At 31.8% G+C, this 70859-nt stretch overlaps 8 protein-coding genes and 1 long non-coding RNA gene across 13 annotated transcripts; 6 read left to right on the forward strand and 3 right to left on the reverse strand.

Annotated features, from left to right (window-relative positions):
- Positions 1-329: 329 nt before the first annotated feature.
- On the reverse strand, positions 330-5746 carry LOC123198379 (EEF1A lysine methyltransferase 2-like). Its single transcript, XM_044613079.1, has 7 exons — positions 5416-5746; positions 4948-5073; positions 4396-4596; positions 1973-2069; positions 1141-1244; positions 939-990; positions 330-848 (listed from the first exon to the last, which is right to left on the reverse strand). Exons 1-7 carry the CDS (start codon positions 5634-5636, stop codon positions 624-626), a joined length of 1026 nt encoding a protein of 341 aa, XP_044469014.1. The 5' UTR covers positions 5637-5746; the 3' UTR covers positions 330-623.
- A 4413-nt stretch (positions 5747-10159) lies between these two features.
- LOC123197485 (loganic acid O-methyltransferase-like) lies at positions 10160-11712 on the reverse strand. The gene is made up of 4 exons (XM_044611807.1): positions 11620-11712; positions 10899-11549; positions 10709-10713; positions 10160-10217 (listed from the first exon to the last, which is right to left on the reverse strand). The coding sequence occupies exons 1-4, from the start codon at positions 11710-11712 to the stop codon at positions 10160-10162; spliced, it is 807 nt and encodes a 268-aa protein (XP_044467742.1).
- A 4195-nt stretch (positions 11713-15907) lies between these two features.
- LOC123198268 (loganic acid O-methyltransferase-like) lies at positions 15908-17633 on the reverse strand. Its single transcript, XM_044612943.1, has 2 exons — positions 16652-17633; positions 15908-16560 (listed from the first exon to the last, which is right to left on the reverse strand). Exons 1-2 carry the CDS (start codon positions 17123-17125, stop codon positions 16465-16467), a joined length of 570 nt encoding a protein of 189 aa, XP_044468878.1. The 5' UTR covers positions 17126-17633; the 3' UTR covers positions 15908-16464.
- Positions 17634-18402: 769 nt separating this feature from the next.
- On the forward strand, positions 18403-25599 carry LOC123197141 (integrin-linked protein kinase 1-like). Of its 2 annotated transcripts, XM_044611297.1 has the most exons (11): positions 18403-18807; positions 19766-19858; positions 20775-20858; positions 21547-21641; positions 21751-21871; positions 22776-22855; positions 22985-23047; positions 24018-24109; positions 24173-24261; positions 24849-24946; positions 25341-25599. In XM_044611297.1, the coding sequence occupies exons 1-11, from the start codon at positions 18541-18543 to the stop codon at positions 25471-25473; spliced, it is 1215 nt and encodes a 404-aa protein (XP_044467232.1). In that variant the 5' UTR covers positions 18403-18540; the 3' UTR covers positions 25474-25599. The 2 variants fall into 2 exon arrangements, with proteins under 2 accessions (XP_044467232.1, XP_044467233.1); XM_044611298.1 differs by lacking the exon at positions 24849-24946.
- Positions 25600-28071: 2472 nt separating this feature from the next.
- On the forward strand, positions 28072-28906 carry LOC123198178. Its single transcript, XM_044612826.1, has one exon. It carries the CDS (start codon positions 28275-28277, stop codon positions 28779-28781), a length of 507 nt encoding a protein of 168 aa, XP_044468761.1. The 5' UTR covers positions 28072-28274; the 3' UTR covers positions 28782-28906.
- A 5350-nt stretch (positions 28907-34256) lies between these two features.
- On the forward strand, positions 34257-46049 carry LOC123197822 (DNA ligase 6). 3 transcript variants are annotated; one of them, XM_044612239.1, is made up of 19 exons: positions 34266-36726; positions 36828-36945; positions 37089-37170; positions 38119-38221; positions 38321-38417; positions 39211-39313; positions 39964-40089; positions 40365-40412; positions 41564-41661; positions 41763-41828; positions 43054-43213; positions 43307-43414; positions 43568-43617; positions 44280-44314; positions 44460-44521; positions 44599-44760; positions 44856-44944; positions 45396-45495; positions 45574-46049. In XM_044612239.1, the coding sequence occupies exons 1-19, from the start codon at positions 34440-34442 to the stop codon at positions 45880-45882; spliced, it is 4203 nt and encodes a 1400-aa protein (XP_044468174.1). In that variant the 5' UTR covers positions 34266-34439; the 3' UTR covers positions 45883-46049. The 3 variants fall into 3 exon arrangements, 2 of the variants coding, with proteins under 2 accessions (XP_044468176.1, XP_044468174.1); XR_006497928.1 differs by lacking the exon at positions 45574-46049 and having other exon boundaries at positions 34259-36726; positions 44856-45038; XM_044612241.1 differs by lacking the exons at positions 43568-43617; positions 44856-44944; positions 45396-45495; positions 45574-46049 and having other exon boundaries at positions 34257-36726; positions 44599-44740.
- Positions 46050-47060: 1011 nt separating this feature from the next.
- LOC123197572 lies at positions 47061-49747 on the forward strand. The gene is made up of 2 exons (XR_006497885.1): positions 47061-48254; positions 48981-49747. It is a non-coding gene; the product is annotated as an uncharacterized LOC123197572 (long non-coding RNA).
- Positions 49748-54261: 4514 nt separating this feature from the next.
- On the forward strand, positions 54262-57618 carry LOC123197953 (2-hydroxyacyl-CoA lyase-like). Of its 2 annotated transcripts, none has more exons than XM_044612489.1 (2): positions 54262-55804; positions 56927-57089. In XM_044612489.1, exons 1-2 carry the CDS (start codon positions 54372-54374, stop codon positions 56952-56954), a joined length of 1461 nt encoding a protein of 486 aa, XP_044468424.1. In that variant the 5' UTR covers positions 54262-54371; the 3' UTR covers positions 56955-57089. The 2 variants fall into 2 exon arrangements, with proteins under 2 accessions (XP_044468424.1, XP_044468423.1); XM_044612488.1 differs by having other exon boundaries at positions 54263-55769; positions 56927-57618.
- Positions 57619-60740: 3122 nt separating this feature from the next.
- Positions 60741-63538, forward strand: LOC123198251 (protein DETOXIFICATION 12-like). Its single transcript, XM_044612925.1, has 7 exons — positions 60741-61272; positions 61339-61883; positions 61958-62044; positions 62141-62197; positions 62288-62526; positions 62615-62820; positions 63329-63538. The coding sequence occupies exons 1-7, from the start codon at positions 60850-60852 to the stop codon at positions 63407-63409; spliced, it is 1638 nt and encodes a 545-aa protein (XP_044468860.1). The 5' UTR covers positions 60741-60849; the 3' UTR covers positions 63410-63538.
- The last annotated feature ends 7321 nt before the right edge of the window (positions 63539-70859 follow it).

Here is a 70859-nt window from a genome sequence, read left to right on the forward strand (position 1 = left end):
ACTTCTTTCACCGAGCAAGTAATATATCAATAACTTAATATACCAGTAAACTTATACTAATCTATTTGAGTATACAAATAAATAAATATTTAATATATATTACCATATGATTAGATGATTTTAAATTAAAAATAAAATAATATCTAATCATGTTATGACACAATTAAATATATATCCATTTATATATTCAAAATAAATACGTAAAATATTACGTATACACATATAATGTGTCATTATATAATTGAATATTACTTTATCATTAATTCAAACTCACTCAATCATTTAATGACATATATCAAATGTGTATTTATTTATATACATAAAATAGATACACATAATTTTATTAATATATTAATGATGAATAATTAAGTAATTTATTTTTCTATCTTCTTGTTCAGACTTGAGTCGACTTAAATTATACAGCATGAGAGGTGGGATAAAACCATCATGTTACAGAATAAAGGAAAAAAAATGGGATGTTCATAATAGCAAAGGATTCAATCAATTTCATCAATTCAAACACCTCACCTGTATTCCACTCTTTCTGCACAATCTTCTACCGCACTCCATAACAAAACAAAACTCAGAACTACAACCCACCATTACACAAACTTGACTGAGTTTCAGTTCCGAAGAAATGCCACGGTGGCGACACGCGAACCCTCTACTCCACCAAACATGAATGTGGGGTATGTGCGAACTCGATTCAGATATTGAAACGGAGGCTCTGTACTTGGTTCTTGTTCTTTTGAGTTATTGGGTTCCTGGGATACATTGATCTTTCTTCGGTTCAGATTTTGCACTTCTTGTACCAACTCATCTTTTGTACTGTTACATGATGTGATTATCTACCACCACCACCATAACCAGAGCAGGTGAAGAAATGTAGTAGACAATACCTAGACAAATAGAATTCAGAAATTGGTACAGGTACTTACCAATATTCCACCAGGAGCCACCAATTTAGAAACTGAATCCCAATACATGATCCTGAAAGAAGAAATTATTATTATAATTTTCACTTTTCACTGAATTATAGTTGTAAGGGCAAGATTAGATTGAAAGTTTTGGGGCAATAGAGAGGGTAATTAGCAATCAGTTATTTGACCGTCCCCAAGTGGAAGATGATGATATTGTTACCTTTTGAGAGGGCCATCAGGATGTAATCCAATGGCATCTAAAGTACCTTTATCCATCACAAGCCGAAATTGCCTCTCAAGCTTTGTTTCGAGAACATCATCAACCTGAAAACAAAAGTAACAAGAGTTGAAAATTATTAAAAGGAGTAATGCACATATGATTATTATATTATGGTAAAAAAAAACCAATGTCCTTATAGTTTCTGAAAATGTATTGTCTTTGAGCCTATTCACACAGTTCGTGAAGACCACCCATCAAGTTTAAGATCACTGGGACTCATGAAAAACACCAGAATATAAGTTTGTTCTATACAACCCACACAGTCAGCATACTAACACTCCACTACACTAATGCAGATCTCCTCAGAATTTATCTTTTAGTCAATGATGCTATGCAAGCATTATGACATCCACCGAGAATGGCCAATATTTACTTGGAAATACAAATATATTAATGGTCATCTCAAGCAACTTTTTTCACCAACAAGATGCACTGTTCTTTTTTTTTTTCTTCTTCTTTTAAAATTATAGATACAATGAGAAAGAAGATATTACCTTCACTGGAAAAAATAAGAAACAAAGAATCAGAATTTTACAAGAAACTTAAGTTTTCACAGAAAAAATGCTTGTAAATGAGAGCATGTGCATCTTAAAATATTAGTACAGGTCTGTAAAGCAAGACCTACAAAACTGGCAATCATTCATTTTAGAGGGCAGGCAACTGCTTCTAGATAAATCATCAAGAAATATATCAAATGTACAACGACTTCATGCAGAATTAGAGATGAAATAGGCCATAACAAAATCCAAATTTATTCTCAAATTCATCATACCAAGAAATTTATATAAGAAAATCCATCACGGTTAGCAATGCTTTGAGCAAGGTTGATTGCATCTTCACTATAATCAATTCCAGTTAAATCAGTGAACCTGAATAAACGAACACAAGATGTGTTAAAAAAGGACAATATCATTTCCACCAAATAAAATATACGACTGAATTTAGTTTTTTTAATTAACATTTTTTTATGAGATTAGGGTTAGATTCAAGCTAAGTTGGCTCAAGCTTGATCGCCAACTCGGCTCAATCAAACCCAAAATGAGCAACCATGATTTTAAGAATTTATCAAGCTCAAGCTTGAGCCATAAAACTTGAACTCGAGCTCGGCTTAAGCTCAACAAAATAAAATGCTTTTAAATTTTAAAAAAATTATTTTTAAAATTTATATTATCTAATAAAAGAAAACATAGAAGGAATTTGTAAAAGCCTCACATTGGAAAGATACACTTCAACAACCGAATCCACTCACAATAAATAAACCCTCAACCTAATTCAAAAGTACCACATCTAGTAAGAAGAATTTCAACAACTCACCTCACCCATTATTAATAACCTTATTATTTTCTTTCTTCATCACAATTCAACTTTCTTCTATGTTTTCTTTTATAAGGAAACATAAATTAAAAAAATATTAATAAGTTTATGATTAATAAATAAATTTAATATTGCTATATACCGAGTAGAACTCAAGCTCAGCTCGAGCTTGACTATTCATATCAAGGTTGGCTCAATCAAAAATCATTGAGTCTAAGGCTAGGCTTGAGTTTGACTCTTTTGAGTTGAGTCAAGAGTCAAACTCGAGCAAGCTTAAACTTGAGCTCGACTCGAATCCCCCTACATAGGATACTCTCTCCAACCATGCTACTTATAATCTATATTGCAGCCCATTTTGACAAAAAATGACCAAAACACCGATAAGACTAATAGTTGACAATAAATTAAGGTAGGAAAATTTTGCTACTAAACTATTTGGTTTTAAAAAATCCTACTTTTACAAAGGGAAACATGGACTGTAGGGCTGGATTTGAAGTTTCTATGGTAGCCATCTATATCATCTTAAAAAATCACAATTCAAGAAACTTTTAAAACATCCATGAGCTCAACCATCCCTTTATCCATCTTCATACATATCATACATTTGATCATTAAACCAACCACAATGTTATTTTATTTTATTCGTACACTAGAACTCTTCCAACCTTTTGTTATGAATACGAGTTCTAAGCTAAGGACTATGTTCCATCCTACACTCATGGTAGTAAAAATGTCTCCCAATATGTGGTCCCAAAGGGAGATGAACCAAGGGATAACTGCTAATATAATGGTATATCTTTGCCCTAAATATGCAGGAAAGACTTACTAAATGTACTTTAAATTCCCAACTCCTACAACAACAAGTTTTACATGAAAACTGGGGATTCAAGAATCTATATATGTGGTAATAAGCTGCTTGGTTGTTTCATGGTTTCCTAAATGAATGGAGAAAAAAGAAACCACTGAACAAACACAAATGACATACGAAGAAAGCGAAAATAATATTATTTGGTTTGGTGTCTTTAGTATGAAGTTTAAACAAGAGTTTAGTTCTAAAGTTTAAGATTCTGTAGTTTTACATCATTATACCATCAAGAAAAATAGTTGGCTTTCTATGTCACAATCTATACGTTACTGGAAAAAACATGTGTAAATAATGATGTGAAATTATTGACAATAGAGAACTCTAGTGTAATAAGTCAACCTTAACTCTAATAATCCTTCAAAGACACCAACCAGCCTCTTGCAACCTTTTTCCAAGAAAGCTTTATCAAAGCCCCTCTTCACTTTCCCCAACCATTATCAACTTCAGTTTCAGTACTCTTAAATATAGGAGCATCATTCGAATTAATGGTACAGCAATTTTCTACATTCTAGCCACACAATGTGGAAAAGATTCTGCCTTTTTAATCTCTGACTCACTATTAATGTGTTATTTTAAATTAAATAATCTTCAAAAGGTAATAGATGCTTATTAAATCCCCTGGGCCTTACATAAGGAAATTGCCAGGATGATATTTACCCAGATCTGCAAACATAGACAGAACATCAAATAAAAGATAGAGTATGTGAACTTACAGAATGCCTCATTTCAAGCCTTTACACATTCATTTACTCCTGTTTTCTTCATTAGTGCAATGCATAAGATGATATGCATCCATGTAGAAACCAAATCTAGACGATAACTCATTATCTCATATCTTAAAATTCCAATCATGATTCTTCTGGACCATACAACATATGTGTATTATGTCCCCATATAAAGAAAGAATGAACATGATGTAGATGAAGAGATATTTGCAAGCACTAAATTAAATTCTAAACTAGCTCGTTTAATATAGCACATGATACCAGAACTATAGGCAAAATCTCAGAGTGTACCCCAGCTTAGCAAGTTCTTGAAGGAGCAGACCATTGCCAGTGCCAACATCAAGTATACTCCAACCAGACAAATATTTATCACTCTCTTCAGCAGGTTCAGACTTGAAATCATCACCAGGATTCAGCATCTGACCTTGAGATATCTCAATGCACAAACTTTTTGTCCAAGAAGCAACGACATCCATGACATCAGCTCCAAACCTAATGAAACAGGAGAAAAAAATCACATAAATAAAGTTACAAAAAACATAGTACAGATGAATACTGAGAAATAACTCTCAGACCTCAAACTTCTATTCTTTTTTACCAGGGTTTATAAAATATCCATTGAATCCCAGAAACAAGATTATATCATTCCATAACAACTTCCAATGACACACAACCATAATTATCACAATCAAGGTAGTATTATTTTGGACAAGTTCTTACTTGTAGCAACTTATGTCTTCAAAGCAGGTTCTAAAAATTGAGTAAATGTAGCAAAAGAACCATTACAGCATACTTATATAACTTCAGAAAAGTTCTACACTACATAATTAAATCACCACCTACCAAACTTCACCAGAATGGCCATGTTCACGAAAATTCGCCAACTCATCAGCATATGCAGCATTCCAGTAACTCTGAAGACCTAGCATTGAAGTAATTCCATCTGAATCTGGCTCCTCCTTATCGGAACTGAATAACACATAACACATAGCAATGAAAATTTAGTAACGAAATCAAAGATTTCTATAGAAACTTTTTAGAGTTGTTTAGAATTTAAACAACTTGGCGCCTCGAAAAAATTCAGAAGACTCAAGCATTCATCTTAAAAACAATTGTTTACCATTAAGTTTATCTACGCAAATAACATAAGTTATAAAAAGAAAAATTTTCCTTTTAAATTCACGCAAGGTTATTTCACAATCAAGAAAGAAAAAGAAAACATAAAAACCAAAAACCCTAATTCATTTCCCTGTAGTCTTGTAAATCGTTCAATTCGGTAACCAAAAATAAAATAAGAAAGAAATGCATTACTTGTAATCAGAGGAAGCACGGAAGTTTCCGGATGAGAGTGCCTCGGCGGCGTCTACGTGGCGCTGATCGTCGTCAAGAGTGCTACCGTATTCACTCTTTATAGACCAGGAGTCCGCCGCAACTGAACGCTCATCATCAGAGACCAGATCGGGGGTGGGTCGGGCCTGCTGTTGAGGCTGAAAGAGCTCAGATTCTTCCGGGGTTAATCGGATTCCAGCCATTTGGACAAAAAAATATGAGAGATTCTACAGAAGGGCCGTACAAGAAAAATGGTGCTTGGGAATACGATGGAGTTTGCCCATGGACAGAAACCAAAGGCCAGAAGACACCAGGGTACTTATCAAAAATTCAAATATTTATTTAACGCGAATTTTTATTAAAAACTTTAATTAATATTAGAAGTAAAATTATTATTTAATAAAATATTAAATTTTTATCACATTTTTTTAAATTTAAAAATCTCATAATATTTTCCTTTCAAATTTTTTTTTAAAATTTGAAAAATGATAATTTTCTCCTTTAGATTTTTTCTTCTTCTTTTTTATGATGATATATCATCTTCGATCATCAATTGTCCTCTTTCCCTCCCAGTCTCTCTCTCTCTTTTCTCTCCAACTATGGATCGATGAAAGTTATTTGGACAACAATGTTTGGAAGTATCAAGACAAAAATCGTATGAATTTTTAGATGATTTTTGTCGATCTGTGGGTAAAGAGGAAAATGAGAGAGACTAGGAGAGAGAGATAAGACGGGAGAAAGGACAATCTAAGGTCAAAGACAATGGATTGTCACCAGAAAAAAAAAAAAACTCTAAGGGAAAATTATTATTTTTCAAACTTTGGGCTGAAAAAATTGTGAGATTTTTAACCCTAGAGGAAGAAATGTGATAAAACTTTAATTTTTTTAATTTTTTATTAAATATCAGTTTTACTTCTAACTCTAATTGAGATTTTCAATAAAAATTATCTCATAAATGGATATTTGATTTTTCAAAGTTAGAGAGTAATACTTTAAAATTTTACTATACTTTAAGTGTGAACAAATCTTTTGACCAAAACAAAAATACCTAAATTTAGGATTATGTTGTCATTAAATGTTATTTAATAAACAAATAAATAAGGGTTGTTATATACTTTTAAATGGGCCACAAGACTATTTTCCACCTAAGTTTTACTTTAATCTTAAAAGCACACTTACGATAAATGAAAAATCAAAACACTCACCTATTGGCTAAATTCTATTAAAATTTTCAATTATAAGTAACGGTAGAATCATTAATTTAATAATAATATTTAAAATATATATAATTTATTTATTTTTCCGTTTAAGTTTTAAAAACTAATAACTTTACCCTTGCTTAAAGTTTTCAAACTTTGAAAAGTAACATTTTTCACTCAAACCTAGGGTTTCCATCTTTTTTCAACTTTAGCCACCCCCCAGAACTTTTAAAAACAATAGTTTTACCCACCTCTTGAACTTTAGTTTTTAGCATCCTCTTCGGCCATCTCTGGCTTGAATCGATGGAAAAAGGTGGTGTAATAAAAAGATGGAGATCTTTTCGTCACACCATTGTTTCCCGTTGGCTCAGGCAAGAGAGGAGACTAGAGAGAACACAGAAAAGGACACTAAAAATTAAAGTTCAAAAGAGGGGGTGAAACTACTGTTTTTAAAAGTTCTAGGGGCGGTTGAAGTTGGAAAAAGATGGAAACCCTAGGTTTGGGGGAAAAATATGATTTTTTAAAATTTGAAAACTTTAAGCAGAGGTAAAGTTGTTAGTTTTTAAAACTTAAGGGGAAAAATAAATAAATTAAATATATTTTTGATATTATTATAAAAATAACGATTTTACACTTACCTATAACTGAAAATTTTAACAAAAGTTAACCAATGAGTGGGTGTTTGAGTTTTTCATTTGTCGTGGGTGTGCTTTGCGATTAGACTAAATTTTGGGTGGGAAATAGTTCTTTGGCCTTTTAAATTTTGATGCAACTCCATAACATGTAACCATACGCCCTATTGTGTGGGGTATGGGTTGGATTCGAATTATAATGGCTCATACTTAGCTTAATAGGTTTGAAATGAGTAGCTTGACCCAAACCCATGATTTTAAGAAGAGCAAATGACTTATTCCCACCCAAGGTTTAGTCAATTCCCAACTCCCACCCATTAAGTTTTAAAAACCTAAATATCTCCCTATGGACTGATAAAGTTAATAAAATCTATTAGTTCTAGAGGTAAAATTACTATTTAACCAGTGATATTATAAAAAATAAAACTTTACCTTATTTTCTCCTTAAATCCTAAAAACTAATAATTTCTCCTCAAGATTAAACTTTGAAAAGTTAGATTTTCTCCCTAGTGTTTTTATTTTTCAATGATAATTTTTTGGCAAATGGCCACCTTCTCTAGTGATCTCTAGGCGATGTCTCTCTCTCTCTAACATGTCTCTGTTTCCCAACCATCTGCCCCCAGAGCTATCGACAATGAAGACTTCATCTTCGTCTGTAGATGAAAATGACATATTTATCTCTGACTAGAGAAATGGAATTTCATCAAAGGGGGAGTTCGGTTTCCAGAGGGAGAAAGCATTGGAGGAAATAGCTCATTGTGTTAATATTCCTCAAACCTAGCAAAGGTGAAAATGTAACTTTTCTAAGTTTTTATCTTGAGGGAAATTGTTAGTTTTTAGGGTTTAAGAGGGAAAATGAGATAAAATTTTACTCTTTTAATATCAATAATTAAATGACAATTTTACTTCTTTGTTAACTTTAACCGCTCATAGGTGAATATTGGATTTTTAAAACTTAACAAATGAGAGTTTAAAAATTAACAAAACTTTGGGTGGGAATAAGCCCTTTGGCCTTTTAAGAAATTATTGACATCAAGCAAGCCATGGTTTTAAACATTATTGAGGAGCTCGGGAAATAAGAGTTAAGTTTTAGTTCAATTCGATTTTAATTAGAATGACATTTTTAACTTTAAAAAATTTGTTTTTAGAAATTTTTTATTTTATTTTATGTATTTTAACAAAAAAAATATTAAAATAAATTAAATTGTATTGAGAAATAAAATGAATACATTTAGTTATGATGAGGAGGTCAGTTAAGTTGCTAAAGCTTATCTCCCCTAAATGTAAGATTTTCATAATTGGTTTGAATTTATTTATAATAGGTGAGGTGAGCCATTAAAATGTCTCTTTGCAATGTGAGATTTTCATATATTATAGTAACTCACTATAAATAGAGTAATACTACATGTATACATTTTGAGTATATAAAATGGATACATAATATCTATTTTTGTGTATTCAAAATACATATACATAATTTTATTATTATATATATACACATACACACACTCCCCTCCCCCCGCCCCACCTCCCCACAACATCATGGATCGTTTCAATCAGATAGAAAATAAAGTATGGATTAATGATGAATTAAAATATGATTGATATAATTTTGAAAACCATTGATGCAATGTATTAAACATGCAATTGAAATATATTGAACTATTGAAAATAATATTGAAATTCAAACACTTATGATTTGCTAATCTAAAATCTTCATAGAAATCTGGAATAAAACAATTTTTTGGAGAATTTCATTGATATTCCAAAAGGATAGCTTGTTTTTCAATCGAAAACTTACAATCTATTTATAGGACAAATTTTGAACTATTACAACCATTGAAATTTAACATAATTGTTGCAATTTTAATCTTTGCAAGAAATAATGCAAAACTTTGATAGGGAATCTTTGAATATTGACACCTCTTTGTAGCCTTTTTCTTTTTGCAAGAAACTTTTTTTTTTTCTAACATCGTTATTGCTTACAGGGAATCTTATAGGTAATATTATCTTTGGTTGGGGAATCTTTGTGTCCTTTAACCATATTCTGATTTTATCGCTCATGTTTTTGCTTGTAAGACAGTTAGATAGATGTCACTTTCTTAGATTAATTTTGAAATTGATCTTGGCCCAATATGTAACATTTGAATGAGTTCAAATGAAGGGGAGTCAAATATTTATTAAATGTTTTGGCATCCATCAAAATTCTAAATTTAATATCTTGTTTGAGAAATTCTTTGTACCATCTTCTTGAGCCATTGCCCTTTTAAGTTATTTGTTTTGATTGAATCATTTTGAAGAGATTGGAGAATCCTAAAGTTGTCATCATCATTGCTTTGGGCAAAACTGATTGTGAGCTTGATCCTTCATTGGTTGATTCTTTGTCATCTTGTAATTGGGATAACAAAATTTTCAATTGAAGTTTTACTTCTTTTGATTAGGCTCCAACAAGGGAAGATGAAACCATTTGTTGACGACATCGAGAGGGAGAGAAATTAGCCGTTATTCACCTGAAATTCGCTAGTGAAATTTGAAACTTTGGATAGGGGAAAATGTCATTTTTCAAAACTTAATTTTGAGAGAAAATTGTTAGCTTAAGTTTTTTAAAATTAAAGGATAAAAGTTTTGGATTTCACTATACATTGGGTGGGAATAAGTCTTTTGGCCAAAAATTAATTGTAAAAAAACAAACATAAAACTGCTAATAGATTGAAATTAATTTAAACTGAACTGAACTCAAATTTAAACCATTTAATTTACAACATATATAGCTGATCAAATGAGTTGATAATGGATGCATTTGAGTGAGACGAATAGGTTAAATCTTGTTATGGTTTTCAAGATCATCAAAGGTCAAGAAATTCCCAGCGGGGAGCTTTGTAGTGAAATGGTTGATTACTGGTCAACAGCCTTACTGCCGAAATGTTCCTTGATAAGCCCCTCAAAAACAGCTCTAATTTTTTAGGTTGAATCTTCCGCACAGAATGTCTTCTCCATCGCAGCATATGCTAATATGTTTGTGCTCTCTATGCTGAATAATCCATTTCTCTCGAACTCCTTTGGGGTTGGATAGTACAGAGGGAAGTTGAACAACTGCAGTTTTTCTTGGCTTATTAGTCCCCGCATTAATAAATAATGCTTCAGTACTGTTTCCAGGAAAATATGAGTGATTTTACTCAATAAAATACTGGAATGAATGTAGTAATCGTGAGATTTGTTTAATAAAATAGGATAATTGAATAGCATAGTCACCATTTATAGACGAATTTAAATAATTAATAAAAATAAACTCAATAAATTCATCATCTAAGTAAACAATATTAATATAGGTCCTAAGGTTTTATAGACTTTTTATAAAATCTAACAGTCTATTATATATTAGATAGATCTCTACTCTAAAACTAATATAATATAATTTTACTGATTAAAAATTGTCATTCAAACAGGTTCTAAGAGCAAAAGACCAGTTATAGGTATTTTTAAGAGCTTAAATCTACAGTTTCAATTTATATATTATTTCAGGTATTCTTATAATCTTAAATATGTTTAATTTAATATTTTATAATCTATTCGTAGATGCTATAGAATTAGGAATGCATGCGTAAATCTTGCATTTCCTTAATGAAATTCTTACCGTCTTGGCCATGTCAATGAGGCAAGATCCCGATAAACCATAAGTTTTACCCTTAGTAGTCCTGGACATGGGGATCCCATCTGGTAAAGCAGATAATATGATCACCATTAATCCTCCCTCCACAAGCTCTTCAGCTCTAGCATTCAGAAAGCACTCCATGTCATTTTTGAACTGAGCTGCATAAACCTCGGCCACCTCTTTCACAAATCCTGTACACTGAATGCTGTCTTTCTTCCACGCAGGAGGTTCACTATCCTGAATCTCTTCTGGGACCTTGGAGAGCCAGTGCAACGCATAGGAGGAGTACACAAAATGAAGAGTGGAATTGGGAAACAAGCGGCTATGGAAAGAGCCTGGAACAGCAGTGGCAAAGTATTTCCTTGAAGGAGGAAGGGATTTAAAGAGAGTGTTGAAATCATTGTCGAAGCGATCATTGAAGAAGACTTGGAATTCTAGGGCTGAAGGGTTTTGGTGTTTTTGCTCAACAGCTTCGATAATGTTTTGCATGGCGATGAAGGTGCTAGGCCCAGTGGAACATCCCAGATCCGCTATCTGAAATGCTGTGGAATTTTCAAATCCGGGGACCTCAAAGTCGAGCTTATCAGCCATGGCTTCTTTCACCATTTCCTTTGTAGCATCCACCACTACCCTCTGTACGTATACATTCCATAAAATCAAAATTCTAATTTACAAGCCATAAAGTTAGATAAATAAGGTATACCTGTTGAGAAGAATTTTTAGCATAGCTATGAGCTCCATGTCCACCAACCATGGGATAGAATTCAGCCAAACTCTTGCTCTCTGGATAAACCATTTTCTCTTCCTGATCTCCCCAACGTACAAATAAATGTCAATGGATGACAATACTTAGCCTTCAAAGTTATATAATGGGTGGATACATTCTTCATCAAGAAATTGATATGATTTTTTTTTTTTTCATTTTCATTGTGTCAATGTCTATGGTGCTCTGATTGCTTTGCTTGACTGACTTGAACTTTCTAAATTTCCCATCAAAGTAGTTGGGACCAGTAATTTTTAAACGAAAATTTCATATAAATTTCTCACATTAAAATTCAAAAATACAAAATTTTTTTGAGCAATTAAATGGTCCCAACTAATTAAGCCTTCTGTGAATTTGTTTGAACCTCTAACAGGAGCGACGATTAAAAGAATCTTTGTTATCAAATGTTTTTATAAACAGACAAATTTTCTAGCATGCCTATACACAATTAAAGGAAAGGCCAAAAACTTATTCCCACCTAAGGTTTAAAGTCATACCCACACTCGTTAACTTTCAAAAATCTAAATATTCACTCTTCTATTAAATTTTATTATTACTATCAAAAATAAAATTATCATTTAAAAAATTTATTTAAACTTATATTTTAGAAACACCCTTAAGTTTTGAAATTTTATTTAGGTCTCCTAACTTCATATTTTTCAAGGTTAAAAACTAGTTCCCACCCCCCCTCTCGTCTTTTTTTCACATATAGTTGCCCACCAGCTTTTAAAAAACTTTTAGTTTCACCCCTTTCACTCCCTCAGTTCAAACTCTTATTCTCTCCGATGATTGTTCGTCATCTCTGGTTGTTGTCTCTCTTCCTCTATACTTCTTTAGAAACAAAGATAAAATTATCTTCGTCTGATAAAGACTCGGATAACGATTAGAAAGATCTTTGTTGTTAGAAGTTATGAAAAGACACAATTTTTATTGCATGCCTATATATAAAAATTGAAGGAAATAATATTAATCTGTGGGCACATCTCAACGATTCTTTTGCATTAGAATGCAAGTCGTTCTCGAACCGTAGTTGATGCCATATAATATATATTTTTGCAGGCATATGTGAGGCTAAGATTAACTGCTTGATTTTGCTTATTCATAACCATAAAATTCTTTATTGAAAATTAATTTCTTGGCAAAATCATGGCATCATGCCATAATTATTCTCATCTGGACAGCCAGAAGAGTGGCTCCATTCATTGCCTGCCCACTATTATCTTATTAAACTACAGTTATGTCAATTTTTTTTCATAATATAATCTATCATTCACCAGCAATATTATTGAAGAAGACAAGGAATTTTAATATGAAGTTAAATAAATCATAAGCCCTATTGTTGTCTCTACATCTTGAACCTTCTATTCTACTTCAAGACATATTTGTTTTCTTGCCGGCTAATATTCTTGTAATTAAACCAATGGCTTTCTTATGTTTTTAATAAGAGTCTTTGTGAGATTGCCTCATGCCATAAACGCATTCATAAGCGACGAGCAATGCTTGTGATTTTGTGATACGTGGATTGGAATGGAGATTGGTCCACAAAATAGTCAGCAATCTGTCAAATGGGTTTTGCAAGTAGGGGAAGACTTTCCTCTCGAACACTGATAGATGGCAAGAACGGCTAGAAAGGACTTGAGAGAAATGTAAAACACAAATCTAAATTTTAAAACATCACAAAAATCTTTAAAATAAATTATTAAATCAGTTAATACTAATCTTTAAACCTATTTTAAGCAAAATTTCAAGAAATGGTTAAAAAAATTTTGAGGGGTGTACACAGTTCAATTTAATATAATTTAAGAGTTTTTCAAAGTAAACTGTTAGGAACAATCATATCAATATAAACATTTTGTGAATTACAGTAAACATCAAATTACATACCCGGATTCATGTTCTGACGAAACCCACTCGAATAGGGTGCGAGGTATTGACATTAGTTGATTTTCACAACCTATTTTATTTCATGTACTGCATGTCTATTTTGAGAAACATGCTCTGTGCTATTTAGTTATGCAAGAGAAGAAGGGAGAATGTTTTTCTTCTAATAAAAAAAATAGCGTAATCTCATACGGGAGGAGACAGTGTTTGGACAATTTATAAGTGTCCAACTACTCTCCAACTCTTCTAATAACTACTCTTGACAATTAAATTAAACTAGATCGGGTTGATATGTCATGGGTGAATCCAGACACAATATAAATTGAAAAAAACGATTTAAAAAATTTACAAACAAAACAAAACCATTTTAGTTTTCATACTAAACCAAACCGAACTAAACTGAAAAAATACGATTTGGTCTGATTTGAATTACTGTTAGAAAGAGTTAAAATCATTGACTTCTAAATATATTATATTTAATAAAATTAATAAAATTATAATTTTTTATAATATAATATAAATATGTAAAATAAATATATGAAGTATGTATTAAAAAAATGGTTTACGGTTTAGTTCAGTGTGAAAATTTTTCAAATATAATTAAATTTTTTTATATATCAAATCATAATTTTTAAGTGATTAGATATGATTTTATAATTTAAACCGAATTACACTCTCTAATGATCACATTTCATTGGTAGGCAAATTTTGAATGTGGATCTCATTCGTATTCCGGAGGTTAGTGCCCGAAAATGCCTGTTAATAAATTAATAAATGTCGTTGGGGCTTCAATTTTGGAAAACAGAAGGAATGAGATGCAGTTCTTTAATCATTCCAGTCAGAGATGGCAGTCTGAAATTCTTTACTTGATGCAGAGCTGGAAAGGATGAAGACTGCACACCGCTCTCCTTTATTGGAGGGTATGCCTTCATACTTGTCGTTAAGAGAAAAAAAGGTATCTCCTGTATTAACCGAACTACTTGTATCTCCTGTACTTGAAAAAGGGGAATAACTCTGAAGTAACTCAACTACTTGAACTACTCCATCCCGGCCTTAGAATTCACTGCAGGGCCGGTCCTGTTTAAGGATCAATTCCAGGTACTTGACATCCCGGCTTCCTTCAACCTGCTGTCAAATAATAATGTTACTTTGTGTATAAATAATAATATATAATATTCAATTACAAAGAAATACATAATTATTTATATATAAAATTGTATATATAAAGAATAATATTTTATACATAACTTTATACACATATAATAATATATCATTATATATATATACCCTGGACAACGATGGTACGGTACTTCTTTTATGAAAGCTTGAGCATATATAATATATTAAATAATTATTTAGTTGTTGAGGCGCTTGAGAACGATGAATAAGTTAACCTTGACATTGTTTCTCAAATCAATTAATGATAAATTCTCTGCAATCTTTGTGGTGAATTGGTTTAATATCTGATCTACGAACTCATTTCCGAAATGCTCCTTGATGAGTCACTCATGGGCAGCTCTAATAAGTGACGTATAATATTCCAAGGATTTAGAGACAAGACCCCAGCAAATCACTGAGTTTACCCTCAGCAGTCTTAGATTTAGAGATCTCATTTGGTAAACCAGATAACACAATGACCATCAGCCCTCCGGCCACTAGTTTTGGAGCTCTAGCATTTAAAAAGGGGACTCAATGTCTTTCTTGAACTGGGCTGAATAAGCCTCAGTTACTTCTTTCACAAGTCCTGTGCAATATATACTGGCTTTATTCCATGCAGGAGAATTTCTATCCAAAATCTCTTCTGAAACTTTGGAGAGCCAATGCAATGTGAGGATAAACGAAGAGTGGATCTAGGAAACAAGCGGCTTTGAAACGGACCTGGAACTCTAGCGGCGAAATATTTTTGTGATAGAGCATAGAGGAAGGGTTTTGAAAAGAGTGTTGAATTCATTCTGAAATTGATCATTAAAGTAGGTACCCAAATACAATGACTGGTCTCACTGTAGCAAGATATGTTGTCAACAGATTTCAAATTCATGACCTCGTTATTGCTTGGGTATCCCCAGCTTTATCACTTAATTTTCCGGTTGGAAGGTTTCTGGTTTGCTTTTTCTCTACAGCATCTATAATGTTTTGCATGCAATGAAGGTGTTAGGTCCAGTGGAACATCCAAAATCTCCTATTTGAAATGGTTTGGAAGTATCAAATATCCCCAGGCTTTTTAAGTCAGGCATATGAGCTATGGCTTCATTGATCACCACTTACCAACAACACAAAGGGCTTCACTGCTCCTAAATTCAGACTTTTCAATAGGATTATGTAGTAGTCATTTCCTTTCTCACCGAGCTATAAAAACAGATTTTCTTTATCGCTGCAAACTTTATACAACTAGATCACAGCATATATAGTTGTTACATTTTACTTTCCTGAAATTAGCCAAGACTTCAACAAGATGTTCTACTCTTTTCAATAGAAACATATTAGCTCAAGGACTCCAGAAGATGTTTTTTAATAAATGAGAAGAAAAAGGAAGATTGAGTCATATTTTGGCTGCGCCATTACACATTCAAGCGTTATTACTATAACTTAATCAAACAATTACAACCCAAATAAGAAATCTTGAGCAATTGCTTCTGAACTTTTCTGTCTTTCAATTTAAACTCCTACACTCTTTCAATTTCTAATAAGGTTTATCCTTAAGAAAAATAAATAATCCATATGTTCGCTTGTAGATTGGGTCAATGAGAACAGCAGACGCCTCAATTTTCTGCTTGAATTTTCCGAAAACTTGTTCAACAATCTCTGCTCCAAAATTTGCCCGGATGTTGCTCTTCATGCCTGCTGTCAAATGCATGACCATGATGTTAAGATCAGTGACCTGGTGAGACAATAACTAATCCATCTTCAGATGAAATCGCCATTGTTGCTCTCAATCAAGGAGGCTATCTCATCTGGGATTGAAAGGTTGCAATTGTCCACTTTATCTTCGTCAACTAATCCCTGAAATTAAAGGGAGAAACAACTAAAACTTCAATAAATTTGAATACTGTTTCTACCATGAAGTAAACAAGAATTTTAAAGCAGAATTTACCTGGACGGCTAACTCCATGAGGGCAGATCCCAAGAGGTCAAAAACTGCAATTATAACGCACTTGCAATGGGAATCCGCAACACTTGGGATTAGAAAGAACCATAAGATCTCCAGAGAAACAATTTCCAAGGCCCTGGCATTAAAAAACCACTCTATGTCCTTTCCAAAATGCATTTTGTAAGCTTCCACCACTTCCTTGGCTGAATTTGGATACGAAACTTTCCCTTTATTCCATGCCAGAGATTGTTTATCCACCAGCTCTTTCAGCAGCTTTGAGAGCCACTGAAGCGAGTAAGAGGTGTGAATAAAATCAAAACTGGCCTTCGGAAACAAACGATTGTGAACAGAACCAGACACACCAGTTGCATAGTATTCTTTACTTGAAGGCATGGAAATGAAAAGGGTGTTGAAATTATTGACAACATGATCGTTGAAGAAGACATGAAACTCAGGTAGAGCCTGAATCGATCTCATCAGACTGAAATTTCAACTTCACCGACCGAATCTATGATATTTTGTGCTGCAAAAAAAGTATTAGGCCCAATAACACATCCCAAGTCAGCGATGCTAAATTTTATCCCACAATTTGGTGAAAGAAATATCGTTGTCTCAAGATTTGAGAAGTTTGCCTGTAGGAATAGTACAAACTGTTCATCTAGTTGCTCACCAAGTTTACCTATTTTGAGGATGCAAGTAGGGTCTTATTTGTCGGCCTGGACTTCTCTCAATCTTTCAGTGGGTCTAGTGGGTGACTTGCCTTCTTGGGCTTTAGGGTCAATGTTTTCTTTGAATGGGTTAGGGTGTGGAATTTGGCGTTCCACTGTCATCATTGTTGGGAGTTGCTTCTTCCGTTGCCATCTTGATAGCTTTGATTGCAGCGTTCTTTGGCATCTAATTGAGATCTCTTGACTATTCTAATCTTGGTAGGCATAGAGAATTTCTGGGTGAAGTGATACACCAGGCTCTTGAGTAATGGCTGGCCTATGACGAAATTATAGGCTTAGAAGCAACTGATTACTAGAAAGTATGTTATTATAGTCGTTTAGCGCTTTCTCCCAGAGCAACCGATAGAGTGATCATGCCTCGAGAGATTATGTAATCACTTGTAAAGCCATATAATGACGTGATCATCAGCTTCAGGCCTGCATCCTTATGTCCTATCTTGTAAAAAATGGACGGATAAAAAATGTCCATGACACTCTCATTGTTAATTAGGATTCAATGCACCTTACTGTTGTCAATCTTGATAGTCACAACCAAGCATCATTGTGAAGGTGGTGGACTCACCTAGCATCAACTTATGTGAAACTAATGGGACTAATTTAACTTGGTTGGTCTCTTCTCAGGGTTGTGGATAGAGAGGGGAGGTTTCCACCCAGTTTTTTGAGCATATTTGTTACGGGCAACCTTGGGTAAACCTTTTATTTGTGGTCCTCTAATAATAGTTTTGACCTACACATTCCTCTATATTAGTTTGTTGGCTAGTGAGGTCCTCCATGATATTTTTAAGTGCCCGATATTAATTGGTTATATCTACAGTAAATATTATGTCATAAACAGGAATTATGTTAATAAATCATGTGAACTTTAGACTTCTTTTATCTATTCTGTCTTCTTCAGTTTAAGAAAGGATTTTGCTGACAAAAACCCAAAACTTGTTTTACAGAAAAATAAAATACGAATGTCTTCCTAGTCTTCGAATACGATGATATATATATATATATATATATATATATATATATATGATGTTCGTTAACATCAAACCATGAAGTCATAGACATAACCGCCAATTTTATGCATCCATCTCTACGTATAAATACCTCTCTCTCGATTTTAACAAATGGGTATTTCCCCTGACTCTTTCTTCGTAAAGTTAGAGATTGTCGAGGATGACGAAGACGATGGGTCAGATGGAAGAAGGGTGTTGCTCAGGTGGTTTAGATATGCAAGTGATTGGGAATTTCTTGAGCTTTGCGTCGAGGGGTGACAGAGTTGGGCTGAATCAGATGTTGAGGCAAGGTACTCCTCCTAATGTACAAGACTACGACAAGAGAACCGCCCTCCATCTTGCTGCGAGTGAAGGCCACGCTTCCATTGTTGAGCTTCTTCTCCATTACAAGGCTGATGTCAATCTCATTGATCGATGGCAACGCACTGTAAGCAAATCACCCCCCTTTGGTTTTTCTATACGGTTTCAATTTTAAAAGAGTCCTAATATGATATTAAATTATAATAAAGGCCATAATACAACTACATAATATTTTTAAATTTATTTATTCTATATTGTAGATTAATTCGGAAATGCTTGAGTTTCTATTGGTTTAATAATTTGTCCATTACTAAATTTTATTGGTTTCTTTATATACTTATTGAGCTCAATACATTTGTTTCATGCCATCAAGTACACTTGAAATAAATTAATTGTATATAATTATAAATAAATATTCATATTTTAGTGTATTTTGCATCCAATATATTTGTATTATAATTTTAAATACTATATAATTATTTTTTCTAATCAACATTTTAACCCCCTTGGTTGAGTTTCTTGCAATGTTCCTGCCCTTTCTATCTATGTGGGATGTTTAAATAACAAACCATGTCATTCTTTGGTTAAAGAAGTCCGGACATGTTTAAAATGAGGAGCAATACAAGTCTACACAGACTTACTGAAGATCTATCATAAGCAATTTGTTTAAGTGGATATACAGTTAATAAAAAGGAAACTCTGCACTTTTAAGTTAGCTCCTAACAATTTTCATAACAAATTATTATGTGATTTTTTTGAGATTTTTTTGAAATGAGCATTCAAAAACGGAAGGAATTCACATTTGAGATGGAGTAATTCTAATATATATATTTATACACACACACACATGAGATTATATTTTTTTAGAGATCACAGTATGCAAAGCTTCTGTAGCCATGGTATTGATTCTACATCATACTTTTGCTAGAATGTAGAAAGGGTTTTTTTTTTCCATAATTCATTCTATGGAAGCAAGAGAATGTGATCTTTTCTATTTTTATTTCAGCCCATAATTTTGCAAAGGTTTGATTTGTTAATTTGGAAGTTTACTATCAATTTATTGTCTTTTTGGTTGTACTTTGAAGCCCCTGGCAGATGCAAGACTTTATGGCCACCGAGATATATGCAGGATCCTGGAAGTAAATGGAGGCAAAGACTTTATCAATGATCAACCAATGGTAATTGAACTATTTATTATCTTTTTCATGTTTTTTGTTATAAGAGCTGAAGTATTAACATCCAAACATGAGGATTCCGTGAAGTAAAATATCCTATCATCCTATGGAGTGAACTCAACTCAATAAAAGTTATCTAACTGGGGCTATAAAGATGTTCTTTGAAAGATTGGGCAGCAAGCTCCTCTGTTTTTTTCCTGAATATGTTGACCTGAGTTATCTATTTATTTATCCTTCACCTCTTCTCTTGTAGTCTATAAACAAGAATTGTTACATTGAGTTTTGTAGGTTATTATTTCGAGAAACAAAAAATGTCCATCTTCTTTGCATATAATGTGTAGTATGAACATACTGCTAAGCTAGTAGATATTCAATACGATAATACTTGTTTGGTCTTTCAAAAGGAAAATAAAGAATCTAAGCGACCATAGTGTTAGAAGCACTTACTATGTTGTGTACAAATATTGTTCCATGAGCTGGGTTACACTGGGAGAAGAATGTAGGATATGCAATTATCATATTCTCTTATTTGTATTCTGTTGTACAACAGGCTATGAACTGTAAAATAGAAAATAACACATGGTCTTTCTATGACTTCCTAGTGATGAAACCTCTATATCTGAGGGAAAATGACATGAGTAGGATGAACAGATTTATAATGTAGGGAGATTAGAGTTTCATTTTCCTTAGCATACTGGTTAATGAGTGATGAAATGCATATTTTAACAAAGAAGGTTGGGCATATTGAAATTTTTATATGTAAAATTGTATGACTTGTTGATATCATATTCCTATTCTTTGATGTTAAGTTATGGTTCTTGCGCTAGGACAACTTGTTTTCTCTTTCTTATCACAAGAGAGTGAAATTGGCATTTATTTATCATATCTAATTTGATTTAGTTCTTTGTTATTTCTGTAGACAGTGAGGCATGAGCAAGATTCAGGTGAAGTAAATTTTGACATTATGGAACTTGATACACAACACTCCTCAACAGTTAACCAGGTACACAATAAAAGAGAATGGTTTTTTTGTTAACCTAAAGTTGGTTTAATTGCAGAAGCATGCACAAATTGGTTCTTTACATTTTAAGACGGATTGAAAAAATTTCTTAGTTATAGATATTTGAAAAAAATAGCTTCAAAATCATCTGTGCAGTCCTCTAGAACTTGAGAAGGAGCGGGTGAGCGCCTTAATCCACAAAAAGAAGTTGAGAAGAATTAAAAAGGCAAGTCCAGTTTGTCTTAGGATAGCGTGGCCAGTAGCAAGTCCAGTTTGTCAAGCGTTTCTCTTTCTAGACCACCAATCACTTTTGGTTGCATTAATTAAAAGCTATCACAATGCCAAATCATTTGAAGAATTGGAAATTGATAATTGATCTCTTACACATGCAGAATTTTTAGTATTGGTTTAGATGTCTAGTAAATGTAAGTAGCACGAAAGTTGTCATTGCTTTTTTCCAAGTATGCAATAACATTTCAAGTAACCAAGAAAACTATTCGAAAACCGAACTTGAACTTCATAAAACTTTACCTAACAATCCTCTGAAAAATGCTAGCTTTGTAACTAAGGCCTTATAAGACACATATAGCTCTGAAAACATAATTGTGCTATATGGTGTTTCCTTCCTAAGCTATATCCAATGAATGTCTTTTTTGCATCTAATTCATTAGAGAAATTTTCCTTTTCTTAGGGCGCATGTGGTGAATCTCAGAGGGTCAAGTGGCGTGGAACATGGGTGGTCAAAACCATTATTAAGTGTGACATAGATGATAATCCTGCACAAATGTAAATAAGATTTGACTACGCTGTCTATCTGTGTGGTATCCATTGTCCTTAACAATTTTGTAAAGTCAGTGGTGCCTGATGAAATGTTTCCTTTTCAAGCATATTGCAGGATACTGTCTGCCAAGGTTAACACTTTGTTACAGGAACTCCGACATCCCAATATCTTGCAGTTTCTTGGTTCAATTGTTTGCGGGGAGGAGATAATTCTGATTACAGAATACATGCCAAAAGTATCTCTTAGTATTAATATTTGAATGTTTATTTTATAAATTTGATAGGGTTTATAATTTTTATAGCTGCTAATGGCTTGGTTTTCCTTAAATCTTGGCTTAGAAGCATAACTTGTTTCTCAGGCACATGATATGCTTAACATGAACCTTAGATGTACTGAGCAGAAATAATGAAATATTTCCATGCATGTGGTTTGCGGTTTGAAGCTTTAGTAGAATGCACAAAATTGCAAAAATACCTTGTTTTGTACCTTGTTAGGCTTACAGATATGAATACGGGTAATTATTTTCTGTCTTTTAATATTACGATGGTAAAGTTTGCCATCATAAGCCTTTATGGTTAACTTGTTTCTAGACTGCAAATATCTCTTTGGTGAAAGTCGAAGTCTCTTAAAGCTTGTATTCAGGTCAAATTACATAAAGACACCATTGAGTAAGCGTGTCATTTGCAGCAAGTGAACTATAGTGCTTTCCTGAGAAATGCTAAGTTTCATTTTGAAACAGAGTGGCATCAATTAGAAGAGCCTGCAACTAAGTTACTGAAATCAAACCGTGACATAAATCATTCTGAACTTTATGTCAGCTTTACTTCAGCAAATCAGAAAAGGGGAAGGGGAAACAAATGTAAACAGAATAGTCACATGCAGAACAGAAAAAAAAAATTAATTGGCCTTCCCTTTTGTAGTTGTATGTAAATTCCTAAATGGAAAACCTGTCTATTATAATGCAAAAATGCAAAGAAAATACATTTCAAGGCATAATGTTCTCTACCTTTAATGCAGAGTTATTTATTCTTGTATTTTGTTCTTCTACATGGGGAATGAAAAATGGGGAGGCTATCTTCCATGATCAATCTATCTTATGAAGTTTTGTTTTATCTTATAAAATTATTGCTTGTAATCAGGGAAGCTTGGAATATATCTTGTCCAAGAAAGTTCGACTTGAACTTCATATAGCTTTACGTTATGCACTTGATATTGCTAGGTAATGTACATCACCTTCACTTGTTTTGATTTTCAAATAGTGTAGTTTATGGACCACAGTTGTGGCTCTTTTTTCTCTCCCTATTGAAAATTAATACTAACGCCTCTTTAATTCTAAAAAAATTGGCAGAGGCATGAATTATCTTCACGAGCACAAACCCTCAGCCATAGTTCACTATCATTTGAATACCAAGTAAGTTTTGATGCCAAAGGTTCATAGTTTCTGCAAATTGGACATGGTATCCTATCAAAATGAAGTTCTATGATTTACTTAAGATTCAAATAACTGGATTTGATAGAGCTTGTAAAAATTGAGTTACTATTATTGAACACCCCTGTATGTTAGTTTAACACATTTGGATTTGAGTAGTTTCATTATTCTTCATAGATCTCTCTGCCTTTGGTATTTATAACTTAAATGAGCACGTTGATCAGGATGACCAATGCAGTGACATGATTGCCGTCAAAGAATCCTTAAAATGATTATGGATTGTCTTAATCTTAAAAACTATGAAAAATATGTAATCAATTTAACTTTAGTGTAAAGATAATCACAGCCGGCTGGTTTGATGAACATTGTGCTTAAATCTTATTTCTTTATGTGTTAATTTCTTGGACTTAATGGCTTTTAACCCTAATATCAAAGGAAAATAAATACTTCTCAAAGGCCTTGTGTTCAAATGCCGGAAAATAACCTTGTAATGAGAATGAAAGACATGCAAAATTTGTTTCTCTGTTTTTTTAATTTTTTTTTTGTTTTTTTTTGTTTTTTTTTTTTGCTGAAAGTTACTTTCTGATCCATCCCACTCTTTTGTAAAGCAAAAGTCCAGCTTTTTAAACTTGTTTTAATAACCAATAACAGCCCTGCAAGTGGTTTAAACCAACATCACACAACTTTTTAACAATTACACAACTCAAATAACAAAGTAATTACAGTAGATTAACATTACATCTAGCCTTGCATATGATGATGTATTTTAGAGCTAAATAATTATAGTTTGGCATTTTGTTAGTTCAAGCTTTTGGGACTAACTGTAACTCACCATGTTCTGTAGTGAAGTTTCACCTACTTTCAAGCACGCTGACTTTTTCATTTACTTGAGAATTGTTGTGTACTAACAGTTAATAGTCTTACGAAGTTATTTCATACTTTGTGATTGCAGAAATTTGTTGCAAGATGAAGGTGGCCGCTTGAAGATTGGAGAATACTGGGTTCAAATGTTGTATGAACAAATGCACCCAAATCAAGACAAAAGTATGTATCATTGTTGAACAAATGCTTTCAATTTCAACCTGATGAACATATTTTGTTTTGCAGGCCAAAGAAATGATAATTCTAGCGTTACTAGAAACCCATCTGATGACACCAAGAAAGATATTTGTTCATTTGGCCACATACTTTATCAGGTATTTATTTGGATATGACGTTTCAAATAATTTGGCTTCCATATTTTACATTGAAACTTTTTATTAAAAATTCTCAGGGCACCCGGAAAAAGAAATCTGTGGTCTTCTCTTGCAATGACATGCAGCATTTAGAAAAGTTGCTTAAGTTTTACATATTCGCTATAGATTGATCATTGACATAACTAGCAAAACATTAGCCAATCAACACTCAGCTCCATAAGAATTGTAGTCCTTGAAATCTGCATGATTTACTGTCTAGTGGCATTCTTTTTAGGTCAGCCACTAGTTTTGATCTCATTGAAAAAAATTGTTTACTAATCCGTGAATTTAGTTGCTTGATTGAGACATTCTTCTTGTATAAATTCATGCAAAATGCGTAAGACCTAAATGTTCATTTGCTGGTTAAAGAAGAGCAAGCTGCTTTAATTGAATATGCCTGTGAAGTAAATATCTAAATAAAAAGCTTTTACTGTCTCTTGATTGCCAAAAGTAGCAAAACAGTGAATTTTGGAAACTTTACATATATGAAATTGCAGTTCTCTGTTCTCTTAAAAAAATGTTTGACTTTTAAATTTGAAATGTGATAGATGCTAGAAGGAAATCACGGGCAGACCAACTCAATATCTGAGTTCATACATTTTGAACCAAAATTTCAGCTAAGTCGATGCCCTAAAAGAATTCAAGAGTAAGTGAACATTATTTCAATCCCAAGTCGTCTTAATGGCATGTTACCATTTTCTTGGTTAGCTCTTTTTCATTTCCAACGAAATCTGAAATTGTTTTTCACTCTGTAACACTTGCATTTTTGTTTTGATCACTATGTAGTAATCATTTTTTTGGCAAGAGAGTACTAACAAATTAGCAGATCTTATATTAACTTTATTAAGAGGGGGGATAAACAAGAAAATAGTTGATTAGTGAAAAGGATCTTTAAGTTGCTGCATTATGTGTATGCAAAGTTAGTCTTGTGAAGCCTATTTGGTCCTCATTCTTCTTGACCTGATCGACAATTTCTGCAGTTGTTTTAATGCATATTGTTTTTTTAAGTATTGATGCATTACAACGGTTATCCTCAATAGATTGATTCAGGATTGCACAAGTGAAGATCCATCAAAAAGGCGACCATTTGAGGCTGTCATAGAAATCCTGGAGGAAGTCTCAGCAGAGTTGGGGAAAGCTGCATGTCCTGTCATATGCACACAAAAAATGTAACAAAAGTTCAATCTCACCATATTGTGAGTGAAAGTTACAGTAATATCCTGAACTCGCTTACAACTAGTAAGCTTGAATGTTGAAATTGCTTAATAATAACATAATCGCATACTACTTGTATATCTATTAAGAACTCAGTTCTTATTCAATAAAAATAGAAGATAAAAACACAAAATATATAATAAAATAAAATTATTTCATTAATCAAAAGATTACAAAGATGAATCAAATAATTCAAGGAGTTTGGAACCTTCCATTCTGGGCGGTTTGAAAAGTTTAGGGCTTTCCATTTTCTGGCCATTTGAGACATCAAAAACCTCCCTGAACCAGCCAAAATTGGTTGTCTAAATTACAAAACTCTAATATATTTTTTTCTCTTCTCTCCTTTGGAAACATACACCCTTGTTTATAATAAAATTACCCTATGGATTGAAGATAAGTGTCACAATCCAAGTAGTATCTAGCCTTCCTGAAATTCTTGTTTGAAGAAACTTCTTAATTAGAAGAGGCTGCAGAGACTAGCAATCATTTATAGCTATGAAATGTTTGTTGAAGTTTGTAAATGATGGAGATTTATTTGTAATTAAGTCAATACCTAATATTATGGAAATATTCAACCAAAACTCTAGTGATAGAAACTCTAATTTAGGTTATGCATGGTTGTATGAGTCAAATTTAGCAGGACTAGATCAAGTCATGAGGTAACTTGTGCTGTTATTCTCTAACATTTAACATATCAATAAAATTATGTGTATATATATATATATATTTTAATATACAATTATATATACAAATGAAATTTAATGATTTTAAATTAATTATAATGTCTAATCATTCAAATACATATATACTCAAAAGTATGTACATAAAAGCCAACCCAGTATGATTCCAATAAAAGTAGTACATTAATGCTAAATCTGATAGTTTGTGTCATAAGGTCGTGTTCGTATCATGTCAAAGACTTTCAACTCTAATCTGATTCAAATTAGAATTATGTCAAATTTTTTTAACTTTAACCAAATCCTTAAATATTTAAGTTAACCCGATTCAATCCAAATTGACCTAAAATTATATATTTTTTTCACTCTTCCAAGTGGTTTTGCCGTTTTAATTTCTTTATTAAACTATTTCAATTTACTATTAATAAAGCACACAATATAATATTTTGTTTTGTTTACAAATACTTTAACAATTACATACTAAGACCATTAAAGCATATCAATAATTTGATTAATTAAATCACATTTTTATTACTTAATAATAAAATAAAATATTAAAATAAAAATAAAAATAACTTTTGTAATTACAATTATATAAATATACAAACTAAATATATTTAATATTGTCTTTTAATATTTTTATAATTTATACTAAAAAATTTTATTGGGTTATATTTCACCAAAATTATTTATTTGTGTAAATCTTAATATTATTTATTTAATTTTAAATCATATTTTATTAATTTAAAGTACATTTTATATTAAAAAATTTTAATATTAATATAATATTTTTTATATTATGTCATAACAGATTACCAAACCGTACTGAAATGGTAATTCCAATTAATGCTGCTTTACCAGCGAGGGAGTGCCCTCTAGCATGAATGAGATGTAATCCAATACCCTGATGAGGTGGGAAAGCTGCTTCGTCTGATTAAACAATGAAGAAAATGCCTAAAAATTGAATGCAAGACCGCTTCTTCGAAGTTGGGAGTGACGCAGATGATGACCTGCCCCTTACACTGACACCGTCACCGCAACCGCCACCGCAACGGCCACGGCTACCACCCTAAGTAGTTGCCCCGGAGTTGAAAATTTGTCAAATTTTAATGCCCTAATATAAATATCCCATGAAGGTTGACCATGGTGGCAAGGCTCTCAGAAAAATATATTTTTATTAAATTATTTTGTTTGATTAATAAATAATAAAATATGTATAATATTATAATAATATTATATATAATTTTATACATAAATAATAATATATTATTATATAAAAAAATTAAAAATTTAATTTAATTTAATTTAATTTAATTATATAATGATATATCATTATTTATATATATAATTAATATAATATTATTGATAATATTATATGTATCTATTTTAAATATTATATATTTATTTATATACTCAAAATAAATTTACATAATTTTATTAATAAAATATTATAATAATTTTTTATACAATTGATAATATAATAAATAATATAAGTGATATTTTTATTATCAATTCTATTTTAAATAATAAAAATTATCAAAAATTATAATTTAATCTTTTTTTATTAATTTTTTAAATAAAAATATATTTATTTTATTTAATATAATAAATAATTTTAAATTATTATATTCAAAAATATTAAAATAAAATAATATTATTTCTCAATAATGATTTATAATTAATTATTTTTATAAATAATAATAATAATAATAATTTATATGTGATAATCGACTAGAAAATATCCTGTTGTTTTTTTATCACCGACGCCAAGAGCAGAACAAAGGCCACGTAATTGAAAGAATCTCCAGGCAATCTTACAAAATAATAAAGTAATAATTAATACAATAGTTAGAATTCCAACTGCCTCGGCATTCCGCTTCTTGACACGCGGAGTCAGCAAGGCTCCATTGTCAACTCGACTCCTTCTTCATCCAAGTTGTTCTTTCTTAGAATATTCTTCAGCCTCTCCTTTTCTCGTCTATATATCTTCCTCTCAACCACCCTCCTCCCAGATTAACCATAAGTTAACTTCTTCTTCTTCTTCTTCTTCTTCTCAATTACTTCCTCTTTCTGTAAGTTAACATGGGGAATTACGTTTCTTGCACTCTTTCAAGTCCATTGACCAAGCATTCAACGTCGGTAACCGTGGTGTTTCCAGGAGGAGAAGTCAAACAAATCCTGACGCCGACGAAAGCGGCGGAGCTCATGCTGGAGATGCCCAACTTCTTCCTTGTGAACTCTCAGTCTCTGAAAGTAGGGCGAAGGTTTTCCCCTCTCAGCGCGGATGAAGACCTGGAAGAGAGAAACGTGTACGTTATGTTCCCGATGAAGAGGGTGCACTCAGTGATCACGGCGGGGGACATGGGCCTCTTGTTTATGGCTGCCAAGCGGAGTTCTTCCGGGAAAGGGAGGATTTTGCCGGCGGATCAGTGTGGGGAGGAAATGAATAACAAGAATGATGAAGAGACGGCGGTGCCGAAGCTGAATTTGGATGATGTTGAAGAGTTTTCGAAGCCGGAGTTTTTGCATAGATTGTCCATGTCGAGGTCGAAGAAGCCATTGTTGGAGACAATAGCAGAAGAACGATGATTTATGAATATATACACACACACAATATATAGATATATAGAAATGATTCATGTGGAATTATGGAATTTAAGTCCATTTATAACAAATTAATGTATGATTTTTTAAACAATTACGGTTTGATGAGAGATATTGTGGTTTTTTTTTTTTCTAACGAAGAATCTCATACAAACTGTTTTGTTTATCAATTTTGTTATGTCTTTTTATGCAATTTAATTAAAGTTTGATTCAAATCAAATTAAATTAGAATAAGATAAAACTTATTTTCATGTAAGTTTTGTTCATTTTCAGCTCAGATTTATCAAATATATACGATCACTAGTTTGTGTTCAATTTATTTTTACAATTTAAGAGTTTGTGATTGGGTTATATCTAATTCGAATTTATGTGAACAAACTAAACTTGACTCAATTTCACGCGAGATATTCAGCTAAGTTCCCTAAATAACATTATTTTTTTAATTTTTTGTAGTAACATCAATCGTACATGACTTTTATTTAAGTTTAGGCTTGAGTATATTTTTTCTACTACCCCTTTATCTTGTATATGAGTTAATATTTATGGCGTTTTGTGAATCCTCCTGTTTTAAAATTCTGATGGGATGGGACTGAATGGTCCAAACTGGTTGAATAGTCAACCTTCAACACAGTTTTGAATAGTGTGAAAATTGTTTTTGGAATTAGACTTTACTAACAATTAAAATGGTTGGATTAAATAAAAAAGGGATATTAACTCTTTTTTTTTTTTGCCACAAAATAAGTTTACCTGTATATATATATTATATTTTTTATAACTTAAATATTTTTATTATTTTATATATTAAAATACTTAAACTGTTTTTATCTTCAATCTTATAAAAATTCATATATATATAATTTTATATAAAATATAATTTATTATTATTTAATATTATAATTTTATATTATTATATTATTTAATGTTGTGATTTTATATTGTTATATTGTTTGATAATGTTATAATATGATTAGAGTATTAATAGTTAACGAAAATTTAGGTTTGGATAAAAAAACGAAAAACAAGTTGATGTCATGTGCTTTTAGATCAAAAAACACGTGAAGAACAAGTTTGCGAGGACCCCAACCCTTGCTGTTAATGTTGACGCCAAGATTTGATATTAACGCCAACTCATTTTTCATGTGCTTTTTAATCTAAATTTGGATCTTTGTTAACTTATTCTCAATTTTAATTTATCAATACTTCAATTATATTATAACAACATTAAACAATATAACAATATAAAATCATAATATTAAATAATATAATATGAAATATAAATTAAATTTTACAAGAAATCATAAATATTAATCTTTATAAGGTTGAAGACAATGACAGTTTAAGTATTCTAATATATAAAGTAGTAAAAATATTTAATTTATAAGAAATATAGTACAAATATATAGGTGAGCATATTTTGAGACAAAAAATTCAACATCTCAATTAAAAATTGAAGTGATCAACATAAAAAAAAAATTATTTTTTAAAATTATTATTAGAATTTAAACATAAACCCTCAATATCCCAATTACAAATCAAATGGAACAATATAAAAATATTAATTTTTTTAATTATTATTAGAATTTAAACATAAACCTTCTAACTATTTGAGCATATAATAAAAGAGTAATGTTATGTGCATCTATCTGAAGTATATAAATAGGTATATATTTATGTCTATCATCATATAATTGAATATTATTTTATTATTAATTCAAATCACCTAATCATTTGATGACATACATCAAATAGGTATATATTTATGTATTTAAAATGAATACACATAATTTTATTGATAATCAAAATATGCATACAAAGAGATCTTTTATATATACACACACACAAAAAAAAAACTTAATGAAATGATTGTTTATTTTTTTCTTATTTCAAAATTATTCAATCAGATACTGTCATATAGACCTTGTTAATAAAAATGCGAATTATTCACATTTAATTCATGTTTTAGACATGTCATGCTGAATTTTTGAACTCAAAATATGTTGAATACATATTTTATATATTTCTCGTATCAAAAACATATTTTTACTGTTTTATACAATTTTCTTTTTTATGAATTTTTAAAATACAAAAATGTTTTTTATATTTTCTATTAATTATCATAATATCATAATTATATAAAACAAAAAAAAAATCAATTTTTTGTCATATAAATTCTTAACACGTATTTTATATTTTCTATGGTATTATAAAGGTATTTCATGGATCTCTCATACGCACGTAGTTTTCTTAACTCAAACATTAACAAATCATAATATTTTGGTAGTGATTTGATAAAAAAATTCATGAAATGATAATTTAAAGTTTATTTAATAGTCAATTAGATATTTTATATTTGATAAAAAATTATGAAATGACAATTTGTAGTAATAATTTAATCTTGATAATATATTATGTTATATTAAGTTTATTAGTCAATTAAATATTTTATATTTAAATTATTGTATTGATTTCAATTAGAAGATCTATGAAAAATGTTATAATTATAATTGATATTATCGTATTTTTAGAAATATATTATTAACGATGTGTTATATTAAACTTATATATACACGTTTCTTATCATTTTTATATCTGAATTTTTTTACCCTTTTTTATAAGTATATTTTTTACTATTTATTGTATTATACTTATATAATTTTCATTTTATTTTTTTCTCGTTCTCCTATTTATTAACTAAGCATATAAACCGGTATACAATCAATCTAAGTTTATTTTGAAATTAAAGTAATTCATTTTATAAATTAATGATAAATTATGTAAAAATTATTTTACATAATATTTTCAAATAATATGATTTGACTTCTAATTGAACCGCATTAACTCCCTCCTTAGATCGATATTTGTCATTTGATATGATTTCAAATAATATATTTGTCATTAAAATTTCCACGAAGAATTGTTTTGCCTCCACCGTTCATAATTGTGCCGCCATGGCATTAGTATGTTCACATTTGTTTTCTTCGTTTGGTGGAATCCACCGTATGGTGTAAGGTGGTGCATTAATTGCTTTCCTTCATTTGGATGGAAAGTCAAAATTTTGGAATAGTTTGTCATCGAATTTTATGATTTATTGATAATTATATTAATTTTATATTAAAAAATCTAATTAAATAAAAAATTAAAATAAAAAAAATGTAATCATTTAATATTATATAAAATGTAGTTAGATGTATTTAAATTATTTTATTGAAAATATTATTAAAAAAATTTAGTGAGATAAAACTTAGTGAAATAAAAACAAAAATCTTTATGAATAAGTCTATAAGGTTGTTATTAGATTGTGTTTATTTAACATCAATCGTTCAACTTTATTGAAGCTCGTGAGTATAAAAGAACTTTAGTAAGAGATGTTTAATTTTGTTTCTTTTAATGTATCGTCTTTTAATTTAGATAATACATGCTACATTTGTTAGTGCATGCCCTAATAACCATTCGTGTTATCGATTTTAGCGCATTTTATCTTATATATATATTTGTAATAATTCATCAATAAAAAAAGAGTTTTTTTGTTTATATATATAAAACTATTTTTTTTATTTGCATTAATATAAAATATGTATGTGAAGTGTCTGGATAATTCACTTAAAATATAATATTAAATTATCGAATTGTTCTCTACAGACGTGATATAAGTTAGATAATAATATCACATAGTTGTCATATTGAATGCATTCGTTGAATATCATAAGATGATATTAGTGTGAATGACGATGATTGTTATATCATTAAAACATTAGTGTAGATTAATAGTTAGTAAACTGTTTTTCAAAATGTGTGTAATAACAATAAGTCACATGGTTATTAAATCATACTCAATGACTTATCATATGATTGTACTAATGTGTAAAATAATCTTTTAACTTGAGACATCAAGGTTTGATTTAATACGAATGCATGTGATTCATATGATGTATAATATATGAGACTAACCATATTCCATATGAACATGTCATATTGGTCATACGCTACTTGTATGTAGAGACGAATGATGATCAAGATGAGCTCTGTTAATTCGAAAAATATTGGATTCAAGATATCCACTCACTTAATTCGAATTTGAGTAAAGTTCGTTTTCATGTGGGCTTAACTCAAATTCGCCAAGCTTGTAGAAACACTAGTTTGTGTTCAATTTGCTTCACAATTTAAAAGTTTTTGATTGGCTTACACTTAGATTGAGTTTATATGGACCGGCCATACTTGACTTGGTTTGCATAAGATGTTTGGCTTCTCTCCCCTAAATAACATCGTTTCTTTTATTTTTTCGAATAATGCGAGTCATGCACAACCTCTATTTGAATTCAGATTTAGGTTCGTTTTTCTTATTATTTCTCAATTCATATTCAGATTCATGTTTGTTTATCTCATATTTATATATATTCACTTGAATAAAACTTATTTCATACTTAAACAAACTTATTTTAAATCTAACCCTAAGTCTGTCCGTGATTATAATTTCACTAGTATAGGAATTAGTTCGGATGATAGTAAAGTCTTCCATAGACCCTGTGAATGATAAATTATAACAACATGAAATTAATTTCACTGGTTGAATCCCCACCCTTCAATACAAACAATTTCCATTAGACTGAAGACTGTTTTCAGAGTTAAACCGGATTAAAAATTTAAATGGTTGCACTGAATAAAAAAATCGAATTTGATTTCATCAATATAAAAAAATCGAATTTGATTTAATCAATATAAAAGAAAAATTATTATTTTTTAATTATTATTTGAATTTAAAAACAAAACCTTTAACAATTTCGAGCGAAAAAAAATTTTAAAAATTATGTATATCTATTTTAAATATATATTTATATGTTATTATACGATTGAGTATTATTTTATCTTAATATTATGTATATATATTTTTGGTACATAACTATCTAATTATATAATGACACATCAACTATATACATAAATAATATATTAAAAATATGTATACATATTTTTATTGTTATTTTTAATTCAAAATCATTTTATCACTTGAATACATATATCATACACATCATTCTTATTATTATTGTCTCACTTCAAAATTATTTAATCACATGTTATCATATAGGTTGGTATATAAATAATTTAAATTTATTTTGAAATTAAAATAATTTATTTTATATATCAATTATAAATTATATAAAATTATTTTACATATTATTTTCAAACAAAATGATTTACTGGTTGAATTATATTGAATCTTTAACTAGATCGATATCTATCATCCAATCTGATTTCCAAAGAATTGCTCTTTGTTGTAAATTTTATTTGTCTTCTTCATTAGACCGATGTTTATCATCCGATCTGATTCTGAAAACATTGCTCTTTACAGTAAATTTAATATTTCTATTATATTCATTAACTTATAATAAAATTTAATGATTTATTTGGACATTTCATTTCAACTAAGCCAAACTTTTGTAACCACAGTTAAGGATCCGGGTACGGGTGGATCTCCTCAACGGTATCCTGCCCGTTTCCATCCCCTTTTGGCGCCATCTAACTTCCCCCAGCCTCTAATGGAAGCCCTCTGAATCCACTCTTACACATTTCAAGGTTCTATTTGCACTAATAACAATCAACCAAAATGCTTCCTTTCTAAATCTCAAATCCCTGTCGCACTTTCATTCCATGGCCTGTCACACTTCTTTGAACAAAACCCTAACCCTAGACTCAACCCAACTCTTCGTCTCCACCCAATCCTCCTCTTCCAGTCTCCTCACTTTTCCTCCTATTCCACCCAATTTCCCTCCCTCCAAACACATCCCCAAAACCCGCTTTCTTATCGATGCGTTCCGTCACGCCTCCGATTTCTCCGTCTCTTACTTTCTCTCTCACTTTCACTCTGATCACTACTCCGGCCTTTCCCCTTCTTGGTCCAAAGGTGTCATTTTCTGCTCTGAAATTACTTCTAGACTTCTTATTCAGGTTCTTAATGTTGAACCTAAGTTTGTATTTGCATTGCCTATTCAACAACTTGTTGTGATTGATGATTGTAAGGTTGTGCTTGTTGAGGCCAACCATTGCCCTGGTGCTGTTCAGTTCTTGTTCAAGGTTCCTTGCAAGAATGGCGGTTTCGAGAGGTATGTTCATACGGGTGATTTCCGGTTTTGTAAAGCGATGGTTTTAGAGCCTGTGATGAGTGAATTTGTGGGTTGTAATGGGGTTTTTTTGGACACTACTTACTGTAATCCGAAATTCGTATTTCCGTCGCAAGAAGAGAGTGTTGAGTATATAGTAAATGTGATTAAGAGAGTTGGAGGTGAATGTGGTAATGTTTCGGGGGAGAGTGTTCTGTTTCTTATTGCAACTTATGTGATTGGAAAAGAAAAGATTTTGCTTGAAGTTTCAAGAAAATGTAATACGAAGATACTGGTGGATGCTAGGAAAATGCAGATTTTGCGGCTTTTGGGGTATGGAGAAAATGGTGTTTTTACGCTGGATGAAAGGGAGAGTGATGTTCATGTTATTGGATGGAATGTGTTAGGGGAGACTTGGCCATATTTTCGGCCAAATTTTGTGAGAATGAAGGAGATTATGGTGGAAAGAGGGTACGCTAAGGTTGTTGGTTTTGTGCCAACAGGGTGGACTTATGAGGTGAAGCGGAATAAATTTGCAGTGAGGTCTAAGGATTCCTTTGAGATACATCTTGTGCCATATAGCGAACATTCAAATTTTGATGAGCTTAGGGAGTATGTGAGGTTCTTGAAACCGAAGCGGGTTATACCTTCTGTTGGCATGGATATTGAGAAGCTTGACAGCAAGCATGCTAATAAGATGAGAAAGTATTTTGCTGGATTGGTTGATGAAACAGCTAACAAGAAAGAATTTTTAATGGGTTTCCAGCGTGGAGCCCCTGAAATTGGTGATAAAGATGAAGTAGGTGGTAGCTATTGCCTAAATGAGGAGCTAGACAAAGAGAAAGAGACGTCACATGAAATGAAAGCAGATGATAATAGCAATTCAGGTGTGTTATTGGATTCCTCATCTTGTTTGGTAGAACCTGGCTTACAGGATCTTTCTGTGATAGATGATGAGGAGTTAGAGAGAATGGTCCAGGAACTTCGTGATTGTTTACCTGCATGGGTTACTCGGAACCAAATGTTGGATTTGATCAGCAGCTCTGGAAGGAACATTGTTGACGCAGTTTCTAATTTCTATGAACATGAAACTCAATTCTATGAGCAAGTAGCTGCCTGCACAGCTTCTGTTTCTGCAACCCAGACCAACTCACTTAATGATTCATTGTCAGCTAACGCTAAACATTCAGTTAAGAGCATTCCTCTTCTAAGTTTGAGCAATCTTCTGGGTAAAGACTCCAAGTCTCCTAATACAGAGCGTTCAATTAAGAGCAGCATTTCTCCAGGAAAAAGGAAGAAAAATATTACCAGTAAGCCAAACAAAAAGGTAAAGAAAACTTCAAAATATGAATCTAGTGGACCAAGGCAGTCTACAATCACAAGTTTTTTCAATAAACATTTGCCTAACATGTCTCATGGTGGTGGGGTTGAATCAAAGTCACAGCAAAGCCCTGAACATGAAACTACTTTGCCAAGTGATGCTACCAAATCGTACAGAGAGGAGATACATCAGTTCATTAAAATAATAAATGGCAATGAATCTTCAAGGAGTTATGCTGCCACCCTCTTAGAGAAGACAGAGGGAAATGTTAATATGGCCCTGGATTTATACTATGGTAATCATGAGGGTAATCTTGGTGAGAAAGAAGAGAGGTTGAAAAATTCAGTTGAGTCCCAATCTTGTACTAACAACTGCACTTCTAACCTGGAAAAAGACATGTGTGAGACTAAGGGACTGGAACGGATCTCAGATATGACTGTTCAGACACCATCGAAAGAGCCTATGGATTCAACTCTTGTATCACTACAGCTTGAAAAATATAATCCTATAGAGCATGGTTTGTGTCCCTTCAATTCAAAATGAGTTTACTGAATTCATTATATTGATATTTATTTCTAACTATTGGCAATTCTGCATAATACTGGGATGTGTATGAAGCATGCTGGAGGATTGGTCAGCCAGCTCCGTATATTCACCTTGCGCGGACTTTTGACCTGGTTGAGGCTGAAAAAGGCAAGATAAAAGCTATGTCCATGTTATGCAATATGTTTAGAAGGTGTGTCACCACAAATTTCTTGTCCTTTTCCCCTTCTCTTCAACTTGCCTATTTTTTCACTATAGATTAACAGGTTACATACTTACATTGTTTATTTGCTTAATGTGGCTTGCCACTTTCTTGTAATTATCTTTTTGTTGCAGTTTGCTGGCTTTGTCACCTGAAGATGTGCTGCCTGCTGTGTATTTGTGTACAAATAGGATTGCTGCTGACCATGAAAATATTGTGAGTAAATATCTTCCTCTCATTTTAAGGATTGTTTTTATTGCTTATTTGTTTTCGTTTCTTAAAGAACTTCTTGCTCCCAAGTTCTAAATGCAAAAAGCTTTGACTTGATAGTTCTTAATTTGACTATCTTTGTTCTGGGATAATATTTAAAGAATAGGCATCTTTGATTTGTGATACAATTACTGAACTTACTTGAACTGAAGTTACAGTGAAATGTCTTGGCTTATGTATTTTTGAACTATATGGAATTTTGTTTTGCTTTTTCTGCTACATATCTGTTCTAACAACTAATATTTAACATGCTCTTCTTTCCTCTGAAATATAAGTGGTGGCTATGTATTAAGCATATTCTAGGTGATTTTTTTTTTAATTTACAACAAGGATATATTGTATCACTTGTCTAAATTAATCCTGTTGGGACCAAAAAAAAATTATTACTTTTATGTAGGTCATCATATGTGATAGTTTAGCAAAGCCAAAATGAAACTAAAATTGCAACTAATTCTTGGTAGAGATCTTTTAAAGAATTTGAAGATTCATGACTAGATTCTAGGGATTATCTATCAATATTTATCTTTTTGATATATTAATTGGCTACATTATTTTATTTATTCAATTAGATTTGTAGTTTAGTTTTAAGGATTTTTTTTAATTTGATTGATTGTTTTTGTTTAGGTTGTTTCCCTTCACTTAGAATAAGTTGAGGTGATTTTTTTCACTACTTAATTAATTTGAGAATTTTACAAACCATAAATTTTACTTCACTCTTTTCCATAGCCTCCATATGCTTCCTTTCTTTTTAAATTCTCTCATAATGTCTTTGAATAATGCATAATACATGGCTTAAACAAATAAGGTGTAGGACTCTGTGATCAGAGAGCAAGAAAATATTTTTTTATATGGGTTTTAGCGTAATATATAATTATGTTGCAAAAAATGATGCAGGAACTAAACATTGGTGGAAGCTTGGTCACATCAGCACTAGAAGAAGCATGTAGGACGAACCGATCTAAAATTAGGGATATGTACAATAGGTTAGGTGACCTTGGTAGGAACTGATTGTGATTATTATAATTTTGTTTTTTACTGACTTATTTTCTTATTAAATAAAAATAGTCTTCTAATAGGAAATCTTTTATGGTTAAAGGTGATGTTGCTCAAGAATGCCGACAAACACAAACTTTACTTGCACCTCATTCTCCCCTATTTGTTAAAGATGTATATTCAGTGCTTCGTAAGATAAGGTATGAATATTCCAATTTGGTTTTTGGTTGCTGGCGAAGTATAATGCAATAGGTTTGATGCTTTGAGTACTTGTTATGATTGTCTTTTGAAGGCATTAGGAATATTTTATAGTTGGTCTGTATTTGTTGATACTCTTGATTAGTCAAGTGTTTTGTCCAGGTTTTGTTAACATGGTATTTGAGCAGGCCTCTAGCAACTCACTTTTTGTATTTAAGGTGTTAGTATGTAGAGTGAATTTAAAGTTTACAGAGCATTAGTTGTCATTAAGAATTCTTTATAAATAATAGTAGTGCATATCACAGCTTTAACAAATGAGAAAACACAATTTTGCCATGTGTTAATTTGGTGACGGGCAAAGGATTTTAGTTTTTGTGAAGCTCATCTTCTGAGCCACCCTGTAAAATATATGTCCATTGAAAAATAGTATATTTCTTTTTTTATTTTCAAAAGTGAAGGAATTTCCTATTGATATGGAGGGGATGTAAAAAAAAATTTGAAGAGGCTACCCAAAATATTCCAGGCATTGCCTGGGGATACGTATGTGGGTCACCTTGCCTTTGGGCTGAAGTGCTGGCTGTAGTTGGATTAGTTCACCTCACCCAATGCTAAAACCTTCCTGTTTTGCCCCTTGAATTTCTTATTGCATATTTTTGTTATGGTGGGCCCAACAGAGATTGATGTTTAATAATTATACTACAATATTAGACTTGAGAACCTACTGTTATTGCAAGGAAGCTCTTGTCATGCTATTTTGTTATTTTGTATTTCATTTACTTATAAAGTATTCATCAGTGTACAAACAGGCAGTGGAAGTACTGGACGAAAGAAAAGCCTTATTGTGAATCTCATGCGTTCTTGTAGAGAAAAAGAGATCAAGTTTCTTGTTAGAACTTTGGTAAGATGTTTGATTTTTTTTTTTTTTTTTGGGTATTTTGATAAGTTTGTTGGAGAATCCAGGTTCTTATCAATGTGATATGTTTTTTCTTTTTTAAATTTTGGCTGGGAAAAGTTAGAAACCATATATTAGAACGAAAAACTGTTCAATTGGAAAGTGTCCCCTCAAAAAAGGCAAGCTATCCTAAGAACCCCCAAAGGTTCCAAAATCTATAAAAGACGTGTAATGTGGCTCCCGTCCTAGAACATTAGAAACTTTTACTCAAAACCTATGCAAAAATCTTTACCTAACTAGGCAATCGAAGCTTCCCAGTTGTGTTAACCCAAATAAGTTGAATAAAGAAGAAATAATCTATCTGGAACTCCATAGTGATAGACACTCAAACGGAAGCCTAAAATTTTACTTTAGTCTACATAGACAAGACATCTTCCCCATTAATATCTTTTAAATTCTCCTATTTCTTTCCACCCATAGAACTAATAATTGCCATGACCCAACAGTTCTGCCTACCAAAGCAATATGTCTCTCTCTTATAAAGCCAAACATTGTTTTTGTTATATGTTGATGGCAAGTGATTTTTTTTGAGTTCTTTAGAGTGTTGAGCTATTTGTCAAAGCAACCCAGCTTATGAAAATATTTTTTTCATGTAGGTCAGGAATTTACGTATTGGAGCAATGATGAGAACTATTTTACCTGCATTGGCTCAAGCTATTGTTATGAACTCTTCCCTTAACTTTCCCGAAGGAACAGTAGATAATTTAAAGGAGAAGCTTCAGGTTTGATTTCTATTTTTAACATATGCTGATGCTTTGAAGTCCTATTTTCTTTGGAATATGTCAACTATCTTTGTAAAATAGCCTGTGGTACTGAATTAATCAGTTTTACTTTAATATTGGACCACTTTTCTGAATAGCACTATGTAAACAGGTTTTCATGTTACGAACTTTACCCTTCAGTTTCTGTATGTATTGACGTGGCTGTTTTAATCTACTTAACTTTTCCTTGTGATAAAGTACTTTTTCTAATATAATATGTTTCTGTTATATGTTAGTGCCTTTCTGCAGCAGCAGTTGAAGCTTATAATATACTTCCCAGTTTGGTAAGTTATCTTGTAATTGGCACTGAAGTTCTTTGTACTCTTCTGTTTTATTCATGCCTTTAGAGAAGACTTTTTTCTGGTACTTAGGTAACTTGCTAACAAAAAAATAATGGGGTGTGCTTTCCAACCAGGAGGTCAGATTTTGAAGGCCTCTTTGGACCACCTACTTTGTTTATTTATATTTAGAAATTTCGGGATCCCAGAGTCATAGGGTATTGGAATTTCCTGGATCCCTGAGTCATAGATTCTAGTTGTGTTCTGATATAGAATGCGGTCTGTGCACCGAGTGGTTTGTGGGTGTTAATTACAGAATATATGTGTCTGTGCATTTGTTAGTCAGAACAATATTTTAGCCTGCTAGAAGTAAAGCGGTATAATTGACAGAAGCTAAAATGTGGAGCAAAGCACAAAATTCTGAAAGAATAACAAAAACATACACATTATTAAAGCAAACAACATGAACTAAACAACTAGGAAGTGCTAAATCTGATTTCTTTGTGGAGGTTCCTGAACCAGTAAAATAGCAGTGTTTTTGTATACAAAAAGGCAAGAATGTTTTAATTTGTAAATGGAGGACATTAGTTACATCAAGTGAAAAAAAAATGTGTTGAAGATCAAGAGAAAAGATTTGGAGAGAACAAAGGAGGCATGAGCAGTAAGATGATTTTCCTAGTAATTTTTCTTTTCTTTTTTAATTTCTCTTGATTTGCTGTGTTGGTTTACTCCTTTGCATCTATGACTGTCATCTGTAATGTTTCTTTGGCAGTCTGTTTACTGGATAATTGTTATCTAGAGAAGTGTTACAGCTCAGGTTAAGGGTTAGATTAAATGAGGATTTGTTCAATGCCTTACTATAATTTAGAAATAACTATTCTAATCAAAATGTAGTTTATTATTATGTTTTTACCATGCATGTGTTCATTTTCTGAGTGCTTAAGAAATTTGTTCTGCATTCATATTGTGTTATCCTGAATCTTCCTGTATTTAATATTCTAGATTTTGCTTTATTTTTCGTAATCTTCTCTTCCTTTTTTTTCCTTCTTTGAGGCTTGTCTCATTTAATCCTGAACATGTTTGCTATGATACTTACATAGCTTAAGATGCCTGCCCCATGTGTGCCATGTAACACCGTATGTTTCCACTGTTAATAGGATGTGATCATTCCCTCTCTCATGAGCAAAGGCATTGAATTTTCATCATCAGCTTTGTCAATGGTTCCAGGAGTTCCTATCAAGCCCATGCTTGCAAAGTATAATTTTTTATGATTGCTTGTAAGTTTAATTATATCATATCCTGAAGATCTGTACTAAGTGTACTTATGCCTGATTATTATGGTGTTTTCTGTGGTAGAATTACCAATGGACTTCCACAAGTGCTGAAGCTCTTTCAAAATAAAGCTTTTACATGTGAATACAAGTGAGTTCCCCTCTTAAACATAATTGTTTTATCTAACTTGTGGTTTTTTATACCCTCAAAGTTCCTTTCATTTTTTTTTTTTGGAATTTATCTACAAAAGGAGACATGCAACATTTACATGTGAAGTGTAAGTCAAGAAAAGAAAGAAAAAAGGATATAATTCTGTCCATTTGATGGAATATTTATGAAAATCCGAAATCATTGGACTTGAGATTTTTAACTGCTGCAGATCAACTTTTCTTTAGTCCATGATGGTTATAACATTTGCTGATTTAAGAGCAGGCAATACAATCTTGTGTGTTCCTTATTAAAAAGAAAAAGAGAATATGTTCTTTGACAATTATACATATAAGAAAAGAGGAATTTCAATTCTTGCTGTATAGCTTCCCTGCCTTATTTCAACAAGCAATATGATATACATTGTGACAAAAAAGAGATTATTTTGTAGGAATTAGTGTTGAGCTCCAGATGACATAAACAATTTTTTGGAAGACTTTTTATTTCCAATAGTATTAACCAAATATCTGGCATTTTAATGCGATCGACACATTTTGCAAAGTTGTGTGATGAGGCTCTAGTTTATCTTTATTTTAAAGGTGTAAACATTTTTCACTTTTATCATTTGTCTTTCCTCAGTCTTTTTATTTAAATAATGAATTTTCTAGATTCATGTGTGTGTTTCTTAAGATTTTGATATTCCTTTCTTTCTCTCCTCTTTTTAGGATTTCTCAAAAACAACCCCTAAAAACTTCCATATGCGGAGAAGAAAGTCATTAGTAAATTTGTTTCAGAAATGAAAGAATGTAACCAGATGGAAGGAGATAATGAGCTTGTGTTATTCAAACTTTAACGATCTAGTTTTCTATCAATTATATCTATTTCATTGAGCCCTGGGCTTAGTGACAAATAATGAGCTCTTCTGGTATTTTGATCACCATATCAGATAAAATTGTTCAACTTGAAATTTGCAGTATTGTTTCTAGTATATTATTGTTGCTTCATTGTTGGAGTTTTAAGGTTTTCACATGTGCTTTCTCACTCTTATTTCTTTTTCTCTTCTACTGAGATAAGTTGTATTGATATTTGTTTTTTCCTTGATGTCAGAGTTTCTTCAGAAGAATTAGTTTCTTTATTCATTGAGTAGATTATATTGAGCCATTTTTTATTTTTTTGCTAAATCACTGTAGAAAATTCAGTGGATTGGTCAATTTCTGTAATTTCTCAGATATGATGGTCAGCGAGCCCAAATTCATAAATCATCTGATGGCACTGTGCGCATTTTTTCTCGAAATGGGGATGAAACAACAGTGAGATTTCCTGATTTAATTAGTATAATTAAGGAAGCTTGTAAACCTGCTGCTGTGTCTTTCGTACTGGATGCAGAGGTCTGATTTTCTTGCTGTGATAGGCATATCATTTCATTGAGAATTGGATTTAATTGCTACCATGTATAATTTAACAGTGCCTTTTGGTGTCAGGTAGTTGCTATTGATAGGAAGAATGGCTTCAAGCTCATGTCTTTCCAAGAGCTTTCTTCAAGAGAGAGGGGGAGCAAAGATTCCTTGATCACAGTCACTAGTGTAAAGGTATGATATGTTGTTACGAAGTTGTCGACAAATAAGAACCACAACAAAAATTTGAACCTAGTTATGCTTGAATTTGCTGTACGTTGGGTTTTTAGTGGTCTTCTCAAGTTATTTAATATTCTGAATTTGTTTTCTGATGTTCTTCTGATGCAGGTTGACATTTGTGTCTTCGTCTTCGATATAATGTTTGCTAATGGAGAGCAGTAATTAACTTGAACTCTCCCTGTAACTACTGATTTTTCTAATGAAGTGCATGCCTACACACACGCGTGCACATGCATGCATGTATACAAAGAAGACAAAACTGATATGCAGTGTCAGTTTGACAACATAAGCTATGTAAATTCAGATAGCTTGATTTTTGAGCACATATTTGTGGTAGAGAATTCTACTTGTCATGATCTATGTGAAAAAAAGGTTCACAAATGCAACCAATGGTATTTTTGTTTTATGTAAAAAGGTTATACCAATATTGCTGTTACTAAGTTAATCTTTGGACTCCATATGGGAAACAGCAGGTTATACTTCTCTATTTTTCAGATATTGTTGAATGATGAGAATTTTAATTTACATATCCGACCTCCCACAAGATTGCTGTAAGAGTTAGTTTGATGTGAAATACAAAACTTAATGATTGATGCTATGTTACGTTAATCACCCATAATCTGTTATCAGTGGTGATCATCATTCTTATACCAGGCTATTATTTTTAAAAGAATATAGAGGGTCGTTATATCCATGTACTGCCACATTATTGTTTGTCAGTTCAAAGCCGTAGAAAATAACTTGGGCTTTGTTTGTGCATTTGTAAACAATTGGTGTTTATTTCCAAGTACAAGGTAGCTAACCAAGTTTCCTGTTACAGGCTGTTGGGTTGCAGTCTCCGTCAGAGACGAAAGTGTATGCAATTTCTTGTCTTTTTTAACTGGACAGGAAGTCCTTTCCTTCAAGTTTTCTTTTTTGAAGAGATACTTTTAATAATGGAAGTTCTGCATTTAACTTTTTCCTTTTTTCTGTTTTGATGATCGCATCAAAAAAATTTCAGGCTTGAAAGATTTGCTCTGTGATGAAAAGTTGGGTTATTTTGAATATGCAAAAGAAATGACTGTAAGTATTTTAATCTTACCTTTCGAAATAATCCATCTTTGTGTAATGTGTGTTTTAAACAGTTTCCTGCTTTCTAGGTTGAAGCAGAGGATGCTATTTTGACCAGCGAAGACACATTAGCTAAGATGAATAATTTTCTTGAAAATGCACTCCACTCTTCATGCGAAGGGATTATGGTTAAATCTTTAGACATTGATGCTCAATATTCTCCATCAAAGCGCAGTGACACGTGGTTAAAGGTTATCTATGTGATTCATGTCTATCTGATTCTTTCCCCACCTCGGCAATAAAAGGAAGATGATTTCTCTGATGGAGACTGTTGTTTGCTGTGTAGGTGAAACGAGACTATGTGGAAGGATTGAATGATTCTCTAGATTTGGTCCCTATTGGTGCTTGGCATGGCAATGGGAGGAAAGCAGGATGGTTATAATCTCATTTCTCTCTTTTTTTATAAGTTGCCGGTGGTTTTGAACACTATTTTCCTGCATCCACGAAGCCTCATTTTTCTGTAGTCTAGGTGGTAGAAAATTATTTATTGAAATTTTGAGAATGTTTGGCAAGTGCTGGGAAATGGAGATGCCTGGAAAAAAGAGAAGGCAATCGGTTGTCATTTTAATTTATCGTGATCATTGATGTTACCATGTGAAGTTTTATGTGTTTGTATATGTATAAATTTCTTACAAGTAATACTATATATTCAAATAAATTATATAAACCGGGATAGTAACATCTGATTTAGTGATTTTGAAACGAGAAAAAAAGTAAATAATCTTATTACCCAATCATAAACTATAATTTCAGTTTGTATAATTTGCTTGTACGTATAGTTTTATTTATTTTTTATTTTCTACTTAGCATAAAGCTCATATTGCAGGTTCAGTCCATTCCTCATGGCATGTTACAACCCGGAGACTGAGGAATTCCAAAGTGTGTGTCGAGTCATGTCTGGATTCTCTGATTCCTTCTATGTGGAGGTAAACTGAGGGTGTTTATAATTATTTGTTTATATTCTTCATTAGCTTAATAATCCCGGTTCCAATATGGACTTGCAGATGAAGGAATACTTTTCTGGTGACAAGATCTTATCAAAAAAGCCATCTTACTACAGAACAGGTGAGGTCGCTGATACCTGGTTCTCTCCAGAACTAGTTTGGGAAATCAGAGGTGCAGATTTTACAGTGTCACCAGTGCACCAGGCTGCTATAGGCTTGGTTCATCCATCCCGTGGCATTTCTATCAGATTTCCTAGATTCATACGCACCGTAACTGATAGAAATCCGGAAGAATGTAGCACATCTGCAGATATAGCTGAATTGTTTCAATCTCAGACTCGGAAGATGGACTTGACTGCCAACGCCTAAATGTCGTCCATAGTTATCACACAAGCTGTGCTTAGTACAAATTCTGTTGTACAGTTTGTAGTGAAGCTTTGATTGTACAGGATTTACAGGATTGGATACAAAAAATGTGGTGCTGGCTTTGTAAAATTGTAGAAACATTTGCAATATATTCAGTGCTTGCATGATTATACTGTCTCCTAAATTTTGCTCCCTATTTAAATATATTTTGAGGCTAACTGGGAATTATAAATGGAGTTTATGATAAGAGGAAGAAAAATGTGGGAAATTAATTAAAATACTCGTATTGATGTCATAAATAGAGGTGGATATGAATTTGGTTGAGTTTAAACACTTTTTAGTTTGAGTTTGATTCGAATAGAAAATGGTTAATTCGAGTTCGTTGAGTTAAAATTAAAGGTGGTTAGAATAAAAAAATGATTCAATTTGGTTTGACTTGAATTTATGATTCAAATCGGTAGTTGGGTTTGGTTTGAATTTATGTTTTGAATCGATGGTTTAAAACCACTATTTAGGGCATGAACTTAAGTTAAATCGAGTTATAAATTTAAACAATTAATTTGAGTTATGAATTCAAGTGAAATTAAACCATGAATTTAAAACATCAATTTCTAGATATAAATTCGAACTGAACTTAAATCGAACAAAGTCGTACATCTTTTAATTTGAGTTTGACTTGGCTTTAAGAATGAATCGAATTTTTCAATTCAAATTTGACTTGAATTTAAATTAAATAAATTCAAATTGAATTAAATTAAGTTGAATTGGTTCCCAAGACCAAGTTGACTATGTTCAGATCCAGCCGCAGTTATAATATACTTAACCAACAATACTATATGTATATATTTTTTATACACAATATAAATATATAGATGATATTTTATTATATGATTAAGTATTACTAGAGGCGTCAATTAGATCGGGTTGGCCTACGACTTGCTTCCAAGGCATCAAAAAATGGGCAAGTTTGCTATTGTAGTATGTCGGGTTGGGTTAGGCCTTGAGCATAGACACAAGGCCTGTGGGTTAGCCTATTACTGTTTATATAATTAATAAAAATATTAAAAAATTAATTAATTAAATAATAATTATAATAAAAAAATTATTTTTTTAATAAAATTAATCGACCCACTTAAAACAATGGAAAATAGTCAAATATACCATTGTAGTATATAGGGCAAGTCTTAGGGTTTAAAATTTTCATAGGTCGCCTGTCCGAAGGTTCTTCATAGTGTGGGCCCAAGGCCCAACATGAGTGTTCGATGAAGGTTGTGGAACTCCCAGTTTCCATTGGTTGGTACCTGAAATTACATGGCAATAAGTTGACTTTTTGGCATTCCAGACAATGAGTGCTGTGAATATTACTAATGTCACTGTTTCAGACAATCCGGCGCCGTTTTTGAGTCCGTTTCAGTTCGAGATCTCTTATGAATGTGTCACTCCTCTTAAAGACGGTGTTCTTACCTTTCCTATGTTTCTGTGAGAGGCTTGTGTTTATGGTCTGGTTTTGATGTGTTTTATAATTTAGGTACTACAAGCAAACGATTCATCAAAGTTTGAAGCTTATGTGATAGTTTTTGTTGTGTTTAGAACATTAGATGTTATGTTTTTGTTGGTCTGTGAAATATTATTTCTTGAAAGTCCCCAAAATGGTTTGGATTGAGATCACTTTGGACTCTGAGATTTTTCTTTTTTTATTTTTGGGTTAATGGGATATATTTAGTTAGATTACAAGTGCAAATTCATTTATGATCAATCTCAATATGTGGAATCCGATTAAGCCGTCTATTATTGACTTGCTGTTGCTGTTTGACCCGTATCAATGAAGTATCCTTGCATAAAAGCCTAATATGATAGCTATAATGATTCAGTCAAGTAATGATTGGTCATACTTTCGCAATAGGTTTGTAAGTAAACTTGTGAATCCAATGAAAACACCTCTTTGGTTATGTTGATTGAATTTCTTTCTGGTTATTATTAAACTCCACCGTAGTTGATGGAATCTGTTGACTGAAAGTGTTCTGGAGCTGGAACCCAATTGGTAATATCTGGCACCAATAAAAATTGTATCATAATGTTTATTTATTTTGACTCCACTTCAAACCATTACTGCTGACACTTAGTGAGAAAATGATTCTATTGTTAGTGACCTCTCCAAAAGCATGTTAATTGATGTTTCGGCCCTCATCACAACATACTTCTTAGTATGTTTTTATATTGGTTCTGAATTTGTATGTAATCTGTGACCTTTTGGTTCTCTGTTCTCTTTCAATTTGCAGTGGCCTTAGAGACTGAGTTTGAGAGAAACTGTAATGGTGTTTGTGCTTGTGTCAGGGAACGAACTTCTATATGAGCTTGAAGGCCATCTTTAAAATGTAATAGTGTTTTTGCTAACTTAAATATATTTCTGAAGCAAGACTATGGACTTAGGATAGGTTTTATGTTCCCTTTTGGTCTCCCATTTTGATTACCATAGCAGCAGTAAACAAATTTCTGTGTTTTTTATTCATAATGCTCCTTCAGTATCTTTGTCAATTTTCAATGAAGGTAGGTTTCTTTTTCTTATTATTGCCGCTGATTATCAAATACATTATGCTTACTGTGTCCATTGTTGTCTGCAACTCAGAGTGATGATTTTTGTATCTTCCTCCTACTTGATAATGTATGCATAGTTTTTCTGATATTCAGTGTAGCCCAAAGTTTAGTTGCTTTTCCAGGTTCTTTTTATTCTGAATCTTTTATTTTAGGTTGAGTTGGCCTTCAACCAATTTTCACACTTTTGCTCTAAATGTGGCCTATTTTATTATGGGTTATAAAATTTGCAAATGTTTCATAATTCTGGAGCAAGTCTCTGGAATCCTGCCAGAAGCCAATGTCATATAAATTGAATAAACATTCTTGAAGGCTAGAAGATAGCCAATTAGTCACATATAAAATTGCTGTGTTTTGCTTACAACATGTATTTCTTTCACTCACTGTCTGACAGTATAGGGGCTTGTTACGGTATGTTATTCTGTCAAAACTAATTCTCTTTTTACTCTTCACGACTCAGTAAATCTCTTTCTAGATTTTAGCTGTGTTGATTATGCTATTAAATGCAGATTTGGAGTGGAAACTTATTTATGTGGGATCTGCTGAGGATGAAACTTATGATCAACAATTGGAAAGTGTCCTTGTTGGACCTGTCAATGTTGGAAACTATTGTTTTGTATTACAGGCAATTTTAACTGAATCCTTGCTCCAGTTTGTTGTTCAGATTTGTTTGACATAATCTCATATTGTACCCTTGGTTGCATACATTGCAAGCTGATCCACCAGACCCATTGAAGATATGAGAAGAAGATATTATTGGTGTTACAGTGCTTCTGTTGACGTGCTCATACCTTGGCCAGGAATTTGTCCGAGTGGGATACTATGTAAACAATGATTATTAGGACAGGCAGTTGAAAGAGAAGCCTACCCCGAAGGTTTTGATTGATAAGGTCCGGAGAAATATACTATCTGATAAACCCAGGGTCACAAAGTTCCCCATCAATTTTCATCCTGAAGATGGTGAAAGAGAGGAACTGCCTCCTCCACCTGACTGCCCTGATGAAACCGCTCAATTGCCTACCTCACCTGATCAGCCTTCCAACAACTAGGTATTTTGATTTTAGCAATTATAGGAGCAATATATTTTCTGAACTTCCAATTTATTATAATTTTTTTAAATTTAGGTGTCTTACTGACTTGATAGAACTTCATCTGAAATTCAACTTGCCAATGGAACGATGCTTTTATTTTTTTAAACAGCCAGATTGAAATATTGTAAGTGATGTTTGATGAATGAGTTGAACCTGGTTGACTCTGTTGTCAATCCATTGTTTTACTGTGTTAGTCAGATTTTGCATTCTACATTGAGTTTTCCGTCAGTACTAATAGAGGCTAATGATATGGTCTCGTAGTGTTCCAAGGTAATTTTGTACTTTTTTTCTTTCTCTTTACCAACCATTATTTACACAAATCCAATCTTACTGAGTAATTGTTTGGAGTGTGACATAAACTGACACTCAAACTCAAAACAAGAATAACATCTCAAATCTCAAATGTTAACAAAACTGTTAGAGCATTAAAACTTTCAAGATAAAAATTTGGGTTCGAATTTCTATTATGCATATAAAATCTTGATTTATTTAGTATAATAATTGTGGATCCAATTATTATATTTTGAGTTTATCTATCTAACAAATATAAGTGAAGTCTTCGGTTATCAATAAAAGAAAAAATAGTAATATCGCAACCAAATTTAAGTATTTCAGCAAAAACTATCTGGAAACCACTTCATCTAATTCCTTGGTGCCAATTCATCCCTTGAAATCATCGTATTATCAAGTCGGTAATAAAAATTATACTATAATTATAATTATAATTATTTAGTCTGTAAATATAATATTGCCAAACATAGAAAGCCTCATCAATTGCTAAAATTTCCAAAAGAGTGATTCTCTATACCCTAAACTCTAAAGCCATCATCCATCCCAATCATAAGAATTTTAATTTTTTTTTTTTTCAACTGTACTCTTATCATATTTAAATACAATAATTGCTATTATTTAATTATGGGAAAATGTTTAAGAGCATCACATTTTTACAGAAATATATTATGTCTCACCTTATTCAAATCAGATTATTAAATTATTGGATTAAAATCAGTTACTACATATTTGGGATAATCTATGAATAATATGATTGTTAATTATAATTACATTTTAATATTTGGAATTATTTATTTTAAATTATAATTACTTTTTTTTTCAGCCTTAATTTAAATAGTAGAAGAAACTTTTTTTGAATTATTGGATTATTAGTTTTCATCAGTTCAAAAGAATAATGTTGTTTTTAATATTAATAATCAACTTTTTAAATTTATTTTTTAAACAGTCATAATTACATTGTGTGTTTTATAATTCAATAATCATAAATTATACTAAAAATACACTAATTAATTATTACATAATTAATTTTTTATGATAATAATTTATAATCATGTAATTATAATATAATAATAGGGGTGTATATGGTCTGGTTTTATACAGTTTGAAAGCATTTCTAAACCAAATTGAAAAAAATGATTTGAAAACTTTTCAGACCAAACTAAATTGAAAAAATACAGTTTGGTCTAATTAAGATTACAGTTTTAACATATTAAAATCATTCAATTATAAATATATATTATTTAATAAAATTAATTGAATTATAGTTTTCTAAAATATAATATAAAAATATTAAATAAATATGAAACATATATACAATATAATGTAAAAAAAAGAAAAAATAAATATGAAAAAAATAAGTTGTATTCCTAATTATTTATTAAAAAATTCTATTTAATATAGAGTTATATATATATATATATTTTTTTAAAAAAAAAAAAAATATAATTTATGATTTAGTTCGGTTTGAAAAATGTCCAAACCACAATCCAAACTAAAAACTATGTTTGAAAATTTTATCAACTTAAATCAAACTATTTCACAAACAAAACTAAATCAAGCCATAATTTTAAATGATTCAATCTAGTTTTATAGTTTGAACCGAATTATGCACGCCGTTATACAACATTCATAAACTATGTCAAACTGATGTTATATCAAAATACTTTGGGATGTTTGAAAACCAAATTTAAATGCAAACTCAGTTATTCAAAAAGTAGTGTTATATGCACAACTTTTATGCATAAACAATGACATATCATCATATGATTAAATAGTTAAAATTTAAAGATAAAACAACATTAAATCATACAGTAACATATTGTTATTTGCATAAAAATATTATATATATAGCATTGTTGTTATTCAAATATATCAATCTAATAGCTTAGAAATTATGTCAAAACTCTAGACTCATCCTCATCCTCATCCTTAACTATGTATATTATAAAATTTATGGCCAAAGGACTATTTCTCACCAAGTTTTAGCATACCCATAATCAAGGTTTAAATAACCGAACCGGATGATGAACCGTTTTGAGGTTTGGTTTTGATCGAACCGGTCAGGCCGTTTTGACCGGCCGGTTCAATCGGAATTTTAGTTTATAACTTTTGCAACTTCAAAAGAAAAAAAATTTTGGATTCTAATAAATTACTAGTTCAACTGCTAATTTATTCATTTTTTTTCTTGCTTTATCACTGATAAATTTATTGGTTCGAAACATCTTGCATATTGTGTTGCATGATGTTTTCCCATTTGATAAATTTAGGTTAAAATGACAGTAAAATATTAAAATCAAAGAGGATTGCATTGGATGTCTTTAAAGGGTTTCCAAATGAAGAGTTTTTTTCCCCAGGCTAATCCCTAATGAATAGATTACCAGTAAAAGATCAACACTCTTAACTCTTAAAGCACTTTACATGATAAAATGTTGAAAATAAAATAGCCAAAAACCAAAATACATATTTATATTATATTCAGTGAATCAACATTAAGAATCTTCCCCAGAAGTCGTCACTGTTATCGCCGGAAGTCATCCATGTACATGACAGTGAAGTTTTCTGCACTTCAGTAGAAAGAGGCAAACGGTCGTCGGCTGGATGCAAGCTTTTGCGTCGGCAGTTCACAGGTTACAATCGAATCGAATGCAATAATTTTGAGTCAACTGGATGTGTTTAATTTAGGGCTGAATTCTGCGAAGAATGTGAATGGGTTTAGTTATTTAGGGTTGCCGGGTAAGCTGGGTTTTGTGCACTGGAAAAATTTTCCAGAAATTTTGCACATTAAATTTCATGTTTCCACTGAACCAAACCAAAGATGAACCGGCTGAAACCTTGAACCGGAGACCAACCGCCGGTCCAACCATGGTTCAGTCCGAATTTTAAGTAAAATCGGTTTTTTATAAAACAAAATCACTTAAACCACTGGTTCACGGTCCATCCGGTCCGGTCCGGTTATTAAAACCATGCCCATAATAGTTCAAAAACCTAAATATCTATTCATGGGTTAATTTCGATTAAAATTTTCAATTACAGATAAGAGTAAAATCATTATTTTACTAATAATATTAAAAAATATATAATTTTATCTTATTTTCCTCTCAAGTTTTGAAACTTGTATTTTAACCCCAACCTCAACTTTAAAAAGTAACTTCCCTCTTTTCTTAAATCCCTAGGGTTTTCTTTCTTTTCTGGAAACAACTACAATGGTCGCCACTATCTCCACCTTTAAAGCATTGGTGTCGACAAAAGACAACACTTTTAAATGACAAAAGGTTGTCATTTGTTGACGCGTTTGGACTACATTTCGTCATCTAGACGTGTTGACATTGGAGCTTTGAAGGTGGAGACAGTGACGACGGTGAGAAAGATAACCCTAGGGATTTAGAAAAAAATATTACTTTTCAAAGTTACGATTAGGGAAAAATGTGAGTTTTCAAAACTTGAGAGAAAAAATGTGATAAAATTATATAATTTTTAATATTATTGATAAAATAATAATTTTATTCTTATTTATAATTGAAAATTTTAATAGAAGTTAGTTTATAAATAAGTATTTGAGTTTTTAAATTATGTTAAGTATGTTTTTAAGATTTAGGCCAAAGGACTATTTCCCACCCAAAGAATACATTTTTTCCAAATTCCCCCCGTTAATTTTGAAAATCCTATTTACCCACTCATAGATTATTAAAAATAATGGTTTCAAGGACAAAATTGTTATTTTATCTGTAATGTTAAACATAAACTTAAATTTGATTTTATTTTTTCCCTAAACCCTAAAAACTAAAAATTTCTCCCAATCCAAGTTTTCAAAAACAATATTTTCCCCCTTAGGGTTTCCAAACTTTCAGATTGAATTTTTCGATAATGATTGACGATCTTCAGGTCACGTCTCTTTCTCTCCAACATCTCCTCTTTTTGAACATGCGACGTCTCCCCCTCCTCGGCATCATCGTTGATGAAGATGTCGTCAATGTCTCGAACGAAGACTATTTGCCTTCATCAGAGACGAAGACGCCACACGATTAGGAAGATGTACAACTGGAAGAAGGGGCCGTCAAGAGGGAAAGTAGGTGCTTGAAGATTGTCAGTTGTTGTAAAAAAAATTGGATCTGAAAGTTTAAAAACCCTAGGGAGAAAATGCAGTTTTTAAAAATTTGGGTTAGGAGAAAAGTGTTAGTTTTTAGAGGTTGAGAAGAAAATGATATAACTAATGAATTTAATTAATTTTAATAGTCTATAGGTAGATAAATGAGATTTTTAAAGTTAATGGAATGCATTTGAAAAAAAAACCTACTTTACCTACCATAGTAAAATGGATAAATTGTTAATGATATATTCAGAAATGTGGGCAAACTATATGACACGTGGGGCTACCATATGCTGTTAACAAATTCAAGCTGACAAGCAATACTCCAACACACACGCACCACACACGCCTCTCCCAAGGGCCAGCCAAAGTCGTTTCCTGCGTCTACCTTACTCATCCTTCCCACTCCCGCTTTACATGTGCGGTTTCAAATGGTGGACTCAGTGAATTCCCAAATCGATGGCAGCATCGTTGTCGCCAAATCCTTAGCTCGCTTCGGCGTCGCTCACATGTTCGGCGTGGTGGGAGTTCCAGTTACTCATCTCGCGAACCGCGCCGTCGCCCTTGGCATCCGTTTCATCGCTTTCCACAACGAGCAGTCCGCGGGTTACGCCGCCTCCATCTACGGATACCTCACAGGAAGACCCGGCCTGCTCTTGACGGTTTCCGGTCCGGGTTGTGTCCATGGGTTGGCCGGCCTTTCGAATGCTATGGTGAACACGTGGCCCATGGTCATGATCTCGGGTTCGTGCGATCAGAAAGACTTTGGCCGCGGCGATTTTCAAGAACTCGATCAAATTGAAGCTGTGAAACCCTTTTCGAAATTCTCTGTGAAAGCGAAAGATATAAAGGATATACCTCATTGCGTTGCTCAGGTTCTTGATCGGGCTGTGTCGGGTAGGCCCGGTGGGTGTTTTCTGGATCTACCAACGAATGTATTACATCAGACTATATCAGAATCTGAAGTGGAGGAGTTACTTAAATCTGCTGAAAGTCATAAATCAGAGGTATCGATTGGGCATACTCCAAAAAGTTCTCAGATTAAGCAAGCTGTTTCTCTTCTAAGAGGGGCAAGGAAACCATTGATTGTGTTTGGGAAAGGCGCAGCTTATGCGCGAGCCGAGGGTGAATTGAAGAAGTTTGTTGAGAGTACTGGGATTCCATTTTTGCCCACACCCATGGGTAAAGGGTTGTTGCCTGATACGCATGAGCTTGCTGCGAGCGCAGCGAGGTCGTTAGCCATTGGTCAATGTGACGTTGCACTGGTTGTTGGTGCTAGGCTTAATTGGTTGTTGCATTTCGGAGAGCCGCCCAAATGGTCCAAGGATGTGAAGTTCATTTTGGTTGATATAACTGAGGAGGAAATACAATTAAGAAAACCATTTCTGGGATTGGTGGGAGATGCGAAAAAGGTGCTAGAATTGATTAATAAGGAGATAAAAGATGATCCTTTTTGTTTGGGGAAGAATCACCTATGGGTTGAGGCCATTTCAAAGAAAGTAAAGGACAACGTGTCTAGAATGGAGGCTCAGTTGGCGAAGGATGTTGTACCGTTTAATTTCCTCACACCTCTGAGGATTATCAGGGATGCAATTTTGGCTGCGGGGAGCCCTGCGCCTGTATTGGTTTCTGAAGGGGCCAATACCATGGATGTGGGTCGAGCTGTTTTGGTTCAAACAGAGCCGAGGACTAGGCTGGATGCAGGGACTTGGGGGACAATGGGGGTTGGCTTAGGATATTGCATTGCAGCTGCAGTGGCTTCACCTGATCGACTTGTTGTTGCTGTTGAAGGTGACTCTGGATTCACGTTCAGTGCGATTGAAGTTGAGGTGTGGTCATCTGAAAATATGAATGATAAATTTGCGTATGTGTTTTTATCTTCTGTACATTTATGACTATGTTTCTGATAGTTGTTTTATTATGGGATTATTATAGAACTAAAGTTAAACATTCAGTGTAAGCATGTTGGTAGTTTGGGCCTCCAAAGGAGTTGCTTAAGTGGTAATGGAGGGAGTTCCATGTATAAGAGGACATAAATTTAAATCCCTTTCAACGACATTTTAAGATTAAATTTTTGGCTTACTTGATGCAATGGTTGTAGAGTCATTACCGTATTTAGGGTTTGATTTGCTCGGTATGGTTGGTTTTGTCTTTAAGAGACGGTCCAATCTCGGTATGGTCAGTTCCATTCCAAAGAGGCGGTGTAGTTCTGGTGGGGTTCGATTTTTTCGGTATGGTCAGTTCCATTTCGAAAAGACGGTCTAATTCGGGTGAGGTTCCTCGTTTAAGAAAAAAAACAAAGTTTCCAGTTTGACCTAATGACTTGGCAGGGCATATTCTTTATTCATTCGTATGATGGAAGCCATTTATAAACAAGTGATATTTTCCATCTGATCTTTTAATGTAATTTAACGGATGATTATGCACAAAAAATGATTATATTTGCACTCCACTTCCTATTCTGGGCCAATATGGAGACGGCTGCGCAAAATTATGCATATTGCAGAGGATTGCTTATTCCTGTTTTATTTGTGAGGATAGAGGTGAAAAAGGTCTTAGAAAACATTTTATTGGGATTGTCTATTAGCCAAAGATCTTTTCGATGGTTAAAAATCATTTCACGATGATTTATATTGTGTGGTTGTAAATCAAGAAGAGCGTATAGGGGATTGAATAAGTTGTTACTTCTATTGATTTGAGCCTTTGTCTAAAGCTCTTTTTGAGCTTATTGTAGCAGTATGAGCGAGCTTCAATAGTTTGAGATAGGAACGATAAAAGCTATTGATTTGGTTATGTTTTCATTTCGGATAGAATTCCTCTACAGACTAATTTATATATGAGGTTTATTATTTCTGTTTACTTGTTTCATGTGTTCTATACCTTTACACATTGGCAGTTTGCATCCTCTGGTAGCCATTGGATTTCTTACTTGATGTTTTGAATAATGTATTGTAATTTAATGTGTGTGCTTCTTCTGCTTATGCAGACATTGGTTCGGTATCAGTTGCCAGTGATTGTGATAGTTTTTAATAATGGAGGTGTTTATGGTGGTGACCGGAGGAACCCTGAAGAAATTACAGGGCCTCACAAAGATGATCCAGCACCAACTTCTTTTGTCCCAGGTGCTGCTTATCATACTCTAATGGGAGCTTTTGGGGGCAAAGGTTATCTAGTTGGGACGCCTGATGAACTCAAGTCTGCCCTTACAGAATCATTTGCTGCACGAAAACCAGCTGTGATAAATGTTATTATTGATCCTTTTGCTGGTGCAGAGAGTGGAAGAATGCAACACAAAAATTAGGGCCGTTGGCAGGGCTGGATTCGAGCCGACGGCCCGGTTTATTTATGGCCGGCTCGAGTTCGGCTCGACTCATTTTTCATATCAAAACGATATCGTTTTGTATATATATGGATCAAAACGACGTCGTTTTGTATAAAAAATTTAAAAAAAAAAATCTACCAAGCCAATCCGAGCCAGTTCGAGCTCGGCTTGAGCTCGATCGAGCCGAGTAGAGCCCGACTCGTTTCAGGCTCGAACCGAGCCGAGTCGAGCTCGAGCTGGCTCGGCTCGAGTCCAGCCCTAGCCGTTGGTTCTGAGGATTTAAAAATTATCTTGACAATTATCTACTGACAAAGAAATGTAAGTAATAAACGATTACGGTACTCTTCTATTACCAATAATGATGTGATAAATAATATGAATAGTAATTTCATTATAACCTTCATCTTAAGTATTAAAAGATTATCAAAGTAATCTTGATTTTATTGTAATTATATTATTATTTATTAATTTTTATAAAAAAATAAATTTATTTTTAATTAATATAATGAATAATTTAAAAAATATTTAAAAATAATTATATTTAAAAATATTTAAGTAAAATAATTTATTATTATTATTTTATTATCTTTAATTAAACATATAATAGTTTATATTTATTAAATTTTATTAAATATAATAATAATTTATTCTCAATAATTTTTTAAATAATTTATTTTTAAAATAATTTTTTTATTTTGATAATAAAATATTACCATTTTTAAGACGGTGGGGTAAGTGTACACCTGAGAAGAAACGTTGAGAAAGGAAAGAGAAGGGTAGCGCGTGGCAGCAATTCAGACCATTTAGAGAAAGACACTAGTTAATCTAACAGATAAAGAAATGGCAACAAGTTGAGAAAAAACAATTGTTAACCTAGCAGACAAAGAAATGGCAACGAGTCAAATTCGGCAGGAAACAGAGGCTAGAAGTATGCAGCAGATTCTGGGGCCCATCATGACTGCAGAAGATGAGTTGGCAACACATGAGTGGCAGAGCAAGTATCAGAAAGGGGGACAGCAGTTGATAGACCTGGGGAGGGGGAAGGCAATCAAGGAAGAAGAGAAAGGAAATTGGGAGAGGCAGCCTCTCGAATAGCTGAAGTGTGGTGGACATTAACTGTTACATTCATTTCTGTTGTGTTGTGTTACATTCATAACTCTTGCTGTGTGGATTGCCTGAGTTGGGAAGTTCATTCTGGAAGAAGCTCTGCATCCGTGTGAACCATTTCTGGGCTGAAGGTTGGTGTAACTCCAGGTCCGTAACATAGTATTGCACTGCATTATTGTGTTTTTTTATATCTATGCATGAGTTGCTTCTGCCTGGCGTGTCAATAACCCGTTCATTGCTGCTAGCTCAGGAAACAATCATCTATTCTCTTTTTAAATTTCCCACTAGAGCACAAGTGTAATAATATAAAAGGGATGTCAAATTATATCTTTAGTTCATTAACTCTTGAATATTTTAGATATGTAGTTCTGGTTTGATAACACATCATTTTTATACTTAAATTAGTACTTTTTATAAATGTACATAGTTTATTTTTTTCTATTCTTAAGAGTGTCAGAAAAAGAGCATGTTACAATGCTTTGCAATTTTGAAAGTGTTTCTAGCATTCTTTACGATGTCAGGCCATGTCGGTCTGAGTGTGGCCTATATAGTGTAGGTCTCATGGATTGGGTTGACCCATTAGATAAAGAGGGCTTGTTGCAAGACTTAAGATTTCTTAGGTTGTCGTAGTCAGACAATTGATGGGTTCTCCCATAAACTTTTCATTGGCCAACTCGTTAATTTAAGTAATAAAATAAAATTTTATTTTATTAAATAATTTTTTTAAAGTTATGTTTTCTAATAAAAAAAACTTGTTAAGAAATTAAATTATAATTAAAAATAAGATAAATTTATTTATAATAGGTGAGTAAGTTCTTAGGATTAATTTCAGTTACGTGAAACAACTAAAAACTTAAATTTGATTAAACTTGATAACATTATTTATAATGGATGAAAGAAATTGTTAAAATATATTTATCTAATACGGAATACTTTTGCACTTTGTACTTTTGTAAAAGTACTCTTTATTAATAAAACTATACTTTAACGATCTATTAAAGTTTTAATCAAATTTAAATTTTTTATTGTTTCATATAAGTGAAATTGATCGTAAAAACTCAATTTTTTTTTTATAAATAAATCTAATTTCTTTATTTATGATCATACAGCTTTTTTTAAATATTTTCTTTTACTAAAAAAATATAATTTTTAAAATTTAATAATTAATAAGCTGAAAATTAAAACATTATATTTTTTTCATTTATAATATTTTTTTAATGAGTCATGCTAGGTTGGCCTGTTCCTAAAGTCCCGACAGCTTTTTCACTTAAATTTTTAATATATTTTTAATGAGATAGACATATTTTCCTTCAACACCACATTTTTTCACTGTTAATTATTATTATTATAAAAAATAAGCAAGGTAATATATACCAAATTTTAAATATAATTTAAATACACATATGATACATTATCGTGAAATCGAATATTATTTTATTTTTAATTTAAAATCGTTCAATCATATAATGATATATCATCTTTATATACTAATTATATACAAAAAAAAAAAAAAAATGTTTACATATAAAATTTCAATTTTCCATTTTACTTTCATTGATAATTGTAACAACCATTCTTTTCAAACTTTTTCAATGATAGTTGTAACAGCCATGCTTTTCCAACTTTTCCTTTTTTTTTTTTTATTAATTTCACCTATTTAGAATTCCCTACAAATGCCCTACCCCTATTTAGGATTCTTTTTTGGCTAAAACATGTATTTGACCAAAATTTGTTGGCTAAAACATGAGGTTCACGGTGACAATTTTGACGTTCTCTTTATTTTTCTTGGCTCTTGGCTCTACAAATGGAAGAGGATTATTGTTTTTTTAATTTCATCCAAATTGAGCTTTCTTTTTTGTCGAGCCAACTATATTAAATCAATAAAACTATGTATACCTATTTTTGATACATAATTTATGTACACATATGAGATGTTATCATGTGATTGAATATTTTTTTTATCATATTATGTTTTAAAATCATCTAACTACATGATGACACATCACTGTGTACATAAATTGTGTACAAAAAATAGGTACACATAGTATTACTTATATTAAATATAACAATCCTTAGATTTAATGACTCAACCGAACCCAAAAGAGGATTATTTTTGTTCAATCTTTAATTTAGTTATCTCTAAAATTGGAAAAGGAAATTAAGGTCTTTTCTAATAAGAAATATATCTTAATTTCTCCATATAAACAAAATACTTATAAAATTACAAAAAAAAATTAGGATATAAATGTAAAAACAAGTGAAGATGAAAATTATTTATATTATTAAATTTAAGAAAAAGAAGAATTGAGAAAAAAAAAATCAAAAGAGATATAATATTTAACATCCAGATTTTCTCGATTTTCTCATAAACCTAATGACGATTTTGGATTCTTGGTCGTTCATAATTAAATAGTGAAAATTAAAATGGGTAATTAATTCGGCCAAAAATCAAGCCTTCTCTTAGAAGAGACGCCTGTCCTATGCTCCGAAATCAGAAATTCTGGGAAAGACCAAGTAATGATCCAAAGAGATTACTATTTAACTCACTTGCGGACAAACGAAAGGACAACATGCTGAATCTTTTATGTTTCTTTATAAAGGCTACCTCAGACTGCTGCTGCTGCTTCATTACTGTGTTCGGTGTAGCAGAGAAACTTTCAAACCGTCCGAAATATATGGGCGAAGTGGTGAAAGAGAGTGGGGAGATTAAGGAGAGATGGGGAAGATTTGTTGAAGAGTTGAAGAAGGGAAGCCGTATAGCGGCTCCCATGGTGGCAGTCTCCGTGTTGCAGTACCTTTTGCAAGTTGTTTCCGTGGTTATGGTGGGACATGTGAGCCAACTCGCGCTTTCTAGCGTCGCCATTGCCACCTCTCTCACAAATGTCACCGGGTTCAGTCTTCTTGTAAGTCTTTGGTTCTTTGAGTTTAAAATAGATGAAAAACTAATGACTTTTGTTTTTATTAACCAGTCAGGAATGGCAGGTGGATTAGAAACTCTATGCGGACAGGTGTATGGGGCCCAACAATATCGAAAGCTTGGAATCCATACTTACAGTGCAATTATTTCTCTCATTCTGGTTTGCTTCCCTGTCATTATTCTATGGATCTTCATGGACAGATTCTTAATTCTCATCAGCCAAGACCCTGCAATCTCGCATGAAGCTCGAAAGTACTCCCTCTGGCTCATCCCTGCATTGTTTGGAAGTGCAGTCCTTAAATCACTGACAAGATATTTGCAGACTCAGAGCTTGATTCTTCCAATGCTCATGAGTTCATTTTTTATCCTGTGCTTCCATGTTCCTGTATGTTGGACTCTTGTTTTTAAATTAGGATTGGGAAATCTTGGTGCAGCTTTAGCCTTCAGTTTATCCACATGGTTGAATGTGATTCTGCTTGGAATTTATGTGGTGTACTCTTCAGCCTGTGAGAAAACTCGTGCACCATTGTTGAAAGAAGCTTTTCTTGCCATTGGACACTTCTTTCGCTTGGCTGTACCTTCTGCCATAATGGTTTGGTAAATTTTCCTTCTCTTTCTACCTCTAAAATTATATATTCGTTTTGTGTCCTCTTTTTAACTCTTTTCTCTAGTCTTAAATGGTGGTCAATGGAGCTGCTAACTTTATCATCAGGGTTCTTACCAAATCCAAAGCTGGAGACTTCAGTGCTTTCTATATGGTTTGCTTCTGTTTCATCACCAATTAATGCATTTAAACAGTGAAATCGAGCCCTTGTTGACTCAACTCCAATTTGTTGTCATTGTTTTGATATCAGCCTTACAATCTCGACACTGCATTTCACCATTCCTTACGGATTTGGTGCCGCTGCAAGGTCTTTCTTCTAACTAAACATGTTTCTGATCATTTTTTGTCTCTATGTACTGATGAAAACAAAGCATCGACCATGTGTTACTGTTTTTAGTACCCGGGTTTCAAATGAATTGGGAGCTGGAAATCCTTTAGTAGCTCGACTGGCTGCGTGGGCTGCACTGTTTCTTGCTTCCATAGAGGCAGTGATAGTAAGCACAGTACTCTTCAGCTGCCGCCATGTTCTGGGATATGCCTACAGCAATGACAAACAAGTTGTTAAATATATAGCAGTCATGACACCTCTGATTTGTCTCTCAGTTATTACAGACAGCTTACAAGCAGTCTTTTCCGGTGGGTTTTTTGTGCTTCTTTCAATTATTATCTTTGTTTAATCATGTGCTTGGGAGACTTGTCATTGGCTTATTCTGTGTTGCATTAGGGGTTGCAAGAGGAAGTGGGTGGCAGCATATAGGTGCATACATAAATCTTGGGGCATTTTACCTGGTTGGTCTTCCTGTTGCTGGAGTACTGGGTTTTGTAGCTCATTTAAAAGGGAAAGGTCTTTGGATTGGAATAGTGGCTGGCTCAGTTGTGCAAGCATCTTTTCTTGCCCTTATAACAAGTCTAACCAACTGGAAAAAACAGGTTTTTACTCAAACCTTTTGTGTGTCTTGAAGATGTTAAGGGGGTTAGATTCGAATCGTTCTCAAGTTTGACTCGATTTGAGTTGAGTCAAACTCTAACTTGAGTTCATCGAACTCATTTCAAAGTTTTTCAAACTTAATTTGTTTAAAGAGAGCTAAGTTTGAGTTCGAATTGAGCTTTGAGCTTGATTCGATATTGTAGTCGAGTAAAAAGACTAAAGTAATGTCATTTTGATGTGCATTAGTTAAAACACATCGTTTTAATTAATTTGTATAAAAAATTTTCAAGTTTACAAGCTTGATGAGCCGAATCCTCTTAAAACTTGAGCTCAGACTCAAGTTTTAAAATAGTTAACTCACATGCTTGAGTTTGAAAATATTTAACTCTATAACTTGAGTTTAAGTTTAAATTTGCTTAAACCAAACTCGTTTCGGACTTGTTTAAATTGAACTTGAACAAGCAACATATTACACTTGTTTTTAATATCTTGAGCCATCAATGCAGGCAGCCAAGGCCAGAGAGCGAGTGTTTGAAGGGAGTTCTGAACAGAACAGCTGAGTCAAGCAGTATATATGGAACAAAAGACTGATTCCAAGCTGAATTTTGAGGAATGGAAATATGCATCAGATCACCTTGAAATGAAATTTGTTTACATCTTGAGCTATTCTTGCATGTGGAAGACTTCTGTTCTTATATCAACTCTGTAATTAATATTAAGTTATTATGAATAAAGATATTAAATTTTTTACCCTTTTTTAAAACTGTGTATATATATATATATATGTCATTTATCTCAAACCTTAAATAAAAATATCATAATAATAATATATTTTTTTAATATACTCTAATTGATAAAACTCATACAAGAAGAAAGAATATCACAATAATAATCTTTCTCTTTTTTCTCAGTCTTCTAGCATGAGAAAAAATCTCTACAATATAAAAATTTTTTTTATTAGAGAAGATACATGTAATTGAATAATAAAACTTGTGAAAGAAAACCATTATAAAAGATTCAATTTGGACACAACGAAGGAAGAGGTGAAAATTGTCAAATTTCTTTAAAAAATTTACATTTGTTGTAAAGATTTCACAACAAAATTATTCACATTCAGGTCAGTCTTGATTCAAGCTCTTATGTTATGCGTTTTCTTATTTAACAATTGAAAATCAAATAATGTAAGGTAGATTCATGTTTATGACTTCATGTAAAATATAATTTTGTTGTAATTTCATATTGTTAGATAATTTAATATTGTGATTTCATGTTGTTGTATTATTTAATGTTTTATCGATGGTTAAAAAATATAAAAATTTAGTTCTGGATAAAAACTAGAAGACGAACAGGTTGGCGAAAAGCTTAGGATTCACATTCAACACCAACCCTTGGCATAAATGTGAACCCTGAGCTTTTCACCAACCTATTCTTCATCTAGTTTTTATCCAAAACTGAATTTTTGTATTTTTTAACCATCAGTAAAATATTATAATAACATTAAATAATACAACAAAATGAAATCATAACAAAATTCTATTTTATATGAAGTCATAAATATGAATCTACTTTACATTATTTGATTGTTAATTGTTGAATAAAAAAACGCATTACATAAAAGCTTGAATCAAGACTCACTTGAATATAAATGATTTTGCTGTGAAATCTTTATAACAAATGTGAATTCTCTAAAAAAAATTGACAATTTTCGTGTCTCCTTCTCTTGTATCCAAGTTGAATCCTTTATAATGTGATTTTCTCTCATGAGTTTTATTGTTCAATCACAAGTGTCTTTTCTGTTAAAGGATATTTTTTTATATTATAAAATTTTCTTGTTTTACTAGAAGATTGAGAAAAAAAAAGATATTATTGTTGTGGTATTTTTTTTTGTATGAATTTCATCAATAAAAATATTTTGAAAAAATCGATTACTATTGTGGTATTTTTATTTAAGGTTTGAAATAAGTAGTGTATATATATATAATTAAAAAAAAAATCAATATCCCATACGGCCCTCTGAATGAGCCAAAGTTTTTTCAGGGTTTTGTTTTTTTAATGTCAGTGAACGTGACCCTCTGAGAATATGATTAGAAAGCGGAAATTTGAGAGATGGTAGTACGTCATTGTTCCAGTTCCCGTTACCGCCTTGATCAGGAATTATTAATGGGGTTTTTTAGGCCTTTTAAAATTTTTTTTTTTTTAAGGGCATGGTCTAGCAGCAGCACCCTCCAAGTTTAAGGTTTTGAAGGTCATCTAAAATTGAAATATAAAATGGGTTAAAGGACTATTGTCTATCTAAATTTTAATACAAAGATAAATATATATTTACAGAGTTTGAAAAATTCAAAGTTTTATTTATAGACCAATTGCCATTAATATTTTTTTTGTTTGAGGTAAGGGTAAAATCGTTATTTTACTAATAATATTAAAAAATATATATATAATTTATTATATTTTTCTCCTAAATTTTTAAAACTAATAACATCCCCTTTATTTAAAGTTTTCTAACTTTAGAAAATCATATTTTCCCCCTAAATCTAAGGTTTTTTTTTTCACTCCTCTGACCCCTATCTCTAGCGCCAATGACCAACCCTAAACCTTAAATCTGTTGACTTAAAAGGTCATTATACTCTTATTTTAATGATAACAAACTAATATATCTCTAAGTATATTGACTAATGACTTTATTTGAGTATGAATTTAAATTGTAAGAATTCATAAAATGCACTTGAAGGAATATCAAGATGAAAATGAAAGATAAAACTCAAATAAAAAATTCATGAAGATTTAAAGAAAAACTCAAGTTTAGGTAGACATGTTTGTAATTTTGAAGCATTTATTTTGATTAGAATATTTATTTACATATGAAAGCTCTCTTAAAAACTAATTCTTATATATTTCATATTTTAAGTTAAAATGTTATTTTTCAAACTTATTGGGTTAAGCTATTTTTTTATCAAAGTTTATTAACTCATTTAAAATGATGAAGTTATATGAATTACATTTTCATATCTCAAAGTTGGTTTTGAAAGAATTTTCAAAAATGTGATAAATTGTCACTTTTCAAAGGTTTAGGGGAAGGAATACAAATTTTGAAAAATTTAGAGGGTAAAATATAATAAAATTTGGTTGACTAAGTTTGACCAATGGAATTCTTCGATAACAGCTTCCGAATTATCGAAAAGCCAAAGCCAAAGCCAAAAAGTATGGCTTTTAGAAATTCGATTGACTAAATTTAATTCAATCAACTAAATTTTGTTTTGAATTTTCTAGCGGCTAGTGCCATGTAAACACCACGGAAAAGCCACGTCATATTTGGTTGACCGAATTACATTCAGTTGATAGAATTTTATATTATTTGAAAAATTAAGATGACTTATTTTTGTGCACAATAGTAACTTTCCTTATTTTTCCCTATATAAACCTAATCAAATTCACTTGGGATAAACTTTTGCTACTAAGAACTTTCATATATTTGAGAGCAAATCAATTTTGAGCAAATCAATTTTGAGCTATTCACTTGCAAATTCTGTTCTGTAATCAAAACCCTTGCTTACACACTTTTTGATTTCATTTGTATTAGATTGTAATAAGCTTAAATTTTTATATACATTTTTTGAGAGAGATTATATTTTGAATTCATACAAAAAATTCACACTATAAAAGAGTGAGGTTCACTCTTGAAGAGGTTAGAAAATTTTTAGTGAGAGAAATTGAGTTCTAGTATTTATAAAAGTTAATAGCACCTTAGAAATTATTTTTGTTGTGAAGAAAAACTTGGTTAGGATTTTGTCAACCAAGGATTAGTGGAATACTTCAAGGGAGATAGTTTAGAGGTGTGGACGTGGTCGGGTTGTGTCGAACCACTATATATTGTGTGTTTGATTTTCTCATCCCTCAAATTTATATTTTATATTATGTTATTTTGATTATATTGATTATTCAAAATATCTCTTGTCATTCTCATAAATTGTATTAAAATAGTTCATATTCTTTAAATTAAATAAATTGGTTTAATATTTTAATTTGATAAAGATATTAAAATATTAATAAATTGTTTTACATTGCCTAATTCACCCCCCTCTTAAGCCATTCGATCATTCAAAACCGTTAGCCAATGACTTCTCTTTTAGAGGAGATCTCTTCGTCGGAGAAGAGATTTGCTCTAAATCTCTTTGTTTCCAATGAAAAGATCTCCTTTACAATGTAGGTCATTGTATCCCATGCACGGACTAGCAGTTTTGGGTGGAGAAGGGAAATCGTTGGTGTTGGAGGTGGTGGTCGAAGGAGTGAAGAAAAACTAAGTTTGGCGGAGGGGGAATGTGACTTTTCAAAGTTAGAAAACTATACGTTGAGGATGAAGTTGTTAGTTTTAAAACTTGGGGGGAAAATATAATAAATTATATATATTTTTAAATATTATTAGTAAAATAACGATTATATCTTTGTCTCTAATATAAAATTCTAACTGCAGTTAGCTTGAAAAGTCATTGTTTTTTCAAATCCCGTTGGTGCGACTTTAAATATTATTTTACTCCTATCTGTAACAGAAAAGTCATGGTCCATAGGTAAGACTTTAGATTTTTCTAACCTTATTGATGCAACTATGGGAATGTATCAAATCTTGGGTGGGAATAAGTCCTTTGGCCAATAAAATGAGAAACATAAATATAAGAAATGGAAGAAATTTTCAATAATGGGTGAACAGTGAGTATATCTAAATAAAAGAAAGGGGATGTTTTATATAGACAACCCCCCACTACTCAGGGTAATAAAAATACAATAATACTATATGTATAATTTTTATATGTAAATAATTATATATCACCATATAATGAGATATTTTTTATCTTTAATTTTTAACTGTTTAATCTTATAATGATATATTATTATTTATACACAAAATTATATATATAACACTACTTATAAAAATATTGCCTGATTGTGCCTCCCAAGACATGCAATAAATTTTGTCATCCAAATAATAAATGCATTGTCATCCAAGTCTTTACTCCACACTACATTTACTCAATTAGTCAACCAAACACTTATTGTATCTATACGGTAGAAAATCATCAAATGTAACACTTTCTCTTGAATTTTTACAATTTATAAATAATTATATGAATCTTGCTACAAACAAATTCAGTGGAATAAAAAACCAAAGCAAAGAAATGTAATTATTTAGTTTCTTGGTGAATAAGTCTGTCAGATTATCATTAGATCATATTTGCTTGACATCAAATTTTCAACTCTACTAGATATTATGAGTGTAAAATAACTTTGGTGAAATATTTTTGATTTGGCCTTATTTAATGTATCTTCCTCTAATTTCGACAATACAGATTGCATTGCCCTCATATATTATAAAAGAAGTATTTGTTGTGAAAGGAAGATTGCATGTATTTCAAATGTGAGGGATGACAGATCAAAACTATATTCATTCTCGATTTGCTTTATGAAGAGCTAGAATCTCTAAATGATCTGAATATGTTGCAACCAAAATTTGTTTGATGAAGCATCATGATATTGTTGTTGTCATTATAAGTGAAAACATATCCTATCTACGAATGAGCTTTATGAGGGTCAGAAAGATAATCGATATATTTATATTTAATTGAACTAGGATTTTTAAGGGATTTGATAGAATATAATAATTTCAAATCTCTAGTTCCACAAATACGAAGTATATGCTTGATTTCATTCCAATAGCGATGAGTTGATGTGGAGCTACGAAAGATATATCTAGTCTAATGAATTAAGACAAAATTAATAAGAGACCAATGATATTAAGGTATAGTACTTTATGATCGAATATCTTTTTATCTTCTTCTTTAAAACAAGATGAGTTCTTTTGCAGATTGAGAGATTGAATAACCATTGGATACTTAAAAGATAAACCTCATTCATATTAAATCATTTTAACAATTTATCTATATATATTGATTGATAGATAAGTATTTCATTTGAATTCTGCTCACTCTATAGGCGGAGACAATATTTATTTTTTCCCAAACCTTTTATCTTAAATTCTTTTTTCAAGTATTCAATAGTTTTTATGATTTCTTCAAGAGTCTCAATTAAATTCATGTTGTCAACATATACCATTACAATGACAAATCCTCATTTTGACATTTTTATAAAGACACATAAACATATGGAGTCATTCGCATATCACTCTTTTATCAAGTATTCATTGAGGTGATTGTATCACATTTTTTCAAATTGTTTCAATCTGCAATGGTTTTTGTGACTTGATTGAGTACATATTTCTTGAATTGACCATTTTTGTTTAAAACAATTTAAATCTTTTGGCGAGTTTTATATAGATTTCAATATTCACATTTTCATACAAATAAGTAATAATTATGTCTATTAGATGTATATCTAATCCTTTAAAGACTGTTAAATTGGTTAAATAATTAAATGTGATTATATTCATTACCAATGTATATGTTTCATCAAAGTCTATATCCAACCTTTAGGAAAAACCTTGAGCCACAAGCTTGCTTCATATTAGAGTTGACAATTTTCAACATGACTCGTTAACACGACACGAAAGAAATCACGTTAAGGATAAGTTTTTCTGACATAAAATTTATTTTGGGTCAACTTGATATAATTCAAAATTAAATTGGATAGTGTTAAAGTTCGCACGAAAGTAATCTGACACAACACGAATTGACTTGAATGTTTTGGAGAAATGTTACTTTAGTAAAATTTGTTAGGGATAAATTATGAGCAATGTTATATACGCAAATGATATGTCATCATGTAATTGAGTGTTATTTTATTTTTAATTCAAAATCATCTAATCACGTGATAACACATCATTTGCGTACTCGAATTATGTGCCAAAAGTGTATACATATAGTTTTATTGATAAATTATAAAAATCTTTTACAGATTGCATATAGTTATATCTTTATATAATTGTAATTACCTCTATAATTTTTATTTTTATTTAAATATTTTATTTTATTATTAAGTGGTAAAAATGTGATTTGATTATTATGATTATTGACATATTTTAAAAGTTTTAGTATATAATTTTTATATTATTTGTAAATAAGATAAAATGTTATATTGTTTGCTTTATAAAGGGTTTGGTTAGGGTTAAAAATATTTGACACGATTCTAATTCGGGCAGGTTAAAATTGAAAGTTTCTAACATGAAATCCAAACTGAAATGATATGAGAATGATTCAATGACATGAATTGCCAAATTTACTTTATATCTAACAATTTCATTTTTCTTATCTATTTTGCTCACAAATGCCTATTTGTATCTAACGGGTGTACTTCTTTAGGTGTTTGGATACATGCCCCAATTGACATTTTGTTAGAGAAACTAATTCTACATAAGTTGCTTCTTCCTATTTAGACCAATCATAGACCTAACAGTTCATGTCATCAAGTTGTGTTCGTATCATGTCAGTTCAAGTTTTGTGTCAAAAACCTTTAACTCTAACCCAATTTGAATTAAAATCGTGTCTTTCTCTCTTTCCTAAACACTAGGATCGTCATTAGAAGATCTTTACCTCTGGATTTGTACCAACCCCTATATGAGTGTGACCCATAAGCTCTCTATTGAATTGGTAGTGTCTAAATTTGGATCAAATTTAAACACAGGCCAAAATTGGTCTCTAACAAAACATCATGGCCATTCGGATGATAAAATGTTAGCAAATATTTCTTAAGCTTTTACAATTTCATAGTTACGTGCAATTTAATTCTTTCATCACTAATATCTTTCAACATTGGGACATAGAAATATGTCTATATCAGTAGCTTCTCAGTATGAATTGATATATATTAATAACTTACATGAATTACACTACGACCTTATCCCACTGTGGCCACAAATTCAAGTAGTCATGAACATCATTCAATATTGTCATGTGAGATATTTTTTCTTATGCTTATGAGTAACATAAGACGTTCTGGTGACTTCAAGTCATAGGATCACATGCACTTGTGGTGTTCAAAGGATTTATTCCATAAACACTGTAACAACCATTCATATGGTAATCATCTAGTGGGG

Source organism: Mangifera indica, chromosome 15 (genome assembly GCF_011075055.1).
Source record: "Mangifera indica cultivar Alphonso chromosome 15, CATAS_Mindica_2.1, whole genome shotgun sequence".
NCBI classification, from domain to species: Eukaryota; Viridiplantae; Streptophyta; class Magnoliopsida; order Sapindales; family Anacardiaceae; genus Mangifera; species Mangifera indica.

Bases quoted from the DNA above. Each gene is read 5' to 3' on its own strand.
- LOC123198379 (XM_044613079.1), bottom strand. From the start codon at position 5,636: ATGGCTGGAATCCGATTAACCCCGGAAGAATCTGAGCTCTTTCAGCCT. The intron at 4,597-4,947 runs GTAGGTGGTGAT...CTGTTTCATTAG, and splicing joins GGCCATTCTGGTGAAGTTTG to GTTTGGAGCTGATGTCATGG. The intron at 1,245-1,972 runs GTATGATGAATT...TTTTGTTTTCAG, and splicing joins TTTCTTATATAAATTTCTTG to GTTGATGATGTTCTCGAAAC.
- LOC123197485 (XM_044611807.1), bottom strand. From the start codon at position 11,712: ATGGTTTATCCAGAGAGCAAGAGTTTGGCTGAATTCTATCCCATGGTT. The intron at 11,550-11,619 runs GTATACCTTATT...GTATACGTACAG, and splicing joins CTAAAAATTCTTCTCAACAG to AGGGTAGTGGTGGATGCTAC.
- LOC123198268 (XM_044612943.1), bottom strand. From the start codon at position 17,125: ATGAGATCGATTCAGGCTCTACCTGAGTTTCATGTCTTCTTCAACGAT. The intron at 16,561-16,651 runs GTAAATTCTGCT...CTTTAATTTCAG, and splicing joins TCATGGAGTTAGCCGTCCAG to GGATTAGTTGACGAAGATAA.
- LOC123197141 (XM_044611297.1), top strand. From the start codon at position 18,541: ATGACGAAGACGATGGGTCAGATGGAAGAAGGGTGTTGCTCAGGTGGT. The intron at 21,872-22,775 runs GTATCTCTTAGT...GCTTGTAATCAG, and splicing joins TTACAGAATACATGCCAAAA to GGAAGCTTGGAATATATCTT. The intron at 24,262-24,848 runs GTATTTATTTGG...GAAATGTGATAG, and splicing joins TTGGCCACATACTTTATCAG to ATGCTAGAAGGAAATCACGG.
- LOC123198178 (XM_044612826.1), top strand. From the start codon at position 28,275: ATGGGGAATTACGTTTCTTGCACTCTTTCAAGTCCATTGACCAAGCAT.
- LOC123197822 (XM_044612239.1), top strand. From the start codon at position 34,440: ATGGCCTGTCACACTTCTTTGAACAAAACCCTAACCCTAGACTCAACC. The intron at 37,171-38,118 runs GTGAGTAAATAT...AAAATGATGCAG, and splicing joins CTGCTGACCATGAAAATATT to GAACTAAACATTGGTGGAAG. The intron at 43,415-43,567 runs GTATGATATGTT...CTTCTGATGCAG, and splicing joins TCACAGTCACTAGTGTAAAG to GTTGACATTTGTGTCTTCGT.
- LOC123197953 (XM_044612488.1), top strand. From the start codon at position 54,372: ATGGTGGACTCAGTGAATTCCCAAATCGATGGCAGCATCGTTGTCGCC. The intron at 55,770-56,926 runs GTGTGGTCATCT...CTGCTTATGCAG, and splicing joins TCAGTGCGATTGAAGTTGAG to ACATTGGTTCGGTATCAGTT.
- LOC123198251 (XM_044612925.1), top strand. From the start codon at position 60,850: ATGCTCCGAAATCAGAAATTCTGGGAAAGACCAAGTAATGATCCAAAG. The intron at 61,273-61,338 runs GTAAGTCTTTGG...TTTATTAACCAG, and splicing joins TCACCGGGTTCAGTCTTCTT to TCAGGAATGGCAGGTGGATT. The intron at 62,527-62,614 runs GTGGGTTTTTTG...GTGTTGCATTAG, and splicing joins CTTACAAGCAGTCTTTTCCG to GGGTTGCAAGAGGAAGTGGG.